General features: G+C 41.6%; 2 protein-coding genes across 4 annotated transcripts in view; both read left to right on the top strand.

The window, feature by feature from the left end:
* Positions 1 to 9,395, top strand: part of znf423 (zinc finger protein 423) — a 189,833-nt gene extending 180,438 nt beyond the window's left edge. For all 3 annotated transcript variants that reach the window (XM_047351997.1, XM_047351984.1, XM_047351989.1), the window contains one exon: positions 8,486 to 9,395. In XM_047351997.1, the coding sequence (XP_047207953.1) occupies positions 8,486 to 8,515 (30 nt within the window). In that variant the 3' untranslated portion in view covers positions 8,516 to 9,395. The remainder of the gene's footprint in view (positions 1 to 8,485) is intronic.
* Positions 9,396 to 15,770: 6,375 nt separating this feature from the next.
* si:ch211-212o1.2 (uncharacterized protein LOC492735 homolog) lies at positions 15,771 to 57,860 on the top strand. The gene is made up of 6 exons (XM_047346060.1): positions 15,771 to 16,258; positions 36,511 to 36,630; positions 36,709 to 36,800; positions 44,012 to 44,156; positions 50,745 to 50,957; positions 54,352 to 57,860. The coding sequence occupies exons 1-6, from the start codon at positions 16,099 to 16,101 to the stop codon at positions 54,471 to 54,473; spliced, it is 852 nt and encodes a 283-aa protein (XP_047202016.1). The 5' UTR covers positions 15,771 to 16,098; the 3' UTR covers positions 54,474 to 57,860.
* Positions 57,861 to 72,089: the final 14,229 nt, after the last annotated feature.

Raw genomic sequence — 72,089 nt, 5'->3', positions numbered from 1 at the left:
CAGGGTTCCTCCGGGTCTGCTCTAGAAAAGGTGTGTGCTTGTCTGTTTGTGGTCCTGGTGTTCATGCATGTGGGTGGGCCGTTGATTATTCTGGATACTGTAAGAAGAACCACCGTCCAGACTCTCTTTGAAATAAATAATTTATGTTTAAAATTTCAAATGTATAAAAGAAGCGGGTTATTCCTACTGGCAGCACAAAGCGTGGCTCTGTGGCAACAAGAAGCACTTCTGGTTATTTCCCAGGGAATAAAATCAGTTTAAAGAGAAATCGCAGAACATCAGGTTGCCTTGAACACAAAAAACGTTTCATTTAAATTTTAACTTTTACCCGGATGAGACTTTTAAAAAAAAATCCTGTTTCATTTTGTTGCCTTCAGATAGTTATTATAGTTTGATAAAATAATTTTAGTTTAGGATTTAAATAAATATATGTTTTTACATTTGTATTTTATTTTTTGTATTTCTTATTCTCTTTGACTTATTTATTTAATTTATTTTATTACTTTTCAAGTAAATGTTTATACATTTAAAAAAAGGACTTTTATATTATACTGTTGTTTATTTTATTCAAGCATTTTTAGTTCAGTTTTATTACTTTTGTTTACTTTGTTGGTCAGTGACTTTAACTTAATTTGTTTTTACTCTTTTTTTATTTAAATTTACAGATTTTTTATTTATTTTTATTTCATTTATTCTTTATGTTTTTTAAATAATACAAATTAAAGAAATAACAATAAACATTTTCCTTTTAATTTAGCAATTTCTTTTTGGTTTATATTTTGATTTATTTGGTATTTCATTTATCATTTTATTTATTTTGTTTTAAAATAATAGAAATTATTTAAAAGAATATATAAATATTTAACCCAATCAAGTAAAACACAAACTTGTAAAAAACACTTGTACTTTATTAACTTTTATTTTACTTAACATTATTAATTCATTATCCTAAAATTAATAGGTAACAGTAATATATGTTTTCTTCTTTGCTTTCTAACTTTATTTATAATTTGTTGGTGCTTTGTTTGTTTTTTACATTCTTTTGGATTTTATTAAAACTTAAGCAACTTCCAAGCAATATCTTAAAATTTTTAAATATATTTTTGCACTTGGAAGTTAAATTTGGCCTAAAATAGGTCAAAGGAAATGTGGAAATTGATTCTGGGATGTTGTGGATAGATACAGTTTTCCAGTTTTCTCTTCCACCACTAACTCCTCCTGCGCCAGTGAGCCATAATTTCATTTCCTTTCTGCCGGATTCTTCTGGAAGGTAAAGAATAAATAAACTTTCCGGCCTCTGAGGGAATTGGTTGTGTGCCGTTATGGCAGTGACTTGGAACGCTGGCACGCCCCTCTGCTTTCCGTGAACACATGTTTGATTCATTTGCCCTTCTCTAACCTCTGCAGCACTGAACTTTAAAATGGTTTATGTTTTTATTTTAAAGCCTTTTATTCAACATCTCTGCAGACTGCCGTGATCAGCTTCTTCTGAATCTTCACCACATTCTTCACCATCTGGGAATGAGTCATTCCCTGGAATATTTTCCTCTTAGATGTGTCCGGCAGTATTTCTGTTAGCAGTGAGATCATTTCCTACTTTCCAGCATGAATCTCTACCTAACCTTTTGCTGCGGATGTGTTGGAGATTCAGGAGTGCTTGGATTTATGTTTTGTTTGCTTGTTTCCCTCACGCTGTGAGTGTATTTTTGGGTCGTGTTTACCGTTCCTGGCCTGGCTGGATGGGCCAGGAGCAGCAGGAGTGGAAAGTCCCTCCGGGAGACAGAGACGGAGGGGGACATCCCAAACAGGATGTGGTCAGAGAGGTCACCAGGTCATCACCTGGCGGGAGATGATGCTAGCAGAAGTTTGTACTGGGAATTTTAGGAATATGCACTATTGTTTATAATAGTATGAGAAAAATAAGGGGGGTTTGGGAAACAAAGGCAGACAGAGACGGATGAAGGAACAGGGAATCCGTGTCGGTGGGATGTGGAGGGCAGGGTTTATTTTTGATCTGCTCCCCAGCCGACATCCTGTCCTGGACTGGTGGGGCTGAAGAAAAGCCAGGGAGCGGAGGAAGAGGATGAAGATGGCCCATCTGCTGGCTCTAGACATGGATCCAAATGCTAAAATGTGCTGCTGGAAGAGTTTCAACTAGGAGCTAAAAATACAGCGAAACTCATCGAAAACCACAGGGACGACTGAGGTGATCCTTCGTGTGGCGTTAAAGAAAACCACACGTATCTGACACAGATTCCTACACTGACAGACGGTCGCTGAAAGGTGGAGCCGCCACACACAGACATTCAGCATCACTTCCCCTTCCTGTTTCTAAAGCAGACCTGGCACCTGAGAGGAGACCTGATTTAAGGTCTGGTTGCATAATTACAGAGCAGCAAATCAGATTCTGCAAACAGTCCCCATGCAAACAGATACCTGTGTGATACCTGAGGAGGCTCTGCAGTTGTTGCACTGACTGTGCATGCACAAACACAGCCAAACACATTAAAGGTGACAGAGCAGAATGGATTTTTTCTCATCCTCCTTTCTGCTGTTTCCCCCGGGACTCAGTATATCTGCGTCCAGTTCTGTGTTTTTATGTGAATCTGTTCACATATCTGTTCAGGTTGGGGAGGCGGGCGCTGCGACAGGGCCATATTTCCCTGGAGCCCGTGGCTCTGCAGGCTTTAGCCTCACTCTCTCTAAGCACTTAAGGAACAACAATAGCAGGGTTCTGCATTGACTGGTCTGGAATGGTGTGGCTGTTCCTGCCATTGCCTCGTGCTCTGCAGGGTGAATTATGGGGAAATAAAAATCCAAACCAGGGTTCTCAGTCATGCACGTTTGTTTTAAGTGATGCAGGAATTGGTTTGGGGGATGTAACAAAAAATCATTCATTTATTTTTCCCTCCTGCTTGTCTCACTCGTGGTTGCAGTGTTTCCCAGACTATGTTGTAGCAGCGGGATAAGCTTAAATACAGCAGACTACCAAAGAAAACACGCTCGCCTCAAATGAAAACGGGTTCCTTCTCCATTCAGGTGCTGAAGAGAAGTTTCTCTTTCATGTAAATTTAATGGATAATTAAAATAATCTTATCTCAGAGATAAAAGATGAAACTCAGCATGGTTACGGCTGCTGCTGTGAGTTTCTTTATTTGCATTACAGGCATTTTACTGTAAAAGAGATACATTTCCTTTAATCTTACTTTCATAGACAAAAATAGAAAAAACTAGAAATCAAAGTGGAAAAGAGAAATGACGCAGAGGCTCCTAATTTGCTCATTGCCTTTTTGTAGCATTTTTTGCTTAATGGTTTTAGTGTTTAAATTACACATAAAGTACTAAGAAAGTGTTTTGAACTGGCACTGATGTTATATTCGAGCTAGACTGTTGAACTAATCTTAATGTTCTCCAGAGTTTTTCTTTGGACTTTAGCAGCTGTTTCGATTAAATTACCTTAAATGATGTGGAGGAAAAATGAAGTTTCTGGCCTAAAAAAACAGATTAACAGAATCTAAAAGTTATGTCTTAAAACAGACAGGGGGAAAAGATACAATTTTCAATCACCACACATTAACAATAGCAAGTCAGCTGATTAGCTTAAAACAAAGATTTTTCTAAAATATTTGTAGCAATAAAGGATGATTATCAGATTGCCTTGTAAGTGGATTTGGACATCTTCAGAAACTAAGCTAAACTATACTAAGATTAAATGAAACAAGGTAACATAAACTATTGGGCTAAGATGAGGTGAAATTAGCAAAGCTAAACTAGGATAAGGTAAAGTAAGCTAAAGTAAACTGAGATAAGGATAAGTGAGCTAAGATACAACAGGATATGAAAAGGTAAAATAATCTAATTCAAACTAAGATAAAATAAGCCAAGCAAAGTTTAGGTAAACAATGGTGAGGCAAACTAAGGTAAGCTAAGCTGATGTTTAAAACTAGCTGAGGCAAGAAAAATGTAAAGAAAGGTTACCAAAGCTGCAATAGATAAAGATATGATATAAGATGTAAAGTAGGCTAAAATAAACTAAAAGTGGCTAAACCAAAGTAAAAAAAAAGTAAGCTAACATGAGGTAGGGCACGCTAAAATTGATTAAGCAATGCTAACGTAAGTTAAGGTATGCTATGGTAGGATAAACTGAGTTAAGCTAAGTTAAAATAGGAGAAGATAAGGTAACATAAGCTTACACAAACTAGGTAAAAATTGGCTAAGATAAGCTAGGTTTGGGTAAATATGGGTAAGCTAAACTAAAGTAGAAAATGTTAAACAGGGTAAAGTTAGGTGAGCTAAGCTACACTAGGATGGGATAAGGTAAAATCAGGCTACCTAAGTTGAGCTATAGTTTAAAAAGGTTGGGTTGAGGTGACCTAAGATACGCTAAATAAGCAGTTTGTGTTTCTTTGAACAATTTGATCTTTACCTTCTTATATATGGAGATATTGTTTAAGACCTAGTTTGTACTGCCTTATACACAGATGAGTTTGTAAACAAAGTGAAACAGCTAAAATTACTGCTTTTGTTAACGTTTTTCAGACTGTGTTGAAATGAAATAGAGATGTATCATCCCTCAGCTGATCATTTGCTCTTTGTTAACTCTGCTTGACAGGCTGCTGGTGACAAAGCATCCAAGGTCCAAGGAAAACCTGAAAGGACTTGAGGGGAGGAGAACTGTTAATCAAGAACACAGATTAAAACCAAGTTATTGATGCTTTGAAGCAAATTGCTAAAGAAATAAGGACTGCATTAGGGTTTTTGCAGCTTATTGTGTGACAGTTACTCTTCTATGGAAGAGATGCCACACTGAAACACAGACTCACACTGATCGATTTCAGCTCTGCCTAATCTGTACTGAGCCCCAAGAATTACAGAAACCTAGAGAGTGACTGTGAGCGTTTCTGTGACGTAAGTGGTCAACATACTCTGGACTATTTCCAGCGGTCCCCTGCAGCCCTGCCAGCTCCTCCAGGGAGTGGCCACTGACTCTTTCCTCCTCCATCCTTCGTTCTTCCACCAGATCTCTCCACCATCAGCTGAGCTACTTCCCTTTTCTTTTCTCTCCATTCAGTCTTACAGTGCCTCGTATTTGGTCTCCGTTTTGGAGGTCAGACTGGAGGCGAGTGTGTGAAGGTGAAACTCAAACATGGATGGATTTTCTTCAGGATGCTGGACACATTCTGCTCCAGTCTCCTCACTTCATAATCAGTTAAAAAAGAATGAGCCTGACCTCTTCTGGCTGTGAGAGGAAACGGCTGAAGTTTATGGAGAGCTGAGGCAGAGGATGAGTGAGAGAGATAAAGAGGAGGAGGGTTTCTATCATAATGGGGTCAGTGGCCCCCAGTGAGATCTCCCTGCTCGCTGCAGAGTCCTCTATGCTGACACAGAAGGAGGGGACACTTATTTTTCACCGTCCCGTTGGTGATTTTGCTCATTTGCTGCTGTATTTCTGCGACAGCCTGCATGTTGCTCTCAAGTGGGGGGCATTAATACTCTTTACTTTCCTCTGGACAGACAAGTTCAGCCTCTAAAGCCTCGCTACAAACACAAAATGCACCGAAGGGCTCAACAAAACATGCATGGCAAGATAAGCGCCCATAGAATGACAAATAAGTCTTTATCAAGCCCAAACCACGTATAATCCATGCCATTCCTGTCCCCATCCGCCCTTGTCCTTTCCTCTCTAGTCTGTTCATCCCTCCATCCTCTCCATTTTCCCTCCTGCCATCCACTTCTCGGTTTTTTGTCCTTTTTTTTTTTTTTTGCCATTACGGGGCCGATCGGAGAGAGGGAGCGATTAATCTGAGAAAGCTGCTTTTAGTGGTGAGGAGGGCTGTGGGGAGGGGCGGCGTTGATTGGGAAGATCTCACTGGGAATTGTGTGTGTTTGTGAGGAAGGAGGGAAGATTTCTGCGGGAACTGGTCTTTGTGTGTCAAGGAAAGAAAACGTTAGGAGGTGTTTTCATCGGTAGAAAGCTGCACTATCTGGGGAAAATCTGAGAGAATACTTCTGAGTGAAAATATCTCCACACATTCCCAAAGAAATCCCTCCAATCATCTCGCCGTCCTCTCCGCTGTATCTCTCCAGCTTTAGATGTAATGCTAGCTAAGTTCTGAACAGGCAAATCCAGATTATCCTGAGTTCAGTTTCCGTCAGCAGCTGATATGGAGCAGCCACAGAGGACACACAACGGATGCAATCATGAGTACTTCCAAAACGTTCCAATTTTATGTGTTTATATGTTTAAATTAAGCAAATTTGACCTTTTTCTTAAATTGTGCATTCAAATTCAGCAGATTTTTTTTCCCCTTCTTCGCTCTGTGTTCATTTAAAATAAAACTTGGTGTAAATCTCTACAGCGTTTTACCTGGAGACCCTCCATCAGTCTCTGTTTGTGCTCTCACTGCTGTTCTGAATTTAAATTTTTTAAAACATGGGCCTTTTTTTATTGTAATCAAGTGTTGATGCTCTGATGCCTTTGGAGAGATGTGAGTGAAGGCGTCTCAGAGGTGCAGAGATGCTTTCTGTAAAATATTAATCACAAAATGAAAAGACACGAGGGTCTCCCACATCTGAATAAACACGTCGGGGCTCCATCGAGGTTCTGACAAACAACAGACAGAAAAACACAAACACGTTCTGTGGAAAAACATAGTCCACCTTAACTCCTTGCTGCTTAGGATTGGATTAAAGGTGCAGCTAATCAAAAGCATTAAAGCCTAAGTTTTGTCAGCTTGCTGCTCTGGAGCATACAGATGAGTTTTAATGCCACACCCAGACAGAAAGCAATGACCTTAATTAAACTACTGTTTCTAGCAGTATATTTAAGAAGGATTATTAGACCATGTCCTCACTATCTGAAGTCCATCATTCTGCAGAGAGAAAGAAACATTAAGGACAGTTAGTTATCTTCCCAAGAGTGGACTTCCCAGCAGATTCACTGCAACATCAGAGAAAAAAAACCAAGAGCTCCGTCTCAAACTCTACAGGCCTCAGTTACCAGGTTAAAGGTTAAAGTTCATGACGAGTCAGTTAAAGAAATAGTATGGATTAGGTAAAGCCTCTTTTCCCTAAAAAGAGCACAGCATCATAACTTAGGTTTGAAAGGTTGCGTAGACTTCAGTGTCATTTAGACAGATATCTGGTGTGGCTTCAGGTCCTGCTTTAGGGTACTGGTACTGGTACCAGTCTCAGGTCTTTTACAGTTTATCTCCATCCATCTTCACATCAACTATGAACGGCTTCCATGTCCCTGCAGCATGATGCTGCCGCCACAATGTTTTCACTGTGGGAGTGGCGTGTTCAGGGTGATGTGCAGTTTTCTGCTACTCAGTGTTTTACATGACGTCAGGTTTTATTTCATTTGATCAGAGCACCTTCTTCCCCATATATTCTACATGGCTTGTAGCAAATTACAAACAGGACCTCTAATGGCTTTCTTTCAGTTATGGCTTCTTCTTGCCCGTCTTTAAAGGCCAGATTAGAGGAGCGCAAAAGTACTGTGATAGTTGTCCTTTTTTCTTACCTGGATCTCTACAGCTCCTCCAGAGTTACTATGCACCTCCTGGTTGCTTCTCTGATTAATGCAGTCCTTGCCTGCCCCTCAGTTTAGGTGGACGTCCATGTCTTGGTAGGCCTGAGTTGGTCCATCCTCTCTCCATGTTCAGAAGATGGAACAAACAGAGCTCTGGGAGAAGTTCAAAGCCTGGGATGTTGTTGTAGATCTTTAAACTTCTCCAGAACCTTTTCCCCGACCTGTGTGCTGTGTTCCTTGGTCTTCATGATGCTGCTTATTCTCTAATATTCTTTAACAAACCTCTGATTTTTATAGTGAGATTAAATTACTGACCACTGGACTATTTAGTCAAGCCGGTGGCGGAAGGATGATGATCTGGCCATACCAATGTGAGTCAAATGTAATTGAAACGCTTTGGTGGGACATTAGGAAAACTGCATGAGCAAATGTTTCCACACCTAAGTGAACTGAAGCAATTCTAGGAAGAAGAGTGGGTCCAAATCCTTCATTCCTAATAAAGGTGGTTATCCAAGCTGTTGGAGCAGGAATTCATTGTGGAATTTAAACATTTTCATGACTGTATAGACCATCACGGAAACTTTGCTTGGTTTCCAAACTACTTGGTCAATATCAGACAAACTTGATTCTGTTCACGGAAATACAGACAAACAACAAGGCATTTGTTGCTGAGGGTCAGACCAGAATTCAAAATAAAGAAATATCTAATAGGCAAATATTTGTCGTTTGTCTGCTGAAACACACCTTTCTTTCGAGTCGTCTCCTCTGCTTCTTTTTCTTCTTTCATTAGATTGTCTGAACTGAAGAGACGTTGCTGCTGGTTCTGTGGGAGGCAGTTGTGTTTCTGTTCTGATGGTTGTAGTTTAGTGGAAAGCTCTCCGCTCATGCAGCCCATTATTTCTCCCATCATGTGTTCTCACTCTTTCTCCCGTTCTCCGTCTCTCCCCGCAGAACCACACACTGAGCCAGCACGCGCAGTGAGACCCGAGCCCGGCGGGATCCCTCAGCTCAGCCGCACCCCCGACCCGGAGCCGGCAGGGGACCCCCATCTCCACATCACAGCCAATCAAAGTGTCATTTGCTACTCACATGTAAAAGTGTAACGATCGCGCAACTGGGCGCGGCCATTAGGAGCAGCGGGGGGACGGAATATTAATGGGAAATGCTATTAAATAAAGAAAAGGGGAAAGTGGGAGAGGAAAACTGTAAGAGCGACATGACGGGAGGAGAAGGGGAACAAAGGTATTGTACGTGCAGTATTTTTTATTGTCCCTACCAGAACCCTCTCCTCCTACAGCCCCCTCCTGAATCATGCTTTTTATTTTATTTTTCAACAAACAGAATAAAAAACAAGTTTTTTTTATTATACTTTTGGTAGATAGTAGGAAAAGCTTCACTTTGTCGTCCTCTCAGTTGCTTCTTGTATTCATACATCTTTATTTTCTTTTTTTTGTTGTCTTTTTCTAGCTTTCTGCCTTTATTTTCAGTATTTTATTTCTTGCAGTTAGTTGGTACTTGTGCTGTGTTGTGATTGTTTGCCAGTCGTAATATTCCTGACCCCGCCCACAAACAACCTTTCCTTTTTATGATTGTTATATATATTTTCTCCCTTTTTGTAATTACTATAAAAAAATCACGAAAACAAAAATAAAGTGCAGAAAAAACATTCAGATCTTTTCTTTTCTTTCTGCTTTTTTTTTATTTGGGATTTCCAGACATGGAGCCTGTAAGGATTACTGTAAAAATAATTATCAATGATTTCAGTGCGTCTGGTCAAAGACCGGTTTTTAAATGTGAATTAACCAGATTGCAATAATCTAGTACAGAAAAAAAAACGAATAAATAAAAGATAAATAAAGAACAACTGTGTGATGTGAGCTTATTTACGGGGGCATCGGCTGCAGCTTAACCGTGTCCAGAGCCTTTCCATCAAAGCAATTCCATCTCCCGGACCCGGTATCACTGAAACCCAACTGGCTGACCCTAGAGGTTAGGATCTGGTTTCAGAGACTGAACGTGCTCCAGGAGAGGCTTAAACAGGACATACGATCTTTAAGAAGTGGGATTGAGTGGCCTGGGTGGCATCTCTCTACCCTTCTTCTCCGACAAACACGCCGATCATCAAGAATGCATTTTTCCAACAACAGATGAGAATTTTCATAGGGAGCAACTTGGATTCAGAAATCCAAAATCTTTTGATCACTTTTACTGAAAGGATAAAACTAAATATGTTGCATTTCAGAGAGCTGATGGTGAGGTTTGGAGAGAGACTGACCCACAGCATCACAGATTCTCTATCGTTCTGACCAGTGGGCAGGAGGTGATTTTCCACATATTCATCTTTTGTTGCTTGGTCCTAGTCTCAACTGACCAAATCACACATTTCCTGTTAATGTCCCAGGAGAGTTTACTAAACTCCACGTTTTTTTGCTATGGTAGGACAGAAAAGGCACCATCTCATGGTTCAACTCCTTGCTGCATTTCTCCTGCAGTGAACCTTTGGTGATGTTTTAACCTCCCTTCCAGTCCTCCTCACTGTTAAGTGGAATATTAACCTGGTCCTTGTTCATCAGACCCCAGATGCTTCAATTTTTCTAATTACTGCTCTCACTGTAGGTTTAGGCCAGGAGCATTTTCTTTAGGCATTTCATACCTTATGAAGATCATCACAGACCTGCTTTACTTGTGTTAAAATGCTTCAGCTTCATGCATTATGTGGGGATTGTTCAGGTTGCCAACAGGTCTGAAGAGCCCTATATGGAAAAGTCCTTCAGCAAACAAACACTGAAATAAGCGTTAAATTCATAGCTTCTAATTTGGCACAATGTTAAAGGGGTATTTATTATGTTTTTATTTGATCAGCTGTAACTCATTTAATGTTTACTGGGCAAACCTGAACTGGATTATCCTGCACTAAAAAAAATAAAATCTGGGATCTCTAAAACATTTTATCTCGTAGAAAAGGCACAATTTTAGTGTAGTTGTGACATGTAGACAACATTTAACTATGTTCATTATCAATGTTGCTTTTCCATTGGAGCTAATGGTTGGTAGGTTAATTTCATTTATACAGCACCTTTCCTTTCAAGATAAAAATCACAAGGTACTTCACAGAAAATTAACAAAGGGCACAGTTACAAAATATATGAGGTTAAATAAAAGTTTTTTTAAACTTTCAGGATCTGAAAAAGCTAGCGTATAATCAGGTACAACCAGTTAAGATATAATTCAACAAAAAATGCGGTTATGGAGCACAAATTCAATTCAGTTTTATTTATATAGCGGCAATTCACAACACATGTTGTCTCTAAGGAAACCCAGCAGATTGCATCCAGTCAGTGACTTGCAGCATTCACTCCTCAACCATAATTGAGCCGGTTTAGGCTAAACCTGACATCCCCTTACTCCATCCAACAGGGAGGGAGGAAGGCTCCCTCCCTGATAAACTAAGCCGCTCTAACTATAAGCTTTATCAAAAAGGAAAGTTTTAAGCCTAGCCTTAAAAGTAGACAGGGTGTCTGCCTCACGGACTAAAACTGGGAGCTGGTTCCACAGGAGAGGAGCCTGATAACTAAAGGATCTGCCTCCCATTCTACTTCTAGAGACTCTAGGAACCACCAGTAAACCTGCAGTCTGAGAACGAAGTGCTCTGTTAGGAACATATGGACCAATCAGATCTCTGATGTATGATGGAGCTAGATCATTAAGGGCTTTATATGTAAGGAGGAGAATTTTAAATTCTATTCTGGATTTAACAGGGAGCCAATGAAGAGAAGCTAAAGAAGGAGAAATATGATCTCTCTTTTTAATTTTCATCAGAACTCTTGCTGCAGCATTTTGAATCACCTGAAGGCTTTTAACTGCATTTTTTGGACATCCTGATAGTAAAGAATTACAATAGTCCAGCCTTGAAAAACCTGAGCACAAAGAAGCAACAAGTTTACAAAACAACATCATGCTGGGAACGGTGAAGGTGGTGTGAGGGGTGCATATGTTTATCTTGAGCATGTGTGTGTGTGTAAGTGAGTGTGTGCAAGTAAGTCCATGAAGCACTGTCCCAGAGGCCATAGTCCTTGATGGTACGTTGGAATGTTCATCAACCGGCCACAAAGTTCTGAGCAGGTCCACAGATGTCCTCAGGGAAGGGAGGGGGCAGAGCGTCATGTTTACATGACTTCCAGGAGAAGTTGAAGAAAGCCAGCCAGCCATCAAGGCCATGCAGGGGAGCCAGATTCAGAAATCTTCTATTCGTGTTTCACGTCACACTTTGTCGTTTGGTGATTAGCAACGCATCATTGCTGTGGAAAAAACAAAAACAACAGAAAACAATGAAAACCAGAGAAATACAGAAAGAGGGTTTTAAGTAACACCAACACAGAGGATTTCAGAACGAAAACCGTCTGTCCTCCACTCTCGGACAGTGCTGTCTCTGAAACCAAGAGGTCATGAGGTCACCTCACTGAGCCATAGTACAGCATGTTTGGAAGAAGGAACAAAAATCTTAATCCATTCGTGTTGCTTAATATGGTTCCAGTGGCAGAGGATCATGGATATGGCACTATTTCACAAAAAACTAAGATAACAAGATAACAGTGAACTGAACCAGAATTAATAGAGCATCAAAGGTTACCAGCCAGAAAAATCCACCCTGATGTCTGCTTTAGTCGGAATCTGGGCTTGGATTGGATTGGATCTGGATTTCTAACAACCATGACCTCAGTATTCAACATGGAGTTTCCTTTCCACTGACACTACAGGTCCTTCTCAAAATATTAGCATATTGTGATAAAGTTCAATATTTTCCATAATGTAATGATGAAAATTTAACATTCATATATTTTAGATTCATTGCACACTAACTGAAATATTTCAGGTCTTTTATTGTCTTAATACGGATGATTGTGGCATACAGCTCATGAAAACCCAAAATTCCTATCTCACAAAATTAGCATATCATTAAAAGGGTCTCTAAACGAGCTATGAACCTAATCATCTGAATCAACAAGTTAACTCTAAACACCTGCAAAAGATTCCTGAGGCCTTTAAAACTCCCAGCCTGGTTCATCACTCAAAACCCCAATCATGGGTAAGACTGCCGACCTGACTGCTGTCCAGAAGGCCACTATTGACACCCTCAAGCAAGAGGGTAAGACACAGAAAGACATTTCTGAACGAATAGGCTGTTCCCAGAGTGCTGTATCAAGGCACCTCAGTGGGAAGTCTGTGGGAAGGAAAAAGTGTGGCAGAAAACGCTGCACAACGAGAAGAGGTGACCGGACCCTGAGGAAGATTGTGGAGAAGGGCCGATTCCAGACCTTGGGGGACCTGCGGAAGCAGTGGACTGAGTCTGGAGTAGAAACATCCAGAGCCACCGTGCACAGGCGTGTGCAGGAAATGGGCTAAAGGTGCCGCATTCCCCAGGTCAAGCCACTTTTGAACCAGAAACAGCGGCAGAAGCGCCTGACCTGGGCTACAGAGAAGCAGCACTGGACTGTTGCTCAGTGGTCCAAAGTACTTTTTTCGGATGAAAGCTAATTCTGCATGTCATTCGGAAATCAAGGTGCCAGAGTCTGGAGGAAGACTGGGGAGAAGGAAATGCCAAAATGCCAGAAGTCCAGTGTCAAGTACCCACAGTCAGTGATGGTCTGGTTGCTGTGTCAGCTGCTGGTGTTGGTCCACTGTGTTTTATCAAGGGCAGGGTCAATGCAGCTAGCTATCAGGAGATTTTGGAGCACTTCATGCTTCCATCTGCTGAAAAGCTTTATGGAGATGAAGATTTCATTTTTCAGCACGACCTGGCACCTGCTCACAGTGCCAAAACCACTGGTAAATGGTTTACTGACCATGGTATCACTGTGCTCAATTGGCCTGCCAACTCTCCTGACCTGAACCCCATAGAGAATCTGTGGGATATTGTGAAGAGAACGTTGAGAGACTCAAGACCCAACACTCTGGATGAGCTAAAGGCCGCTATCGAAGCATCCTGGGCCTCCATAAGACCTCAGCAGTGCCACAGGCTGATTGCCTCCATGCCACGCCGCATTGAAGCAGTCATTTCTGCAAAAGGATTCCCGACCAAGTATTGAGTGCATAACTGTACATGATTATTTGAAGGTTGACGTTTTTTGTATTAAAAACACTTTTCTTTTATTGGTCGGATGAAATATGCTAATTTTGTGAGATAGGAATTTTGGGTTTTCATGAGCTGTATGCCAAAATCATCCGTATTAAGACAATAAAAGACCTGAAATATTTCAGTTAGTGTGCAATGAATCTAAAATATATGAATGTTAAATTTTCATCATGACATTATGGAAAATAATGAACTTTATCACAATATGCTAATATTTTGAGAAGGACCTGTACATGTATGCTCAGTATGAGGGATTGCTGCAAAGTTAATGACTTGATGCAATCTCGATCAGGAGGAGAGATTGCTGCAAGTCAGAGATTAAATATAATTCACTAGGTTTCCTTAAAAAGAAGACTATGTGCTTTATACACAGTACGAATGTTAATTCATTAAAATTAAAAAAATATTTTCACCAACAAGTTGTTTTTCTGAGCTGAAAGACTTGGCTAATTTTAGCTAAATTAAAAAAATGAAATTCATTTGCAGATGCTCCCTAAAGTTAACTTTCCATAAAATCATCTCTAAATGTTGAGATGTAACTCAATGGAAATGCAACATCTATTTATAGGGGAGCAGAGACCCGAGGCACTGGGGGGACTAACAGGAGGAGATGAATGAATACAAAAAACTACACAAGTAAAACACAGGGATGACGAAGGAAAAAAACAAGTTGAGTCAGGAGGCCAGGAGGTTCATTTAGCCAATGAGGAGTCTCTGGAAAGTGACCTAAAGGTCAACTAATTCAACAAAAAGGCTCAGGAGGACGACCTGCAAACCTCTGGCACCAATCAGGAGGTTTGGGATGACGAGTTCAGTGATGAGGCTAACTACACTGAACAAAAATATAAACGCCCCTAGTAAAATATTGTTGCCATGTGAGCATTTGCTGACATTTTATTGTACAAAAGTAATATTTCTCTTGATATGAACATCAGTAATTACTGAAAATACATTTGGAGTTTCTCTATATATTGCGTAACCTAAATGTTAATAAAACTCTTATATTTGACATGGGGCGTTTATATTTTTGTTCAGTATAGAATCACCCAAAGACCACCTGATCAAACAAAGACATTCTGGAGGTAGGCGTAGAGGTTGTGCATCTTAATTAGGAAACTTTGAAGGGTTTATCATGGGCAGTACAAGATTACTCAGCTGCTCACAGGGAGCAGCGGATTATATAGGCGTGTTGTCCTCAACTTCCTGTAAGAAAACTGAAACAGTCACAGGTAGAGGTGGGTCGTCCTCACAAACCCATGAATTTTGAGAGATGGGTTGTCCTTAGCCCCTTTTAGGACCATTGGAACTAAGGGTGGACTAATGCAGACCAAGGGCTGGTTGCAGGAGATTCGATGAGAGGGTGGGGCTCTGGAGATTAAATGAAAGGCTGGTGATGTGGAGAGAAGGATGATGATGATGATGACGATGATGATGGACTTAATGGCCTCGAAAGTGATGGTGGCACTGGAGACCAAGGTGATAGAGACTGCTTTGATGATTTCAACACTGGTAGAGGAAGAGTTGATGGTGGTATCAGTGGTGATGAGGAGGATGCTGACACTAGTGATGAAGACAGGCGTGCTACTGAACACGGGGACGAGGGAGAGGACGACAAAGACGAGGGATGCCCTGAGGGATTTTGAAAATTAATTACAAATACAAAATTTGAGAAACACAAAAAATATTCAAAAAATTTAAATAGACCCAAACTGAAAAGTCAAAGAAGGACCTTCACATCTTCACAGGATGTTCTTTGATGCAACATTTCAGCTTCAATCTGTTGCCATCTTATTTTAAGAAAACCTTTGAAATTAGATGAAAATTGTTGTCACTGCAAGATCCTGAGATAATGTAACAAACCAAACCAAAAATAACTGTTGTGTGCGGACATAATCAAACTCTTTAACTCTAAACTATCATAATTTATTGATTAAATATTTTCCTTTAATTTATTTAGGAAAATATAAATAATGATCACTCTTTTATTAATGAAAGGTTAGGGACTCTTGTTTTCTCAAAAATGAGGTTGCTTTTTATTTCCAGCTAATCTTCCCATTTTTTAATCATAAATGTAATTCACAGACTGTCCCCATCACCTCCTTTCCTGCTCCTTGAACTTTATTTGTTACCATTTAACTAAATAAAACTTGATTTCTACAGATAAAGCAGCAGTTTGAGGAATTTCAGGTTTTCAGTTAAATATCACAGCAGTAGTTGGCGGTTGGTAGAAAGTAGGTCTGTGTGTCAGCGGAGCGTTTCCGGGTTCTACTGCCGAGTTTCCATCACTTGCTCCAGCTTCCTTCCTCCTGTAAGTCAGCCTCAGGCAGCTCCAGATGCCCGAAAACCGAACGGAACCAGCGCCGATAAGCAACCCCGGTTCATGTCTACTCCCTGAAAGCCGAAGCTAGAGGAGGGACAGCGGGTAGCAACGATGGCGGCGTCGCTTCTCTCGGAGACCGACATCAGGCACCGGTCCATGGCGGAGGAGGATCCGAACGGGAACGAGCATGGGGCGGCTGCACACAGCGCGGCGCCTCGCTGGGGGCCGCAGCACGCCGGGGCCCGACAGCTGGCCCGGCTCTACTCCCGAGGTAAAGGAGCAACACCGCCTCTTTTTCCGCTGGTTGTGTTTGCGTTAATCTGGCTTGTTTTAGTCTGGGTGTGATCGGTGCTATCAGCGGAGGCCGAGCAGCCGCAGCCCCGACATCGGTGCTGCAAGCCCGCTGCTGATAAGGGAGAGGCTGCCGCTGATGGGTCGGTTCTGGTGCAGGAACAGTGGTTCACACACGCTTATGAGCCATTGTGACGCAGCTCCTGTGGTTCTGGTGGAGCTTCTGCATTGATCAGCATGAAGGAACCTGCAGCTGCTCTCCACACATAAACATCTGTGTTTCCTCTTATCTGAAGGAGCTCATTCACAGTGTGGCACAGAGAAAACACAAAGCTTTAAATAGCTGCCCACACTGGCCCAGTGAATGGTTCTCTGTGTGAGGCCCCTGCAGGCAGAAACATGCCCTGACATCTGAGGAAATACTTTAGTTAAGGGTCAAATGTATAAACACACCTGACTAATATTTGGCTTCAGTTGAAGTTGCAGCTTCACCACATGCTTTTTGTAACCATCAACAACCTTCAGGCAGAATCGGTGGTGTTACTTTAAACCGCTTGGTATGTTGGAACGGACCTGGTTTCGAGAAGCTCCCTCCAGTACCAGTTTGGATGTTTGTTGTTGTCCTCTTGGACTCACTCAGTTGTCTCCTAATTTCGAGCATCTAGCAGCTGATTTGAGGTGAAGTCCTTCTTCCTCATTATCTCATCCACATCGTGCAATGCATCAGTACCACTGGCAGAAAAACAGTCCCCTCAGCATGATGCTACCACCACTTTGCTTTGCAGATGGTACCGTGTTTTTAAAAGCCTTATCCTGCCAAAAATCTCCATCTTACCATCAGTCCTTTCCCCAGAAGGTCTCTAGCTGGTCCACGTGGGCAGCTGCAGACTTCAGTGAAGCTTAAAGTTGAAAGAAACCACCAGGTTGTCCTCAGAAGGTCTCAGTTCAAGGATTTTTTGGTGACTTGCACATCATGCAGACCAGAGCTGTCAACCATGGCTGCCATCATGACGTGATAAAAGTACATTTCTTCAGGTCATGCGTATTTCGGGTGCATTTAGCTGCACGTCAATGTAGCAATGCTGCTGCTACGTTTGGGTGGAGCAAACATGACTCGTCATTCCTCAGCCTCAGTATATGGCACATTTAAAGGTAGCAGCCACGTGCTGCTGATCAGAAGCTTTGATAACCTCATCATCATCAGTGTGAGCAGCTCCATAAAAGCAGGTTGTTTTGGCAATTTGCAGCTCTGGAGAAAACAGATATGTGTTAACACAATGCCAGGGCAGAAAGACATCAGCAATGACCTTAGAGAAGCAGCTCTTGAATGTGGGAATGGAACTCAGCCTCATAAGCTCGGAGGTGGAGGTGTGGTGATCTGGGTTTTTTTTGCCGGACTGCGTTATCTTATGTACTTTGGTCAAATATGAGATCATGTGAGCCTCTTCTCCTGGGCAGAACTTAGGTTTCAAATTTGGACCTTCAGTGAGCTGTTCAGAAATGAATGTCTTCAAAGCTTGGAAAGCAGAGTGGCGATAAAGTCAGACACAACCATTACTGAGAGTTATTTCTACTAAAGGTAATTCTCCAAGCTGCTGGATCAGGAGTAGACTTAGTTCTTTTATTTTAAGCTTTATTTAGCTGATGTTGAGGACCATACCTGGCTTTTAGGACCTTTTTGTTCTGGATTTATACTCATATTCTTCTTCAGACAGATCTGTCTCTGCAGCTCTGAGGCCAGACCCAGAATATCCTGCAGATTGACTCATTTTGTGAGTGCAGATGGACTTCTGGCACCGTGGACAGCACAGACTTTATCAGAGGAAACCTGTGTTACCAGTTGTGCATCAAGCTGGTTTTTGCCTGACCATCTGCCCTGCGTCTCACTTCACTGAGCATTTTAATTGCCTCCAGTTGAGCCCTGCTGGCAACCTGTTGACACGTTCTAAAAAAAAGAGAGGTGATTAGACGAAGGGAGAAATTGCATCACTAACAGTTTGTAGGATGGTTTAAAAAACACTAAACTTCTCCATCTCCGGTCCAACTTGCCGGAGTTGATGTCCATGATCCCTTGCTCTGAAGGCCGTTCAGATCAGTTGTCCTATTTTTAGCTGGTGTGAGAAACCGAGTCACCTTCTCCATTAATGGAATTGGATCTGCACCATTACAGTGCAATTACATTAGAGAGATAAGTGTCAGTGTGTTCTGCTTCAGGCAGAGCTCAGGTTACACACTGACCTGCATTCATTCACTCATGCACACTTTATTCAGCTTAATTCATTTGGATGCAAGATAACGAGGGGATGAGAAAAACTGGTTTTAATTAAGAGGAGCTGCTAATAGCTGGACTAGAGCGTGTGTGAAACATGTTTAGAGAGTAAGAACATCTAGAAGCCAGGAGAAAACACCAGGATGTCACTTAATTTAGAGGAAACTTCACAACAAACATGTCGAACATGATATAAATGCTTCTGTTTCAAGGGACATGCATGAAAATACTGCATGGTGATAATATATTTGGTAGGACTGAACGATATGTTGGTAACATCGGTATCAGCCAATGTTGGTCATTTTTTAACGTATCGGCCCTATAAGTAAAACTGGACCGATATTAACAACTGATGTTTGTTTCCATCTTGTTTGTGTTTGAGGGGAGGGGTTGGTCATGTGGTATTTGTTTGGTCATGTGACAGTGATAGTGATGCAGCACAGGATTGTGGGAAATTTACCGAAGCAGAGAAGCAATATCAGCAGTGTGGTCATTTTTTTACTGTGTTAGAAGGGTAGGAAAATGTATTTGTATATAACGGTTTTCGATCACAACAGCAATATGAATATCGGATATTTAGATTGGCGCAATAATTTTCCTATCAGTGCATTAATAATATTTGGTGTGTTGGCTCGGCTTTAGCTTGCTCACAGAGAGTGACGGGGATACTGTGAAAAAGGAAAAGAGTGAGAAGAATCAGAAAAATGGGCTTTAGCTGGAATCATCTCATCATCGAAATATTCGGCAGCATTTTCCTAATGTCCCGCAGCCAAACTTAGACTGGGTCAGTGAGCCAGAATTTCTAAGAGCTGTATGCATTGTGGACAATCGTTCCCCTCCCCTACATGTTGCTGTGTGCTGTCAGACAGCTGGCTTAAGAAAGCAAGAATATAGAGGTGCACTGATCAGTTGAACAGAGATTGGGATCTGACAATTTTTCCTTGATTATTTGATCGTTGATCAGCCTGACAGACACAGAAAATCTGATTTTTTTTTTCATTAAATTATTCAAAACTAAGAACTCCTGCCATATCTGGTCTATAAACACATCAATTATCATCATGATGGATCTGTTTAAGATGGAGGTTTGGGGCATATTTGTCACTTTCAGATGGACTCAAATCTTCCTCCATCAAAGAACCTGCAGCACATTTTCTTGTTGCCATATGCCTTATGGTCCAAACTGGTCCAAATTGGACTCAGCAGGTCAGACTTAATGAATGGTATTGGCCAGGAGAAGCCGCATCTCGGTGCATCTCTGGTTGCAGACTGGTTGCTCTGACCAGCGTTGAGAAGCATTGGTTGAGAGCAGGGGTCTTCAGCTCTGGTCATTCAGAGCTACTGTCCCGCAACTTTTAGATGCATCCCTTTTCCAACACACCTGAATGAAATGAACGACTCGATACCAGGCCTCTGCAGAGCTGGAGGACTGAATGTTGATGGGGGAATTCAGCCTTTTCATTCAGGTGTTGGATGGTAGCTGTCCAGGACTGCAGTTGAAGACCCCTGATTTAGAGGTTATCTGGAAGATAGTTTGTCAGTTGCTCAAACTGGGTTGTTGACTCTCAGAGGCGATGCGCTGCTGTATCAGTGCTCTGAAATGGCACCAAGGACCAGAGGATCAGGTTCTGTTGCAGAGTTCTTATTTAAACATTCTCATCTGTCTCTGTGGACCCATAATAGTCTCAACCCTGATCAGGACCAGAATAGAAACAACGGGGGTTTCAAAATAAGTCCTGATGAACCATCTAAATTCTGGAATCAGTTTGCTGGACAGGTAGGTACTGGGTATGTGTAATCCAGTAAGTACCCTGTCCTCCGGTGCACATGATAAAATATTCCAAGCATCCATCTGCCTGTTTGTAATTTTAGCCAAACTTTGGCTGATTTCCAGTAAAGGCACCAGTACATCCTGGTTTATGCTAAACTGAACAGGCCGTGGCACAGAAACATGGAGCGACGTGTTTTTCATTCAGGATTAGCAGATTCAATCGGTAGTTAACACACACAGTCATGTGTGCTTCATCCCGACAGCTGCAGCTCAGATTGATGCATTAGAGGATGACACGTGCATTTGTGCCCCTGACACTTTATCACCTGCAACCACAGGGCGACTGGTCATGGTTGTGCTGTGATGCAACACTGCAGGGGAGCGTTGCGTAAAGTTTAGGAGGGATCCTGACACTTTAGGGAGTTCCTGTATGTCACTACTGGAGGGCATCATATAAATCATATAAAATTAATCTCTGACATCTAAAAATACTTTAAACTGTTTAAACTCTGTTGTTCCTCAGTAAAGAAAACCAAAAAACTGGTACCAGAGGTTTTAAAAGCTGCTTTAAATCGGTTTTTCACATCATCATCCCAAAAATCAGTGTGTGCAAAATCACAAACACCAAGGGCTGCTTAGAAGCGATACACAATGTCAGGCGTTCACAGTCTAGATATTGATGATGTATTTAGTCAAGTTGGAAGCTTAACTCTTAACTGCCCCTAATGCTCAAACATCAGGGGCTAAAGATCGTAAAGAATGATGGGGACAAAGCTGAACAGTAACGAATGAAAAAAATCAGAAAAGTGTGATGTAATCCTAATCATAATCATCACAATTTCCAGCATTAGTTACATATTTTGTTCATATTCAATTCAGTTTATTTATATAGCGCCAATTCACAGCACATGTCGTCTTAAGGCACTTCACAACAGTCAGGTTCATACATTCCAATTAATCCTAATCATTGAACAGTGCAGTCAGATTCAGTTATTTATTCAAATTGGATAAAAAGTTTTTCTGTCTAAGGAAACCCAGCAGATTGCATCCAGTCAGTGACTTGCAGCATTCACTCCTCCTGGATGAGCATGTAGAGACATTGGACAGTCACTGGTGTTGACTTTGCAGCAATCCCTCATACTGAACATGCATGTAGCGACAGTGGAGAGGAAAAACTCCCTTTTAACAGGAAAAAACCTCCAGCACAACCAGAACCAGGCTCAGCGTGAGCGGCCATCTGCCACGACGGACTGGGGGTTTGAGAGAACAGAGCAGAGACACAAAGAGAACAAAGAAGCACTGATCCAGGAGTACTTTCTATGGGAAGGAAGAGTAAATGTTAATGGATGTAGCTCCTTTAGTGGTTTCATTTGGAAGAAAAAACAGATAAACTCTGAGCCAGTTTTCAAGGTTAGAGTCTGAAAGAGAGCCCATATATTTAGTCACAGTAGAAGTTCAGTCAATCGCCATGTCTAGGAGAGAGAAAGGGTTAAACACTGAAAGACAGGGCCATGTGGATCATCGGTAGAGGGTGAACATTAGGTTGTTGCCACCAGAAGCTTGGACGATGTCCCTCTCCAGAAAGGTGTCACAGGTAGACACAGAGTCAGGCCAGGTGTAGCTTCTAGGAAGAGAAAAGAGAGATAAAAAAAGTTAAAGTTAAAAACTGAAATAACCGCGAATAATGCAAAATTGGAGAGTAGTATGAGAATGTAGCAAAGAGAGTGAAAGTGGTCATTTTGTCCTCCAGCAGCCTAAGCCTATAGCAGCATAACTACAGAGATAGCTCAGGATAACCTAAGCTACTCTAACTATAAGCTTTATCAAAAAGGAAAGTTTTAAGCCTAGCCTTAAAAGTAGACAGGGCGTCTGCCTCACGGACTAAAACTGGGAGCTGGTTCTACAGGAGAGGAGCCTGATCAGGCAGCCGTATTTTAAATCATTGTTTTGTCGTCAAGAAAATGAATAAAGAAGCATAAGTGAGGATAACATGAAGCCCACATCAGTCAGTCAGTGATTGAAACCACACATTTGTCCTTGATCAGCTCTGACTGGTGATTTTCTCCTCAAATACTCAATCAGATTTTCTTTATTCAATAAATGGATCAAAACTGAAAAGTCCCACTTTTTTCCGTCTGTAAGCACGTCAGTAAACATGTTAATTGAGTTTAGTACTAATTAAAAATGCACTGATTGGCCATTTTCCTTCCTCCAGTGTTTTTGTAAAGCTTTGACCTTCCGATACCAGTTTAGTATATTTTCAATTTCTTTTTAGGAAAAATAATGGAAGAAAATATAAGAAGAGGTGATGTCACACAATGTGAGAGTGCGTACAACCTAGCTAGACAAAAGGGATTTCTTCTGAGAAAAAGACTGATTTCTTGGTTTTGGTGACAATAAATTGCCACTATTCCCTCTGTCACAGAGCTCTGTATTATACTGAAGAAGGACAGTTTCATCTGCCAACATGGGTACAGTCAAATATCATAAATGTGTGCATCCTGGAGTAACTGGATCTTGGTCCTGTGATTAAAATAATGGCCCAGTGGTTTCCTGCCTGTACTAAGGACGGCTGTTTTCACCAGGTGAATCTCCACAAACTTCCCCCTCATTTCAGCCAAAGGGCTCAGCGGGCTGCGAGTGGAAGATATGCTCAGTGATGCTAACAATGCAGCCGAGCCATTTTATGGGAGCTTAAAAGCAGAAATGTTCCCCCACATGCTGACAAGTGTCTGTTTAAAGTAAAATAAACAGCTGAAATCCAAAATGTCAAAGTGTCCATTTAAGGGAGCGCCACGCTGTTCCGCGCTCGCTTGTTTGGGCTCGGTTCAGCGCCGGCGGGAGGTAAATCTAAATAGCAGTTTGGCTTGTTAGAGTTTGGAGAAGTTAGATGAGGCATCGGCGACGCTCCGTAGAGCCAAACACGGGCTCATTACAGCAAAGCAAGGATGGACAAACAGCTGGATGCATCCCCCTCTGCCTCCATTTCTGCGCTTTTCCATTTCTCCCACCAAGTCTGTGTTCATTCCCTCGTCTCCTCTGTCCTCCCATATGTGTTAAAATGTCATGGTCCAGTGCCTTCCTCCTCCTCCTCCTCTGTATTTACAAGGCATCTTAGTTCTCAGTCTTGTTTCGTGAGCAGCTTGTATGTTTGTATGTATTATCGGAAGTGTGTGAGGTCACTTTACGAGGGTCTAATCCTTGTTGTTTGGGAATCTGACTTTAAACTGAGTCCCTGTTAGATTTTCCAAACTACACACCTTTAATCTATTAATGCCATTTATCCTTATTTGCCCTCTCTTAAGGTGCAGTCAGGGCATGGTGGTGGACGGGTGGTGATTGGGGATTTTTCTGCATAGCAAACCATATTTAAGGTAGTCAGCTAGAGTCAACTAAGTACACCCCGTCACTAATTCTCAGTCCACAGCTGACCATTTTCAGGATTGTTTCCTTTAGAAAGTCGTGGCCAGAGGTTTGAAGACTGATTAATTTTCCTGCAAACTTTACACCATTTATTAATATTTTTGTTATTTGTTTCTGAACATTTTATACGTTTTAAAGTAGAGCTGGTTGATTTGCACAAAACATTATTACAACTTTTAAATTTTAAAACTGTATTGTCGCGATACGGTTTTCAAATTAAACGTTTAGTTTCAAAGGAAGTCTCTGTTTCTGTACATATTTTACAAAACAATAATAACAGTGGAGGTTTATTTTTAAAATTTTCTTAAATTAAACCCTGAATTCTCTTAAGAATTGCAGAACTTTACCACCAGGATTATATTGATGTAAAAATCTTATTTCCAGAACAAATATGTTTAAATACAACCAGAAAATAAATTGAAATCAAATTGACACTACTTTTTAAGGAATGGTGGCCCCACCTACTTCCTGTTAGGCCACATATGCTATCTGTCATTAAGTTTAAAGCCTACTTATCAATGTTGTTTTATCACCCAGCAATATTTTAAAGGCTTTAATTGGAGATCCACCGATCAGGCATTTTCCTGACCGATACTGATTTTGGGTTTTCTTTGAGTAGGGCTTTAGAATTTCCACAATACAAAAAACGTGGACCAAGTCGCATAATTTAACAAACTGAATCCGCCACAAAATGCAGATTATTCCATTTTCTAAAAGCTGTTGTTCTGTCCATCCTCCCTCCATCCGTCTTTCTGGTTTCCAGGCTCCATATTTAAAGCTGGCCCAATTGCAGAACTCTGGATTGATATTGAACTTCTGTATTCATTCAGTAAAACTGGGATTGATACCAACAGATAACTCTGGAGATTCGAGGAAGGAAATCTACAGAAATTCGATTTTCTTACATTATCCTGTAAATTTAATCAGTTTGAAATGTCTTTAAATCCATCAAAACTTAGATGAAGAGTCCAAATATCATCTGTGGATCCTTCATCTGCAATTCTCAAATCAACTCAAAGACCCATATTTATAAGAAATCTCTTTTTGCTTTTCAAACGGGTCCTGTTCTCAGACGTTATACCATTCCTCTGCCCACTGGGACATTAAATTTCCAGTTCTGTTTAGCCCGGAGCCATTGATGCACTTTGACACCAATTGGCGCTTTTGGACCAAACTGTTACGGGGGCTCCCTGAGGGTAAAGGGGGCCTAGATATCTCTGGACTGCCTACCTTTGACTGGTTTTATTCTGTAGTTTAATTGGCACTAAGGGGTCATAGTGGTCCTGCTGGAAAATAAAATCAGCATCTCCATTCAGCTTGTCAGCAGAAGGAAGCATGAACAATTCTAAAATTTCCTGGTACATGGCTATATTGACTGCGGACTTCAGAAAACCCAGTGGACCAGAACCAGCAGATGACATGGGACCCCAATTCATCAATAATAGTGGAAACTTCACTCTGGTCTTCAAGCAACGTGGATTCTGTGCCCCTCCACTCTTTATGCAGACTCTGGGACCTTGATTTAACAAATGAGATGATTGACTTTTATCTGACAATAGAACTTTGGAACATGGAGCAACAGTCCAGTTCTTCTCTGCTCAGGTAAGACGTTTGTAGTCCATGTGTAGGATTTGTCTGTGCGAAGTGGATCTTGATCCCAGCCTCAGTCCACTCCTTTTGAAGGTCTCCAAAATTCTTAAATGGAGTTTGATTGACAATGTTCTCAAGCCTGCAATTGTCCCTGTTGCTGGTGCACTTTTTACTACCACTCTTTTTCCTTCCACTCAACGTTCTTTGAATATGCTTTGATACAGCACACTGTGAACAACCAGCTCCTTTAACAATAAACGTCTGTGGCTTTCCCTCCTTGTGGACAGTATCCATGGCAGCCTTCTGGACTTTAAATATTCAGGTCGTCAGTTACGTCATTAATGAGATGAGTTTTGTTATTATTTGCCCAAAACATTTTCACCTTTTAAAAGAACTTCCCTCAGTAATCACACCATAGAACAGAAAAAGGATTGTATTTAGAAAAAACATGCCAAATGTGAAATCTAAGCATGAAAACTTGCTTTAATCATTTAAGATCTGAAGATACAAACTGAGTTCAGTGCTGCTGAGTTTCAGATTTCTCAGCAGCCCGTTGTTGTTGTTGTCCAATTCTGGTCTTCATGATGCTCCAAATGTTGTCGAGGGCCGGGTGCATTCAGGTCAGTGAAGTTTGAGGTGTGGCGTCTAGGAAGTCGTGGAGAACGATGTCTGGGATGATCCTGCTGAAAATACCATTAACTTTCTGGAAAAAGACGGCCCATTATGTAGACGGTTCAGCTGCTTGTTAAACTGGTAGATCATCCAGTCACATAGCAGCAACCCGATGCATGTAGGCATCCTGATGACTTGTTGACGTCCAAACTGAAGATCAGAATCGAGAAGAAACGGGATTTAAGTGAACATGGTATGGTTGGGTGTGTCAGATAATGCTGATCTATTGGGATTTTTCCCCAGAACCATCTCTCGGGTTTACAGAGAAAAAGAGAAAATATCCAGTGAGCGGCATCTCTGAAACGACCACACACTGAGCTTTGAAGCAGCTAGGCTACAGCAGCAGAGAACCCCACTGGGAACTCATGTTAACTAAGAACAGGAAACTGAGGCTGCAGTTCACCAAGGGTCACCAAAACTGGAAAATAACAGACAGAAACAAATTGTCTTGTCTGATGAGTCTTGATTCCATCTGCAACATCCAGGTGATCGGGTCAGAATTTGGGGAAAGCATGGGTCCATCTTACCTTGTATCAACAGCATTTGAGGTCGTTTAGAAGGGCAACGGGGGTCCAGCCTGCTTCCAGCAGGAGTACCTAATAAAGTGGCCAGAGAGTGTGTAAACAATTAGCATTTCCAGGCAGGATTTTTACTGTTGACCTTGACTAGTGTCGGGAAAATCCGAGCCGCTCGAGTGTGTGTGTGTGTGTGTGTGTGTGTGTGTGTGTGATTATCCTTATAACTGCTGCGGATGAATATTGTGGTGGAAAGCCTAGATGTAACCAAGATGGCGCCGCAGATGGTCGCCTCGGCGTGTTGGTGCGCTTTGTTTTGTTTTTTGCTTTAAAACGGTCTTCTGCGATGGTACCCGGAGTTCTCTCACCAGAGAAGAACTCATGAACATCAGGGCTACTACACCAGAGGAGTTATTTCCAACTTTTCTGCCTACTGCTGTGGAATTTTTGGACATTCTGGTCAAAGGTGCGCTCACCTTTGTTCACGCGGTGAAACGCCGGAAGAGAGGGAAACGGGCTGGGGTGCTGGTACGTCTTCACCTGCGTGGACTACGAATACCGTTACCTGGAATATTTCTCTCTAACGTGCGCTCACTTCCCAACAAAATTGACGAACTACAACTGCTGTTGGGGAAAAACAGGGACTTTTATTCATCAGCAGTTTTGTGCTTCACGGAGACGTAGCTGTGTGGATTAATACCGGACTGCAGCTGGCAGGATTCCAGCTCTACAGAGCGGACAGACACACGGAACTCTCCGGCAAAGCGAAAGGTGGAGGAATCTGTTTTTACCTCAACAGTGGTTGGTGCAACGACGTGACAGTGATTCAGCAGCACTGTTCTCCAGACCTGGAATCCTTCATCATAAACTGTAAGCCTTTCTATTCCCCCCATGAGTTCGCTTCGTTCATCCTGGTCGGTGTTTACATCCCGCCGCAAGCTAACGTGCAGGTCGCACAGCGCATGCTCGCCGACCAGATACTGAGTGTGGAGCGGACCAACCCGGACTCCTTAGTAATCGTCGTTGGTGACTTTAACAAAGGTAATCTCACCCACGAACTCCCCAAATATAGACAGTTTATAAAATGTCCGACCAGAGAGGACAACATTCTGGATCACTGTTACACCACCATCAGAGACGCTTATCACGCCGTCCCACGTGCTGCACTGGGCCAATCCGACCACATCATGGTCCACCTTATTCCTGCATACAGGCAGAAACTAAAGCTCTGCAAACCTGTTGTGAGGACGACAAGGAAGTGGAGCAGTGAGGCTGTGGAGAATCTCCAGGCGTGTTTAGGCTGTACAGACTGGGATGTGTTCAGGACTGCTACCAACAGTCTGGACGAGTACACAGAGGCTGTGACTTCCTACATCAGCTTCTGTGAGGACAGCTGTGTACCATCATGCACCAGGGTGAGTTACAACAACGACAAACCCTGGTTCACAGCTAAACTCAGAAGGTTAAGACTGGATAAGGAAGAGGCCTTCAGGAGTGGGGACAAAGACATATACAGAGAGGCAAAGTACAAGTTTGGCAAGGCAGTGAAAGAGGCCAAATGACTGTACTCTGAGAAGCTCCAAAACCAGTTCTCAGCCAACGACTCTGCGTCTGTCTGGAAAGGGCTCAAGCAAATCACCAACTACAAGCCGAAAGCCCCCCATTCCATCAACGACCGACGCCTCGCCAACGACCTGAACGAGTTCTACTGCGGCTTTGAAAGACAAAGGGACAGTCCTGCAACCATCCCCCACGACGCCCCCCAACAGCTGCAGCCACAATCCACCACCCCCACCTCCCCAACCTCAAGAGGGGCCTTGGCACCTCCAACCCCCACCCTGAAGTTCCCCCCCACCAGCCCCCTACCCACGCCGAGGACGGCTCTTTCCATCCAGGAGATGGACGTCAACAAACTCTTCAGGAGACAGAACCCCCGGAAAGCTGCTGGTCCGGATTCTGTCTCACCAGCCAGCCTGAAGCACTGCGCTGATCAGCTGTCTCCAGTCTTCACAGATATTTTTAACACCTCACTGGAGACATGTCATGTGCCAGTCTGCTTCAAGTCCTCCACCATCGTCCCTGTTCCCAAGAAGCCAAGGACCTCAGGGCTTAATGACTTCAGACCCGTCGCCCTGACCTCTGTGGTGATGAAGTCCTTTGAGCGCCTTGTGCTCTCACACCTAAAAGACATCACCGACTCCCTCCTGGACCCCCTGCAGTTTGCCTACAGAGACAACAGGTCTGTAGATGATGCAGTCAACCTAGCCCTTCACTTAATCCTCCGGCACCTGGACTCCACAGGAACCTATGCCAGGATCCTGTTTGTGGATTTCAGCTCTGCCTTCAACACCATCGTCCCAGTTCTGCTACAGGAGAAGCTCTCCCAGCTGAGTGTGCCCGACTCCACCTGCAGGTGATTCACTGACTTCCTGTCTGACAGGAAGCAGCGCGTGAGGCTGGGGAAGCACGTCTCTGACTCCCTGACCATCAGCACCGGTTCCCCCCAAGGCTGTGTTCTCTCTCCTCTGCTCTTCTCCCTGTACACCAACAGCTGCACCTCCAGTCACCAGTCTGTCAAGCCTCTGAAGTTTGCGGACGACACCACCCTGATCGGACTCATCTCTGATGGTGACAAGTCCGCGTACAGATGGGAGGTGGACCATCTGCTGGACTGGTGCAGCCAGAACAACCTTGAGCTCAACGCTCTAAAGACTGTGGAGATGGTTGTGGACTTCAGGCAGAACCCAGCCCCACCTGCCCCCATCACCCTCTGTGACTCTACAATTGACACTGTGGAATCTTTCCGCTTCCTGGGAACCATCATCTCCCAGGATCTCAAGTGGGAGCCAAACATCAGCTCCCTCATCAAGAAAGCCCAGCAGAGGATGTTCTTCCTGCGGCAGCTGAAGAAATTCAACCTGCCAAAGACTATGATGGTGCACTTCTACACAGCCATCATTGAGTCCATCCTCACCTCCTCCATCACCATCTGGTACGCCGCTGCTACAGCCAAGGATAAGGGCAGGCTGCAGCGTGTCATTCGGTCTGCTGAGAAGGTGATTGGCTGCAGTCTACTGTCGCTCCAGGAACTGTACACCTCCAGGACCCTGAAGCGGGCAGGGAAGATTCTGGCTGATCCCTCCCACCCCGGTCACAGACTCTTTGAGACTCTCCCCTCTGGCAGGAGGCTGCGGTCCATCCGGACCAAAACCTCACGCCACAAGAACAGTTTTTTCCCATCTGCCACCAGCCTTGTTAACAAAGCCCGGAAACCACCCTGACATTCTCCCTCCCCCCCCCCCCCCCCCCCCTTTTTTTTTTTTGCTGACAGGACACTTGTAACCTGTAACTCTATGCGTTACATTAACGCTCAGCATAGACTCCTGCTTTACTTGCACTGCTTTACTTGCACAATGATCACCTGCACTGTTGTATTGCTCTTGCATCTTACACTGCTCTATATTTACTCTCACTCACTTAAAACTGTGCACATATATTTATATTATATTGTAGATATGTTTATACTGTTTAATTTGTATTGTATTGCACCGACTACGCCAAAACAAGTTCCTTGTATGTCCAAAAACGTACTTGGCAATAAAGCTTTTCTGATTCTGATTCTGATTCTGACTGCATGCAGCGAACACTCATAGGAGCGTGATGGGATCAGTCCATCCTGCTTTTTTTTTTTGGTTGGGAATGTCTGGTCTGAGCCGGGTGAGAGTTGAGGAGTGACGTTGGATCGAAGGCTGCTTCCCTGACTGTCTTTTAGGTTAAACCTGTGTGGTTGGTATGTGCATCTGTTTGTCTTTGTGTATGTGTGTGTGTGTGTGTGTGTTGGTATGTTATTACCGTATCTGGTCCTCCATGTTGTGTTTGTGCTGTAGTGAGTCATTTGTCTTCTCCACTGTGTGTTGTTGGTTTTCTTTGTGTTGTTTTGGATCTGTGTTCGTCCCAGGTTCTGCTGTCCGCAGAGATCAGATGAAAGGGAAGAGCCCTCAGACTGATCCACTCCTCCTGAACGAGGGAATTCAATCCCATCTTCCCAATCCTCACCCCCGTGTTTCCATGTGGCTGTTGTTCTCCCTCAGTGTCTCTCTCCCCTTTATTCCTTATTCTCCCTCTCTGAGCATGCGACCCACTTTCACCACCCACATTTCTCTGCCCCCCCCCCAAAAAGTCCCATCGAAAGACGGTCTGCTGAGAGAACACTTGGTGGGGAGGTGGTGCAGGAAGACTGATGGATGATAAAGATCAGCAGAGCTGAGTGAGTAGTACAGCTACGCCCCGCTGTGGTTCTGTGCCTGATGTGAGCCGTCCATACATCAGAAAGAACTGGTGACTGTAAATGGGATTTGTCTCGGCGAAAGAACCTGGCAGAACAGTGGGGGAACGTTTTTTTGATACATTTTTTTAAATTAAAAACCTGAAAAGTGTGGCTTGTATTTTTAGTTGGCCTTCCTGAGTCGATACTTTGTAGAACCAACTTCTCCTGCAGCTGCAAGGCTTTGGGATTATGTCTCTACCAGCTTCCACATCTAGAGGCTGGGATTTTTTTAACATCAATGTTCAAGTTTTGCTACAGATTTTCCAATATATTTATGTCTGAACTTTGACTAGTCCATTTTAAACCACGACTATTCCATTGCAGCTCTAGCTGCTTTTTAGGGTGGCTGTCCTGCTGGAATGTGAACCTCCCATTCTCAAGTCTTCTGCAGCCTCTTAACATCTTTTCTACCAGGATTGTTCTAATTTAGCTTCATCCATTGTCCACTTTGTCAACTCTGAGCAGCTTCCCTCTTCCTGCTGAAGGTAAGCGTCCCCCACGGCCTGATGGTGCCACCACCATGTTTCACGGTGGGTATGGTGTCATCTGACCAGAGCGCCTTCTTCCACATGTAAGCCTACATGGCATTTGGCAAACTGAAAACTGGACTTTTGTTAAAAGATGACTTTCTGCGCTCCACTCTTCTATTAAGAGATTTGTAGAGTGCACAAGGAAAGATTCCCACCTGAGCTGTGGACCTCTGCAGCTGCTCCAGTTACCATGGGTTGCTTCTCTGATTAAAGCTCTTACTCAGCCTGTCAGTTTAGGTGGACGGTCGTGTCTTGGTAAGTCTACAGGTGGTCCATCCTCTCCATGTTCAGATGTTGGATTGAACAGAGCTCTGGGAGATGTTCATATCTTGGAATATTGTCTTAGAACCTAACCCTGGTTTAAACATCTCCACAACTTCCTTCCTGACCTGTCTGCTTGGTCTTCATGTTGCTGATTGTTCTCTTATGTTCTCCAACAAAAGTAATTGATGCTTGAGTTATCTGTATATTTTGAATGATTTACCTAACCGAGCTCATTGAGGTATTGAGTCCCTTGTGGTTTTCTGACAATAGATATGATTTGATTATTAGAGTCAAGCCAAAAAACTTATAAAATACTCAGTAAAATGTAGCCTAATGGCCCTGCATGATGGCCAGTGAGATTAAAAGGTATTAATTAGCTTTTTGTGTCAGAGCACTGTGTTCAGGTCTCACTGTTTGACATTTTAACTCCTGCACACCCAATCAAATAAAAGCTGTTTGACTGCTGAGCTTCAGACCTTTACAAAACAACAAAAACATGAGAAAAAACGATGCAGTGACCCTGATCTTCATGTAACAGAAGAACGCTGACGTGCCTCCACTTGAGAAAAATGCTTAGAGCTCCTCCTGCTTCAGATCGTTGTGTGTGTCAAAGGGCAAAACAAAGCAAGAACAACAGAGAAAGATAATAGAGTGATTTAGCTTGCTCAGTAAAGCAAAGGCACAGCAGCAGATTTCTGCAGTTCTTTGCAACCGAATTCTTTTCAGAAGCATTAAGATGGGTAAAGAGTCCAAGAACAGATGAGTTTTCTGTCTTAATATTGATGGCCAATCCATCTTCCTTATTTTTGGCAGGAAATCAGACAGGAGACAGATTTGGGCCTTTTAGGTCTGGTACCATATAGAAATTTGAACATTTCAGAACCCTGCTTCAAGGTCTACTCCATGTCCCTCATTTATCAAGCAGACATACATCAAATATAGGGTTGTAAAGTCGTACCGTTTTATAAATCACACATAGAACAATAATTACTACTCTTGGACCTCTACCAGTTCTTGACAAAGGAGGTCTAACGCCTGCAAGGCATTCAGGCCCAAATCATCAGGCCTCCACCACCGTGCTTGGCACTGGGTATGAGGTGTTTGTGCTGAAATGCTCGTTTGGTTCTCCCCCGACATCGTACTGTGCATCATGACCAAACATCTGTACTGTGGTCTCACCTACCAAAAGGACTTTGCTCCAGAGGCCTTGTGCTACATTTTAATGGACTTTTGCAGACGTTGTGCTGTTGAGATGGTTTTCATCTTAAATGGCAGTAATCTGGTAAGTCTTTTATTTTCTGTTTACTTTTGTCACAGAATCTGCAGCAAATCTTAAAATATCAGAATAGGTCAAACTTACGACAGACCAAACCTTAAAGAAAACCACAAATGGGTAACAGCCAGGTAAAACCATATGGGCACATCTCTGATTCTATTTTACTCGCCTTGTATTTCATATGGTCACACCTTAGCTGAGCTTATCCTATCACATCATATCTGTAAATGTTTTAGCCCCTTTCAGTGGCGCACAGAGGGGTGAAGGGATCCTCTTCCTCTTTATTTGGTCATTAGTATTCAGGACGTGTTGCCTTCCTTCCTGCTGTCCGCCACTCGTTCCCCTGATGGCAAATCAGCCGGCGTTGATTAATTTCAGCCTATTAGCACCCCTCGTTCGCCTCCCCCGGCTCCGCCCAGGTTAAGTCCCCGTGCACACCCACGTGCATGCTCGCAGGCGGGGGTTGCTGCTGGGTGAGCGATGGCGGAGAGGTTGCCAGGGAACCAGTTGTTGTCAGAGCGATATTAATGAGCGGGTTGCTCAGGCCTTCGGAGTGTGTGCCGATTGTTCGTGCCAGCACGTTGAAGTGTTTGGGTGCCAAAAGAAAGAACAAATGGCTTGTGTTTTTCTGTCCGTGCATCTTTGCTTGAGCACATAGATGCTTTTAGACCGTTTTTGTTGTCTCTCGCTGCCTCTGTGTGCAATATCCAGCAATGCCATGGCCTGAGGGACGAGGGCTTATGTGTGTGTTTGTGAGTGAATGTGCGCACTCTGTTGAGGCCTGTCCTAGTTTCCTTCTCCTCACCAGGGAGCCGAAGGATCCAAGGACTGACGCACATCACCTGACAGCCGCCCCACTGCTCCAGTGCCCTGCACCATGGGTGTGTGAGTGTGTGACAGAGATGGAGCGTCTGGATCTGCGTGGCGAGGGATGTGTGATGGAAGCATCAGTGTGAGCATGGCGGTCTATCTGTATGCTCACAGATTGGGTGCAGCCATACTTGGAGATGATGGGAGATGATTTTCCGGCAGTGACCCCATCTGCTGTGTTCGGCTACCTTCAGGCAGATTGTGGAGGAAATTATGTCAATCAAAACTTAAAACAACAAAGCTAAATGTATTCTGCTGCAGCTGCAAACAGACTTAGGCTGTGTGTGCTAACACACAATGGCCCAGATTTACTGTGGCTTTGTGCAGCATGCTCTGCTGGCACTCTGTCAGGGTTTACTAAGTAGGAGCGCAGGAAGGTTTGCATCTTAAAGTTTATTTCTCTCTCTTATATAAATATGTATTGAAGTTGGGGTTTCTGCAACTCACTACTAATTGTATTACAATTAATATCACAGCTGTATTTAAATAAATGAGAATATTATTGAAACCTTTCAGTAATCAATTTCAAAAATCCCAAATGCCAAAATTCAGTTTGTCAAAGAACGTTGATATTGCATTCGAACAATAAGAATGGTTTAAATGCAGAAATGTAAAACTACTAAACTGCGTGTCCATCCTCTCTCAACTTGGTCAGAGCTCTGTGGGCACCTTTTTCCACCGCACTTTTTCCGTCAACTTAACTTTTCATTAATATACCTGGAAGCACCACTCTGGACAAACAGACCTTTTGTGGCTTATCCACCATGTCTACTGAGTGTGTTTGCTAAACAACTGTTTGATTGAGTAACAATATTAGCTGCTTAATTAGCCGATCTATTGGCTCACTTAGCTAGCCTGCATTCCGCTGCTTGATAGGACCTACTACTGTACTTTTAAATAAGAATTACCGTAATAAAATTAAATGAGCCACACTCCTTTAGGTCCAACACCATAACTTTAAAAACCTTCGTCTCGTTTTCTTGTAAACGAGTCACATGCAAAGTGAAGTGGGTTTGGAGGAGTGAGCACAGAGCAACTTTCCCACACAGAAAACAAAGCCATTTCTGGAATATTCTCTGGCTTTTTATTAAACCACCAAAACCGTAGGAATCGCATAATGGAAACAATTTTCCTTTATGCGAAAACTTTTGAAAACCATGGTAAGCTGCCCATGCCTAGTAGAGAAGGGTGGGAAATCATTTAGAAGGTTTCTAAGGTTTTTTTACATTACTGTTTTTATTTCAACTCTAGGCTTGATTTATTCTCCTCTTCCGTGCTAAAATGTGAGAAGTGGACGGAATATACTACATTTGCTTAAATGTGGAACTATTCATTTAAATTTAAATGTATTCTGCAGGCAAAATAGGTTGTATGTTAAAACCTAAACAGCTTAAAAGTAAGTACTCCCAGTAAGCAGAAAAAAATAAATGTTGTTTCTTGTTTTAATGAAGAAACCTGAAACTGCACAACACCGAGCACTTTCCTCAGATTTTAGCACGTAAGAGTATTAGGTTAATTGTGTCTGAGGTGTCGGTGCAGAAGCATGAGGGGGAAACTGAGGGGGATTTCCTGGTTGAATGCATTTTTCTGCATGGAGGCAACAGGGAGCCACAGATGTAGAAAATTTCCCAACTTTGAGCTGAAAATGAAACAAGACAAAATAAAAGGTCGGACAACCGACTTAGTGACAGATTGAAGCAGCAGCACCTGCAGAGGAAATGTAAAACTCAGAGGAGCTTAGCTTCCATCCACGTCTGAGTTGCCTGTCTGTCTCTTCACAGCTTCGATACAGGTGAAGGGTCAGCTTTGATGAGTTGTAAAATATCCATAATCACATATTCCAAATCTCGTATGACCTCCTGAGTCCGTTCCTTCATATTCATAGTTGCTCAGGTCTGCAGACGCAAACCTTTGCAGGCCCAAGTGCTTTATTAGGAAAAAAATCTGTCATGAATTTCTTATAGGCTCCTAGTGCTGTGAGATACATTAGGATCTGGACACATTAAAGTTTCACTGACACTTCAGATAGTTGAAGACAAACAGAAGGAGACGAGGCCTGCAAAATGAATGCAGTTGTTGGTTTTTGGGTTTATTTCTGTACATCGGTGAGATGTTTAATGTCCTGTTTCTGCTGATGGCTCTGGAAATACAAAAAAAACATAAAAAGGAGAAAGTAAAAGCCCAGTTCAGACAATTCCAGAAGTTTTCAGAAAAATTAGATGAGCAGTAGATCAAAATCTCAATAATTCAGCACCTCTGATGTTCTGCGCTGTGCAGCAGGAGGGTTATCATTCTGACTTCCCATTGCTCCCTGATTTTCCTGCTGAATCTGGAGTTTAGAGTTACTTTCAGACCGTCTCTCCCTAAGTGGCTGACCTCTCAGTTCGGATCATCCCTGCAGAGACCGGCCTCCCACCTGAAGCGGACTCTGTGTGGCCTCGGCGTCGGTGTTTCGTACCGGAGAGGTCGTGACCCCACCGCCTCGTGTACATTTGTCTTCCTCTGAATGATTATATATTAACACTGTGGACACACACACAGTGATAGCTGCTGAGTGATCCTTTAACCTCCAGTAAGGAGCGACTTGTTCTCCTGATGGGAGCAGGGACCTCACCAGTTCATCATAGCAAACCCTTCTTACTTCTTCTAGTCTTTCTCTTTTTTCTCACTCAGTCAATCTGTTTTTCATCATGCTTGGATAAATAAATTACCCTTTTCCTGCCAGGTAAACGAGTCCAGGAGTGGGTGTGTGTGATTTTGTGCCTCTTCCTCTTCATCATCAACCTCTATTTCCTCCTCCTGCACTTCTCCACCGTTCACATCTACAAGATCATCCTCGGCATCGGTAATTGTTTTATTGCTACTTTTTATTCATATTTAAACTCTTTTTACATTAAATGCATAATGTTTTCCTCTATTCCAGTTTTGGGAATAGTGACAGCAGATTTTGCCTCGGGGATTGTTCATTGGGGAGCTGACACCTGGGGATCTGTGGATATCCCTGTTATTGGGAAGGTGAGCATAAACAGCTCCTTCATGTTGGGTTCATACTGCTGTATGTTAACACAATGCGAAAAGGACCATACTGAGTTATAATTAAATAACCTTAGCCGTAGCATGGTTTCATTTTTCTTAAGTTGGTTAAACTAGGCTGAACGTCCGTTATGCTAAACTAGGATAAGTAAGATAAACTAAGCTTTTCAAGTTAAAATTAGGTGTGCTGAATTGACCTTGGATATTCTAAGCTAAGGTAAAATAATGTAAACTAAGCTAACATTTTCTTAAGTAGGCTAAACCAAGATTAACTATGCTAAGCTAAGGTTAAAAAGGTATTATAAACGTATATAAACTAATCTCAAGTAGGCTAAAGTAAGCTAATGTATGCTAACTTAAAGTAAGCTTCAGTAATCTGAGCTAAACTAAGCTTAAGGTAAAATAACCTCAGGCAGGCTAAAATAAGCTATGCTAAAATAACAAAGGCAGTGTGCTACGGTAAAGTGGGATTAGGTATTTCTTCATTGGTCTAGCTAAACTAAACTAGACTGAAAATTAGTGAAAAAGTTTGAACCTTGTCTCTTAAAAATGCCTGGAGAACCGCCGGATGTTGGCAGTAGTGTGACTGCTAACTTCCTGTCAGCAGTTCTGGAGGATGTAGAGAACAGATATTAACATTTATACTGTTATCTCAAGTTTAGCCAAACAAGGAAGTGACACTTTTAGATTATATATTTTTTTCTAAACTGAACTGTTCCTTATTTGTTTTTCTAGGGATGCACTGATATAAGAATTCATGCCGTCGATATCCGATATTGGTATTGTTAACCGATATTTACCCATATTATATATCTCACTGCTCTTTTGACACCTTGAAAAAATGAGCAAACCGCTGGCCTTGCTTCTCTGTTTTAGTTAAACAAGACACAAATATTTAGCCATAATCATAATAATAATGTCTATTACTGTCACTGTCCTAAAAGAAGAGTATTTTATTATGTTTGAAGATGACCAGGCCAGTGCTTGGGCTAGATCTATATTTTAGCCTACCAATAATACTTTTACATACCTGATATGAGCCTCTATTGTCACACACACACACAAGCCGTTATGTAATTGACCTGTCACCATAATCTGCTAGAGGCCACAGTGCCTGCAAATAATATTTGGGTCTGTTAAAGGTTGTCCTGTGAATACCAGCCCAGTAAGGCGATGGTATTAGGACAAAATAGAAAGGTGTGAGACGAGCTCTGTCATTATTGAACAGCATAAACTCTGCACACATAGAATGAATTCACACAATTTCTAAAAATACAAGAATTTATTAACAAAAATAAGTCAACTCAAAGTCAAACATATTTCAATCAACAAACTCTTTACTTTGCTAAAACAATCCAACTAAACTACCAATCAGAATTAAAGAATAATGAAGACTAATGGGCTATGTACAATATAAACAAGTTGATTAAAGATGATTGGAAATTATGACCAAAAGAGTGATGCAACATTACCATGCAATGTTTATGTTTGAGAATCAAGGATTATCTTGAAGAATCTGGAAATGAAGTTAAGTTAGTCTTGGAACCAACTTAGGGAATAATCAGCAAACGTTTAGACAACCATTCACAATGCAAGATCAGATAAAATATTATTTTAATAAAATGATGTTTTAAATAATGATCTGCTGAATAAAACCAACCTTCTGGATGACTAATTCTCAACGGTGTCTCATCAGCTGCCTTTATTTATTAAAATAATATTTAAAGAAATATTATTATGGGAGTATTTTGGAAAAAAGCCAAATCTTTGTGGAGAAATGGGCTTAATGGTGTTTACTTAGTTATCAAATTTAGTAAAATGATGTTAGGGACACATTTACTGGATTGAAAACTAACAACCTTTCTGTTAAATATTCCCTACAGGCAGCACGTGTTCTTACCTGTTAGCAGTTGAAGCTAACAAAGAAGCTGATAGCTTAGCACCAGAATCAAACACACACCTTTAAAATACCGTTAATAAAAGGGTTAAAATGCATAAGCGTGGACGGCACGTTATGATCAATCTTCTGTTTAAAATCACCCTTTAAATAAAGTTTGTCTTAGCTTTAAAAACACACAAACACAGAACACAACCTGAACACGTGTGCTGCAGATATTCTGCTAGCACCAAGATAGCTGAGTTCAACACAAACAAAACCAAACTTCATAAAATGAAAAACGTTTAGATCATTTTAATCTAAATCACTTCTATTTCTCTGCTCTGCCCAAACCTGACCTCGTATGAACTGTGCTGAGGAAAAGCTGTCCGGGCGACGACGAAGTTTGAAGAGAGCTCTGTGAACAAAGGATTAGATTTCAGCTAACCTCTGTAGCTGTGGCTGGAAGACGGCTCGTTCTGTCCGCTGTCCACACTGCACGTTAACTGCCGTAATGCGGCTACTCGTTTGTCCTCCTCTCAGGCAAGGAAAACCGCTTCACTCGGCTTGTAGAGACAGCGTCTCTGCAGGGACTTCTCTGGGACACCGTTTGCTTCTGCAGGCCTCAGAGAGAGACTCAGGCAATACTTATACCTTAATTTCCCCTTTTTATGAATGAATACTGGGTGCACAAACAGTTATTCACTCATACTTAACTTGTGCATATGATCGCGTCATCTTATGACACTCTTTGATCCAGTTGAAGAGTTATGTCTTTTTTTTGCCAGCAAAGAGACATCAGTCCCCCTCCTATCCCGATGAACACCGGTGTGGAAGAGGTCGGCTTGTTGGAGAGGGGGTGCTCTTATTCAGACAGTGGCATCATGGGAAGTCTGCTGCTACCCCCCCCCTTTCCTCAGTTGCTGGAAGTCAGTTAAATGCAATTTATTTTGAAAGTTCCAGAAAAGTCCATACCGGAGTTTTAATGTTGTTTCCATGGCTGGGTCCCAACACAATTTATGAAACACATAAAATGTCTGAAGCACATTTCCTAGGTCAACCTAGGAAAGCTCATTATGAGGTGAGCTGATGTAACAGTGATGTCACTGACACTAGTGAAGAGTGTCTGAGTTTAGAGTAAAACTACACAAGTATGAGTGGGATCAATGTTATTGTTCACCTAATAACAGGATTTCTAGGTTTCCTTCCTTCCTTCCTTTTTTTCTTGTCCTTCAATGTTTTATTCTTTGTGTCATAACATGTTTCCACCTGTCCTTCCTTCCTTTCTTTTTGTATGCTTCCTCATTCCTCCCTTCCTTATTCCCCACCCTGCTTCCTCACTGAATTTTTTCCTACTTTGTGTCCTACTGCCTTTCTTTCCTTCCTTCCCTGTTTCCTACCTCCTTTCCTTCAGTACGGCAGGCGTGGCAGACGGATTCCTTTTGTACCCGAAGAAGAATATGAAACGAATATGAAAGTACAAAACTGTGAAGAGTCAAATTGACAAACACCAGTTACACCACAGCTTCACACAGTTTTAGATTTAATACCCAAAAGCCTTCACTTTAATTCAGAGGCTCATGATACAGCATCCAGTTCGATATTACATTAGCTTTAAAGTTATTTCTAGTTTAACTTGTGTAATTTCCATGTTTCCAGGAGGAATTATGTGGGTGGATGTTCATGTATGATGTGGCATTTACTGAGGCAGACTGAAGACACAGCAGCATATTTACATGGTGTGTCAGTCGCTGCAGGAGAGCCCTAATAAATGCATTTAGCAGAATAGAAGAATAAGACGTTAGCGGCCAACAGAGGGATGGCGACGGGCTGCAGGAAAATAAAGCGCGTTGGTGTGTGTGTGTGTGCACTTACCTCAGTGGTGGTTTTGAGCGGAAGAATAAAGCAGGTTTGTGCTTCTATTTAAGGTTAGTTTGAATATCAAAGACTGACTCGATGCAGAACACCCGAGGCTAATAGAGGCACTTTCATTCTTTGTTTGTTGTGTCTTGTGTCTATATAAGCCTCGTTCTGGATTTATTTCCAGCTTCCTTTGTTGTCTCTAATTTTTGGGATGTCTCTGAGGACGTTACTTAGATTGTGAAACACACAGGTTGAGGAAGCATTTATGCTAAATGTCTGCAGACATGGACACCAGACCTCCATGTGGATCCTGGGCAGATGAGATGAGGCTGTCCTAAAGAATCCTAAACTGATCCATATTTGTTTTATAATTGTTAGTGGATTACTTTTGGAGTGATGCTGGTTAGAAATGATGGCAGTAAATATGGCGACACACTCATCAGGCATAACATTATGACCACCTGCCTAATTGTTTGTTTGTCCAACTCTTGCTGCCAGAAAAGCCCTGATTTATCAACGATGACTCCACCAGATCTCTGAAGGTGTGCTGTGTTATCCAGCACCACCATCGGTCCACAGAATATTTCTAAAGGGTCTTGGGGATCATCAAGATGACCTAGAAACTTTCCAGTGCAGTCAGTCTTTGCCCAGTACCTCTTTCTTTTAGGTGAATCACGAACTGTGGCCTTAATTGAGCCATGTGAGGCATTCAGAGCTTTAGATGTTGCTTTGGTTCTTTTGTGACCTTTCGGGGTGATTTTGTTAGACCTGCTACTTCGGCGAAGTTCTCCACAGTTCCATGTTTTCTTTATTTGTGGATAATGTTTCTCGCTGTGGTTCTCTGGAGTCCCTAAACATAAAGGTTCTGTAACTCTTTCCAGACCGATAGATGACACTGAATTTGTTTTTCAACTGTTCTTTCGTTTCTTTAGATCTGGGCAGGATGTGTGACCGTTTTAGATATTTGAGCCTACTTCACGTTGCCAGATGGGCTCGATTCAAGTAATTTATTTATTGCAGGCCTGGCAGTAATCAGACTTGGTTGTATTAAAACTCAGTTTTAATTATTCTGATATTAAACTGATGATGATCCAAAACATTTAAGTGTGACAGAAAAACCAAAAACGGAAGAAATCTGTAACGGGGGTAAATACTTTTTCACAGCACGGTATGTCCCGTCCAATTACAAGTGTCATGATGAAAAAGTTCATAAGGTAAATGAAAACTCAGCACATTAAATAAAGAGTGTTTGGGGACACATAAAACCATCTAATATGATTTTAAGGAAATTACAAGAGGAACTCTCCTATTCATCTTCAGAAGATGAAACAATTTATCCTGAATTCTGCTCATAAAACCCTTTTTTGTGTCTCCACAGATCTAAAATTACAGCAGCGTTTTAAGAAGAGCTGCACAGCCTCCCTGCAGTGCTCAGAACAATTCCTTCGCGAGGCTTCGGGCCACGCTGTATTTTCTTTAGTCTTCATGTCGTTGAGCTTTAATTGACTCAACAAGGATTTCGCAGTCCTCTAATGAGACTACTTTGAGGACAAAGTCACGCTCATTAGTTCCCAATGATGCTCGATTCACTCTGAAATTTGCCAGATGTGCTTCCAGTTTAGGAGGACGTGTTTGAAGATCCTCTGTCCCAGTCTGCTTGGCTTTGCTTCTCATTGTTTAAAAGCAGCTTTGTTTGTGTCCTTCTTGTTGCATCTTTAACAAACATCTCTTTCTGCAGCTCTCTGTGAGGACGAGTCGGTTTCTTACTCATCTGTCCTAAATTAAAAGTAGAGAAAGAGAAAGAAATGTGATGAAATGAATGCTAGAAGGACAGAAAATGGGGGTGGAAGGGCGTGTCTGCACAAGCAGTGGGACGGCGCTGGTTGCCGGGGCGATGGGTGATGTGAGCTGGTGATTAACGGGCGTCGTGCCATGCAGGCCGCTAAACGGTGTGGGATTAGAGGACACGCAGCGACCGGCAGCCCGCCGTTCATTGGGAGCGCCGGAGCCGCCCCGCTCGGCACGACCTCCGAGGCTTAGCCGGCCTTTCATCTGACTGAGGGCTGCGGTGAGAGGAGGGGGCGAAGGGAACCGAGAGGGGCCGTTTCAACGTAGATGGGGACCTAATTGCACAGATATCAACAGATAGCTTCAGAGTTTGCAGTGGCACCCATCGATGACGTCCACAGATCGGCGGCTGTGATTGTTTCGAGCAGCAGACCCGACAATAATGAGTTTTCATGCTGATGCTTCCATGCCTACACACACACATGCAAACCTTCCCTTCTCTCGCCTTTTTCCTGCCTAGGAAAATATATTACCTCTATCCAGCGTGAGCTCGTGGGTGTGTTTCCCTTTGTCCTCTTTTAAGCTTCTGATTCAGCCTTTCATTTGAGACCCCCATGCTCTCACAGACAGGTGTCTGCCTCTGCACAGCGCAGGTGGGGTTTGCAGCGTGTGTGCGTGTGTTTTGAAGCTCATGTTTCAGTTTATGTGCTTTAGTGTGTGTGTGTGTAGGTCGACTGCTGTTGTGAGGTTTATTAGGATGCTGGATGTGTGCTTTGGGGTTGGGCACGATGCTCAGCATTGCCAAGTGTGGTGAGAATTCATCTGTGTGTTTAATTTGCATTGTTTAGCTTTGCAGTTTATTGTAAATTATCTAGGAGAAAAAGCTGCTGATTTCTTTCAGTGGCGGCCGGGTTTTACTGTTGCTACCTGGTGAATGTTACTGCAGTCATGCAGCGTTGGCTAAAATATTTCCCGAACTGTCAGACTTTTGGGATCGAAGTGGAAAGAATGTGTCATTTGATTTATCAAAGAAGGAAACAGTTTCCAGGGTTCCTGCAACTGCTAGAAGTCCATTAAAATGATCTGAAGTGTTCTTGAAGTTCATAAAACTTCCTGAAACACATTTCATTGTTTCCTTATAAAAATAATAGTTTGCCTCTCTGACTTTCAGTGTCACATCAAAAAGAAAGTACACTCCGTTTACATTCAGGAGTTTTAGAAATCAGAATATAATAAAAATATGTGGTCTTTACCAGGTTCTGTAATTATTTAAATCTAATCTCAGGTGAACAAAAACACAACAGGTTCCAGACAGACATTCGTTTATTTAAAGTATTTAACAAATATGAAGCCAAATTGGAAGAAATAAGTACATCCTAAAGACATCAGAACAAACACTTCATACTGACTGTCGACCATGGTGGGGCGGGTTGATGACCTGGGTTTGTTCTGCAGGCCAAAGGCCAGGGTACCTTGCTTCCATTAAGGACCAACACATTAGGTTGCTCCTCTAGGTGGTTCTGCAAGCTGTTGGATCAGGTCATGGACTTCACAGCTTTCCATTTTATTGTCATTTTGGTTTAATAACATGGCGGCATCTGTTTTAAAGCTTATTCTGACCCCAAGAGTGAATAGAAGCATACAACCAACAATTTTCTCTTTGCAGGCTTTCATCCGACCGTTCAGGGAACATCACATCGACCCAACCGCCATCACTCGGCACGATTTCATCGAAACCAACGGCGACAACTGCATGATCCCCGTCCTGCCGCTAGCTTATATGGCCTACAAATTCCTCACACACACACCAGGTACATTCTGCGTTTGCATGTTTGTCTGATGCCACATTTTATCCAGAACATTGTCAGTGTTTTCAGCTGAATTTCATGACCTTCAGAAGTGAGTCTAAGGACTCCAGCAACCTGCAGCAGACTCTCAGAGTCAGAAAGGACCAACGTACAGGAAGTTGTTTGCAGGCATGTTGCACTTCTGGTAATCGTGTGCTCTGACCCTGAGAGAGCAGGGCAGGAAGGGAGGGACTGGAGGAGGAGGATCAGCAGGAGGAGCAGGCAGAGCGCTTATTGAGGAGGTGACATCTCCACCTGTCATGTCTGCACTTCAGCTCGAGCTTAAAGGTCACTAATGGGAGGAGAACAGGGGAGGTGACACCAGTTAGTTGGGTTAAAGGCTGCATTCGTACGGCGCTGTGGGGTTAAGCTGCTGCAAGAATCTGGAACTGAGTATCTGAGACATAAATCATGTTATCTGGGCAAAACAAACTATTACCAGCGGCAGAGAGGGGACGTAAATATCAGTTAGAAACTTCTCAGACTACCTGTTTACACCAGAACTCCGTATTTATTGGATTATTTAGTTTTAGGGGTTCATTCTTTACATTTTAAACTGTATTTAAATCCAAGTTTGTTGATCCTAATGTAGAGTTTAGATCATCAGGACTTTTAGTATTAAACTATAACATCTTGTTTTAATTGCAGGTGTATTTGAAATTATGTCATTATTCATAATGACCATATACTCCAGCTTCCTCCCTCAGTCAAAAACATGACTGTTAGTTTAATTGGTCTCTTTAAATTGCCCTTAGGTGTGAGTGCATGCATGGTTGTCTGGCCTGTGGTATCCTGTGACGTACTAGCGATCTGTCCAGGGTGACCACCCCCCTCCTGTGACCCTGCAAGCATAAGCAGGTGAAGACGATGGACGGATGTTTTTGTTTGGTCCAGTTACTCTTGAGTCATATCATTTGGTGGTAAACATACAGCCTCTGTGTTCTAGGTTCAGAGCATTTCTTTCATATTTATTTTAATGTTTTTGCTTCACTGACGGTGTGTCGCATGTAACTGAGGGCAGCTGTTTTCAGTGCTGGTGACTGAGATGGACATGGAAGAAGGTTGATTCATCTGCTCAATTATCCCTGGGTTGATTTGACCAAATCTTTGGCATCATTATCCTGCTGAAAAATCCAACAATGACTCATTTTCAGAGCACCAGGGTTTCACCTAAATTCATCACCTAATGTCAGAAAGTTCATGAATCCCAGGGCCCGTATTTACAAAGAATCCTAAGGCTAAAAGTAGCTCCTAGTGACGTCGATCTAAGACAAGGCATTCAGAGAGCTCCTAATGTGAGGAGATGTTAAGAGTTGTAAGGAGGACTTTTAGTGAGCCTAAGAGTGTCTGAAGCAGAGAAGATGGAGAAACGACAGAGAAAGGAGAGATCTTCTCCTACAATGAACAGTGAAATAATAAAATGCTACCGGCTCTATGGTGCAGGGATCCACCCACCAAATAGTTGACTAATTGAGCACATAAACTTCTATAACAATCATATAATTATTAATATAGACATAAGATAAACTTTATAATCCACCTAGGGTGATATTAAATAGCTTCAGCAGCAGGACAGGTTAAAGATCAACCTCTAGTAATGTAATATTCGGAAGCATAAATAAATAATGGAAACAATAATAAATAACCATGTAGTGCAGAAGTATTTTAATATTTACAGACAGTAAAATGCTTTCAAAAATTGAGATTTGGCAAAAAATAAATATACATAAATACAAACTCTGGACTGGAGTTTGACCCTCCTTCTCTAAATGAACCTATATGAAAGCAAGTCACGGTAAGAACATTATTCTTCCTTACAGTTCAACATCAAAAGACAAAAATTTTAATTCAATTCAGTTTATTTATATAGCGCCAATTCACAACACAGGTCGTCTCAAGGCACTTCCCAAAAGTCAGGTTCATACATTCCAATTAATCGTAACCATTGAACAGTGCAGTCAGGGTTAGTTATTTATTCAAATTTAATAAAAGGTTTTTCTATCTAAGGAAACCCTTAGAGAAAAGAAAATATTTTTGTGTTTTTAAACATTACATGTTTGAATCGGACACATCCAACATGTTTCTTTGTTGCTTTGAGTGTTTCCCCTGGCAGGAAAATGTTTCTTTTAACTCTTTTAATGCATTTTTAAAACGCAGTTTCAGATTTCGGCCGGTAAATGTGTTGTGAGGACGTCAGATCAGAAGAAGTATGAGTTGCTATGAGCAGCACTGCAGCTCCAACCAATCAGACTTTGGCTTTGAGCTTTCCCTTAGAAACAAACTACATCATTTATTAGAAGACCTAGTCTCCATGGTTTATAAATCTGGCTCCGTGTTCCTCGTCCATGAGATCACTGATGGTCAATTTATTTTTATTTGAATTATTTTCAATAGCTAAACCTAAAAATGTATGTATATATTAAAAATAATCAAATAGCTATAAAAATTATGTATTCTAATAAATTTTATTTATATTGTATTTTATAATTCCTTATTTGGAATAAAATTTTAATTTTATTATAATTATTATTAGTTTTAATAAATAATGTATTTAAATCATATTTCTTGCGGTTTAGTTCATGTGAGCATTAAATTAGAAAAAGTTTCCTTAAACTGTCTAATGCTGATGACGCTCTACAGGAAACAAATGGTTAAAAGAACAAATCTGGAGAAACAAAAAGGATGTTAGGAACTGGAGACATGACAAGATGTGAAGAAGAGTGGCTGAGGGCGATGAAGGATGAGAGGACAGTTGAAGTCCACCTGTGGGCGACGTCCACGCTCGTCCTGTCACCACAGGGTGTCAGGAGGTCACCAAACGGAGACAGAGAGGCAGCGACATGTTCGCCTGTCATGTCTGCTCCTGAAGAGGTCACCGCTAAGAGCTTGAGTCGGCTGGCGGGAGGAAACGGGGCGGGGCGGGGGCATCTGAGGGTCATGTAGCGGTAAGATGACATCTAAACCTGTCATGTCAAGCTCCTCACCGTGTCACCGGACAAAGACAGAGACACAGGACGAGGTGGAGAGTTGACGTCTCCAGCTGTCATGTCTGCGCTTGAACTCAGGTCAAGAGATTGCAGAAAGAGGGGTAGTGGGGTGAGGAGGAGGAAGAGGACGGCTGTAAGTCGTTTCATCGTAAGCAGCAATAAAAGTTGAAGATGGTTAGAGGTGACGGATAAACCCCAGACGTTCTGTTTGAAGCAAGAGTGAGCTGAATGATTTCGTTTACAGACGTTTGGAGCAAAGATCTTTGTTACCTTCTGTGTTCTGATGTTTGTTACCTTTTAGGTTGAATCAGCAGTAAAAAGCTACCGGTCACATCATCCAGAGCTCAGTTTGCAGTTTATCAGCCTGACTGCTGTTTGCATTTCATTCAAACCTGGACAGAGCGAGAAACAGCGGTTCTGTGGAGTATTACTGGCAGTCAGTATCTTCCTTTGAGTTTGTCGAAGGCTAAAGAGCCACAAGCCAACAAATAATTCGTCAAATAATTGGTTATAGACAGCATGAGGAAGTTTAAAGAAAACTGTAATGATTAAATAAAATTTTAATTAAAAAGTTGCCACTATCTATAGAAATGTGTGAATTTCTCAATGCAAAAATAAATAATTAATTGTGTAAATCATTACATAAAAGCTTAATTCAAAACGATATTTAATAATTTTAGTTTTCATAAAATTATTCCATCATGAATTTTTTTAAATGGATGTATGGTCCATTAAATACAGCCAACACTTGATTGGTTAACCTGAACAGAAGTTTACTTGGAAACCAATCACCTTGTGTTTAACAGTGTTAGCTCCGCCCACTCAAGGCCACCAGATGAAAGAAAACCACCAACTGCTGCAACACAGGATTATAAAATAATTAATAAAACTAGATATGCTCATTGTTTTTAATTGTTTTTTAAAATAATATTTAACTGTATTTAATCCAATTCTGCATTTTACTTTTTATTTAAATGATCAAAGATTTAAATATTTATTTAGAGACTTGCTTATTAAATTGTGTCACTTCAGCTCTTGGTTTTATCTGATCTTAGTTTGGAGAATCATGGAGGAGTCAAGTTAGCAGAACCTCTACCATTTAAAGCAGCTCAAACTAAAAACCTTCCCCTCAGTTCAGCCAAAAGCTTTCAGCTATAGTTTTAGCTCCTCTTTCAAATTAAAAGTCAACATTTTTATTTATTTATAAACCCAAGGTTAACCCCAGTTCGAATACATAGTTTTTATTTCCAAAAAGTTGACAAGAAATGCAACTGATGGAGCAAGCAGTAAAATAAAAGCTATTTTTGAAGTTTCTCAGTCTGAAAGATTTGGAGGATTTTTTTCTGAACCATACTTTTGGTTCACAGCTTTGCATCGCCTCTCGCTGTGTAAAATTCAGTTTGGTTGCCACTTTGTCACAGTCAGGAAACACTTATCTGCTGTTCTCCATCCCTCAGCTGAGCTGCAGCTTTACCTGCATCAGAATAAGGAAAAACACGCACTGTCCAGGATGCCAGGGTGGGAAGGTGTGTAAAGGAGTGGGAATATGGAGGATTTCAGTATTTGAAAGAGAAGGATATGTTTCATTTTTATCCTGAGTTTTCTGCTGTGATTTTTCCCTAGAAAGCAAAAACAGAGAAGAGCTCAGTTTAGAGAGCAGAAATAGAGAAAAACAGTCACTTGTCTGCAGAACCAATAGCAATGTGTATATAAATAAAAAATAAAACCCATATTTTATGCATTCCTGACAAACACACTAATTTAATTCAAACTTGTAGTGAAGCTAATGACATTTCACTGAAAATTAGATTGAGAAATATATTTTTTTACAAAGGTTTCATACAGTGATACCATAGCATTAAAGCATGTGTTGGTACTTCTCTCTTTCTCTCCTAGATGAAGCCACTGGAGGAGCTACTACCATTTAATGTTTCACTTTCCTTTCCCATAGAAAGTACTCCTGGATCAGTGCTTCTTTGTTCTATTTGTGTCTCTGCTCAGTTCTCTCAAACCCCCAGTCGGTCGTGGCAGATGGCCGCTCACACGGAGCCTGGTTCTGGTTCTGCTGGAGGTTTCTTCTTGTTAAACCGTAGCTTTCCTCTAAACTGTCTCTACATGCTCATCCGGGAGGAGTGAATGCTACAAATCATTGACTCGATGCAATCTGCTGGGTTTCCTAAGATAGAAAAACGTTTAACCAGTTTGAATAATAAACTGAATCCGCCTGCACTGTTTGACGGTTAGGATTAATTGGAATGTATGAACCTGCCTTGAAATCTGTATAAGTGATTGAATTGACTCGTGACGACACAGTTCACGAATTAGTGCTACATTAATAGCATCTAAAGCTCTGCAGGCCTCACATGCCTCAGCTTAGGTCAGAGTTCGTGATTTAGAGAGAGGCGGGGCAAAAACTGCCTCCATGGGAGAGTTCCAAGTCCAGATCCGCTGCTGACCCAAATGAAAACAAAGGCCCGTTTAACATTCAAGAAAGATCTGGAAGATCCATAACACATTAACCAGTGGAGAGATCTGGGAGACATTTTTAGGTGGCAAATGTGGAGGAACCATCTATTGAAGGTTGGACGTATAACTCAGGTTTAACATTAAAGGTTTGCTTTAAAAATGCTGCTTGAGTTTATAAAACTGAATCAGAACATTGATTTGAACATTGACTCATTGTGAGGATCTGTTTAATTCTGCTGGTGATGTTAAAACACCTAAACATCTCACTCTAGACTCTCTCTTCTGTCTCTCTGTAGAATTCAATCTGCTTGGATTCATTTCTATTATTGCTTTGCTCTGATGTACACTACCAGTCAAAGGTTTTAGATACACTTTCTCACTTAACGGGTCTCTTTATTTTCATAACTATTTACATTGTAGATTCTCACCAATGGCAACAGAGCCATGAATGAACACATGGAATTATGTAGTAAACAAAAAGTGTGAAATAACTCTAAACATTTTCAGATTTTAGATTCTTCTAAACGGCCACCATTTACTCTGATGACTGCTTTGCTCTCTTGGCGTTCTCTCCATGAGCTTCATGAGGTGGTCGCCTGAAATGGTTTCCAAAGGGTCTTGAAAGAACTTCCCAGAGGTTCATTGAGAGACGGTCAAAGATTAATATTTCAGTCATCACAGCAAAGGGCGGCTACTTTAAGGAAGCTAAAATGAAAGACATATTTAGAGTCCTTTTACAATTTTTTATTTGCTACATAATTCCATATGTGTTCATTCACAGTTTTGATGCCTTCAGTCAGAATCTACGAACAATGGAAATAGTCATACATTAAAAAACCCATCAAATGAGAAAGGCGTTATAAAACGTTTGACCGGTAGTGTACATAAAACTTTTAATAACTTTTCTTTAAAATGTTTGCATTACAAACGTTTAAGACGTTCCACATGTTTCTACGTGTTCCTGTCCTCCCCTCCGTTATCCTCCACGGCTCGTCTCCTCGGCATCGTCTCTGTGGGAGTACTGTCCCTCTTTGTTACGTCTAAACAACCTGATCAATCATTTTCTTAACTCCATACATTTTTTCCTGTCTCCTTTCAGAGGCCTTGGCGGCGTCGTACCCCTGGGACTGCTACGTCTTCGCCCTGGCGGTTTTTGTGACATTAACCAATCAGATCCATAAGTGGAGCCACTCCTACTTCGGCCTCCCACGCTGGGTCACTCTGCTTCAGAACTGGCACCTAGTGTTACCACGGAAACACCACCGCATCCACCACGTATCTCCACACGAGACGTATTACTGCATCACCACAGGTACGGGCCACCAGAACTAAAGGACCCCCCTTTAGCAGCAGTGGGTTTCAGTCTTGGATTTGGGTCCACTCTTCTTCCCAACTTTTCTTCAGCTCATTGAGGCTTGCAGACATGAGTTTATGCACAGTTCAATGAAGGTCCCACCACAACACTTCAATCAGGTTGAGGCCTGGACTTTGACTGGGCCATTGCAACACATTGTCCATTTTTCAGCTATTCTGTTTTCCAGTAGATTTGTGGCTTTGTTTGGGATCCTTGTTCTGTAGATGATCCAGTGTGGGCCAAAATGGCCTCAAATCTGACTGGAATATAGAAGAGTTCATCAGGGTTCTTGGGAGAGTGTTGGGAAGGATGAAATTAAAACAATTTTTCCAGATCTAAAGATTCAGGGAAGCAAGGTAAAGTTTTATATTGATCCATTCGTCTGTCATCCTTAAGCGCAGTTTATTCAGTTTACATTTATTGAACCAAATTGCAACAGAGAGCATCTCAAGGATCTTTACAAAACTAACAATTAACTGCCAGTTTTTCAAGACAGTTCAGTTCAAAGGAGGTGTCTGGGGTTTTTCCAAGGTTCCAGATTTAGAGGCTGATATCTGCTGTAAAGTAGCTGTAAACCTTTCAACACACACACAAAACAATGGCAGGAAATTGGTTGAAAAATCTAAAAAAAATCTAATCTAAAAATGTAATATTCATAATTGGAATATGGACTTTTGAAATAAAAAAGTGAAGATCCACTCGGCGTGCCCTGGTCCTGTACCTGCAGAACAAGCCCAAGGCATCAACCCACAACAACTGTGCTTTACAGTTAGTCCAAGGTGTTTGTGCTGATACGCTGTGTTTGGTTTTCTCCAAACCTCTCTACTTTGGTCTCATCTGTCCAAAGAACTTTGTTCCAAAGGTTTTATGCTTTATTCACGTTGCAAACCTTTGTCCTGCTGCCATATACCTTATAGTGAAAAGAAGCTTTCTCCCTCCGTCCTTCCAAACAAGACATAATGTTTCAGGCTTTTTCTAATTATCCTGTCATGAACTTTAACCTTTAGCCTGCTAAATGAGGTTGACATATCTTGGAAGCCATCTTCAATGTTTTCCTGATGGGAAGAAGCGTTCTCTTTGTAAAATGATGGACGTCAGATACTTTGGAAATGGCCTCATAACCCTTCACAGATTGATGGCAGCAACAGTGGCTTCTCTAAGGTTATTGCTGATGTCTTTCCACCCTGGCCTGTTTTAACACGCACCAACAAACTGCCTGAACTCCTGCTTTATAGAGGGCTTACACTGATGATCAGTTAATCAATGTGTTTGATCCCCAGCTGCTGGATGCTACTTTCCACCATAGATCTGAATTAAATATCCAGGATGGACCTCGTTTTTCACACCGTTTGTGTGTCTTGGTTTAGTTATTGTTGTTTATCTAGTTTTACCTGATTTTAGGACATTTTTATTTTCAAGAGACAAAGACATAAAACAAAATAAACATATGAGAGGTTAAACTTTATTAAGGACACATGAAATCGTCCATTTTGGATGGTTTTGCAGAAGATGATGATTCCAGAATAATTTAACTTGCATTTCTCTGTAGATTCACATAAAATGGCGACTGTGTGTATCTGTGTGTAGGCTTATAAATAACTAAAAGCAAATGTTGTGTTTGCGTGTGTGTGGGTCTTTGGAGACCGGAGGCCTCTGTCACACATCCACACTCTGTATTCTGCCTGCATCTGGGTGAAAGCGGGGGGGATACTCAGGGGGTGACTCGGCTCGTACGTCACCCTGCGCCCCAGCGGACGACAGATGTGAGCCTGAGCTGTCGGGGGTGGCACGGCGAACACACTCCACTACATCTGCAAAGTCTCGCATCTGTTAGTGTGTGCTGGTCGCTGTGACCTCCCCTTCGGTTCCTAACCTGTGTGTGTGGAGGAAGGAGGTGGTGTCCACAGGGGAACGACGGCGGTTCCCTGCTCGCGCTGCCTGGGCCTGGCTCAGGGTCCTCTGGGGGCCCGCCTCGCTGCCTTTGTGTTCGCCACCGGCTGACAATCCCCATGTATATTTAATGCTAACCTGCTGTCTGTTCTAACAAATAGGACTTCACAGGCAGCGGAGGGGAGGGTGGAGGACAGGGGAGGAAGCAGGGATTGTTGAGGGATAAAAAAAGGAGAACATGGAAAAATGCAGGAAAATGATGGAAATATAACCAAACGTCTGGATGCTTTACCATCTTTAACCCAAGACAGGAATTCTGCAAGGACACAGACAGCAAACACATGCAGCTGAAACAAATGCTTCCTCTGTGCTGGGGTGTGAGCATCATTTCTGTTTTATTCTATTGATTAATCCACACGTAGAAAGTTGAACTGTGTTGATGTATCTGTGGACAGAGTAATAACCGCAGACTAGTTTTTCATCAGTTTTTGTCTTTCGGTATGTCATCAAATGAAAGTTTAGATTTTATTTCAGTTGAACTGCTGAAACTTTGGTGCTTTATTAAGACCAGGGTCTCATTTATAAAATACTAAAAGTATACGTACGCCCAAAAGCTAAAAATGGCGCGCGCCAAAGAAAATCCCAATGTATAAAACCATGGACATGCACACCAGGAAGCTGTTTCCTCTTTCTAAATCAAGGTTCCTCCTCATGTTCTGCCCTCTACACGCTCACATTCAACCATCAATGGTCGATGCGCCTCATGAATGTCAATGTGTATTTAAATGAGCCAGCTGATCAATGTTAGTAAATCGGTATCAATAGCAATCACGGAGGAAATGGCGAAGAAATGCAATTTCACCGAATCAGTCGATGTGTTGGTGAGTGAGGTGGACAGTGGAGAACAGATCATGTCTGGTTGCCACCGTGTAGGGAATCTGATGACAGTTCGTAATAAGAATGCCATCCAGGAGGGCAGATTTACTGCGCTCAGCGCTGGCTGTGACATCCCTGACCTATGGATAATTTCACAGAATCATGTTCCTAAAAGTGGCTTCAGGTAGAGTTAATTAATGGTTGAAGATGTTAAACACAGACCTGTCGGCTAATTTGCGCCGGTAAGAGCCAGTTGCCAGGAACCCCAGTGTGGTTAACACCTGTAACTGAACAGGGATGGTGTGGTTCTGGCGGGTTTGTCTCGCCAATACTGGACCAAGTTCAGCAGACAGATCCGAGAGCAATGCTCTAGGGAGTCTAAATCGGCATATTAGCCAGTCATCATCATGGGCCAGAAAATCTTGGTGATCCCTGAAAACCCGTTCCCCCCTAATTCTCTGCAAGGTCATCCAGCAGCGCCAGTGCATACATTGAGCAGCATTACGTAGGAGCGTCACCACGGTGTTCAAACGTTTACAGCAATAATTGTGTTGTTGCCTCAAACCTTGTCTGTTTTCTAATCCAGGTTGGTGCAACTATCCGCTGGACCAGCTGGGTTTCTGGAGACGGATGGAGCGGCTGATCGAACACCTGACGGGCCAGAGACCACGATCAGACGACATGGCATGGGCCAAGAAAACCGACTGACAAATAAACCCAGTAAAACCAGTTACAACGGGGAGTTGGATGTGTAATTGCAATACGCAGCTGTGGAATGATGGCAGGATGGTTCAGAATGGACACAAACATTTTCTGATATCTCTGCGCTTCTTGCTGTTTTTCTGCTTCAGAGCAACGTTCTAATAAACGATGTGTGCAACGAAAGAAAAACTTGATGTTGGTGGAAAAGCTTTCTGGATGTTCTGCATCCATCGGTCTGTTGACCTATTTGACCCCTGAGGTGTGTGTTTAGTGGTGGTTCAGGTTTCTGGAGGTTAGCCTCTCCAGAAGAGACCATGCGCTGTTTATGACCAACAGCTTCTTACACCAACACTTAAGGAAGGGAAACACCCATTTGGCGTATCTCTCTTCTCTTTTGTTCTTGGTTTACTGGGATCATTTTCGACAGCCCTGTCAGAAACCACCAAGCAGGTAAAATTATGATTTAAATATGGCTGAGTTGCCACAGGAGGGTCAGAATCTGATCATTTTCTGACTGATCAATCTGATTCTTTGGGAACTAAATTAACTCTAAAGATTTAACATGTATCTGATGAATTCAATACGTGATCTTCTGTTATCTGTTTTAACGCATCTCCATGGACACCACCTAAATTCATCCTAATGACTACTGTTGGGTGTTATGATTCTTCATGGAGCAGATGTTGGTTAGATTATGGCTCGTTTTTACTTTCTTATCTTCACTATAACATTAGAGATGAATTCATGCTTTGCTAGAAACAAACCATGTCAGGATCCTGAACTGCACTCAACTGTGAATATCAGTCCAAAATCAAAAGAAAAATAAGATTACTGATGAGCATAAGTTAAAAACATAGGATCCATCTGTCTGTCCATCCATCAACAAACCCCCACAAATCTTCCAATCAACCAACCCAGATGAGCCAACCAACCCTAACTAAATAGACCACCCAACCCACCCAACTAATCCAGTCTAGTCAAAGTCCCACTATTGTGGGGGAGTGGTGGCCTAGTGGTTAAATGCAAAGGATAATTTCTTCATTGTGAGATGAATAAAGTCTAAATTATTATTATTATTATTGATTGTCGAAGCCTAAGCAGAGATCCCCTGATCTTCTACTCACGGCTCACTTCTTCCAGCTCATCAGGAGAGACTCTGAGGCGTTCCTCATCCAGTTAAATTATGCACTGGGTTAGTTCAATAATCAAGCAAAGACCACAACGTTTTCCATCTCTTAAGTCATTTTTAAAGGATAATCCACAGATGTTGGGTTTATTTACTGTGTCAGATGTAAGCTGTAAGTCAGCTGTGTATAGTCACCAAAAGGGGAGATTTTCCTTAACATTTACCAACAAATTAACAGAGAGGTGGCTGGCATAGAGAAACATCTTTGAAACATGCGGTTTTTGTCACAGTTATCAAGTTAATATGTAAATTATCTAGATAACATCTATCATACTTTCAACCTGGAGGCATGTTCTGCACAGCTGTTGTTTGTTCTGTGGTTTTGTTTGGGTCTTTATGTCCAGTCAGGATCTTCCACCAATCCTCTACATGAGATCAGGTTTTGGTGTAAGTAGTAGATCTTACAGATAAATACAAATAAAATGTCCTGAATTTTAAAGACAAAGTAGAAACGAACCAAGTTAACGTTGTTGCAGGTGCTTGTAATGGAAGGTGTAACTCACTAGGTGGCGCTGCTGTCAAACAGGGTAACATATTTTCACAGTTATCAGTGAGATTTTAGAGCTTAAAAAGGTTTCTACATTCAGACTCAACAAACCCATAAGCAGAAGCATGAAAATTGCAGTATTTTCTTTTCTTTGATATAGCGACTGATGTTAGTGATTCTTGATATATTTTCCAAAGAAAGCAAATAAGTTTTAAATTGAAAATAAGAAGTCCATCCCCTTTTTGGAGCTCCTCATCTTAGCCATCCTTTACAGATGAAACACTGTGATCTCACACACAATAATCAACGTCTTGATTTAAACTCATTTCATGGCTGCAGTTTCCAGTCCACATGTAGAGTTTATACAACAAAAATTGGGGATTTTTTTTGTCTACTTTCACCCAGCGTGTCTACCTCCTGCTGTAGGAGCTACAGTTCCCTGTCAGATCAGCTCAGAGTGCAAAGACCAGCAGACTGAATTACTCCTGTTATATTTCTGCCCTGAACTTTTCTTTCCAAGCTGGAACTGAGGGTCTCTTTAACACTGCAGACACAAACATTTACATCTCTATCTACCAGAGCGTTCTACAGCTCATGATTTTAATGTTTGTTTGATGCTTAAATTTATGTTTGCTGTTCACAAAATGCAGAAATCTCCATAGCAACCAGTGACTTGGCATTTTCTCTGGTTACTCAGCTGCTTTGTTTTTGTATTAATCCGTCAGGCTTGGTGTCATAGGCCGCGATAATTTGAAGTTATTGTGTGATCCCTGATTAAAAATGATTAAATCAGGAATTGAGAGGTGCTTCAGAGGAAAAACAGGAAGTGATTTTAGGTTGGACTTCTAAAAATAAAGCTGAAACCTTTCAAAATAGAAGTCTCTGGGATTTAGTACTACAAAAGTACGCTTCAAATTCTTAACAGGTTTTTCACACAGAAGCTGCAGAGGATTCACATTTGGTGGGACGTCTGAATAAAACTTTAAAATCTCCCATCTACCAGGTCAAGTCGAGTCAAATTTATTTATATAGTGCTTTAAATTTATTTATATAGCGCTTTTCAGCGACAAGGCACTCAAAGCGCTGAAGGTGAATGTTGTGTTTCAGTTTTGACGTCAGGTTTTGCAACAATAAAAAACCCCAACAGGTCAGACATGTTGGTCATGTAGTTGGAACCGAAAATGTAAAATCTTTCATAATCCCGTCTTTGTTGTTAAGCTCTGATGTTTTTATGAAAGTGTTTGATTTCACAGTTTTATTGGCTGCAGAGGGAGCCTGTTTCAGACTGAACCTGAGCATGAAGTCACGTTTCTGGGGACAGAAATTCCCGCTCAGAGCAGGTGTTCCCTTGGATGATAAAATCTTTGGTTTGCTTCTGTAACCGTCCGCTGCACAGTGAAGCTGCTTCGCTCTCAGCTTCATTTCTGAAAGATGCTTCAATCACAGGTCAACAAAGAAAGACAACAACAGCACTTTATGGTTTTACTAAGTGAACATCTTTAACTCTTTACACTTGGATAGATAAAATCACAATTAATGCATGGACACTGACAGAACGATGCAGCTGCGCTCTGTGTGTTCTGTTGTTTTCTGGCTTTATAATTTTATATTTTTTTATGAACGGATCGAGCCTTGTTTAGTTCTGTTCTGCAGCTCGCTGCTGGATTGCCTTAATGTTTTTTTATCTGCTCTTTGATTTAAATAAAGATTTAGTAACTCCAAATGTTGCTTCACTGCTCTTATCTGTGCAACAATATTTGTTTGGTGATTAAACAAAACATTTTCTCTGTAGTTTCAACCTGCAGGTGAACATTTTAAAAATTAAATGTAATCCTGGATGTGTCATGTGTGTCCCATATGATATTTCCTGTTTTAGATTTGGAAATCTTTTCTATATATGACTTTCTATAAAATAATAGCACAAAATGGCTTATTCTAATAGTAATGTGCAATTTTTAATGTGTTTTTCTGCAAATACAAAACCTGAAGTGCTGAAGTTAAATACTAAAGCTGAGCCAACAGCACCCTCTACTGTCTGCTGTTTAATAGGTGCTGGCTGTCCGGTTGAGGCTGAACTTTGGCTTTAATTTTTTTAAATTATCCTTACTGCTTTAGTTGTAAACTGGGTTCATTTTTTGGTAAAGAAATATTGTTTCTAATTTTCAGGATAAATTGCAATATTTTTTAAGACTTACAGCAGAAAAAAACAATTTTATTGTTTGAATTTTAGGAACAGACTTGACTTATAAATTAAAAAGAAGAAATTAAAGCTTGGTGGGAATTATTTTTACATTTTAACTGGATGTCAGAAACACAAGGTAAAATAAGTAAGTTACACTAAAAACTTATATTTATCAATTAAACTTTTTATTATTCTCCTTATCACAACAGCCATAAAATCATCATAAAAAAGGCTAAATTGATTTTAACTGTAAAGTTTATCATTTTATCCAAATAAAACCATATTCTAAAGAGATTAGAAATTCCCTCAGGCCAGTGAAAGATGCCTAATTAAACCAGCTGAGTGCATCAACCTCTCATCCTGAGGAGTCTGAATCAGCTTTATTGACAATTTTATGCAAATAAACAAGGAATTTGACTCCAGTACATTTTGCTCTCGGTGAAGATTTTTTTTCCCACAATATAAATGGAAAAAATATACAGAGAAGATAATGTGAGATCAGTCTAAGTATGCACGGTGTTGTTCTGGACCTGGATGTGTCGGGTCTGCAGAGATTTTAGCTGCCCTTCTTCTGACCCTAGACCTGTGTAAGTCCTGGATGGAGGGAAGATCAGCCCTGATGATCCTAGTGTTGGCAATAAATACCTGCCAGGGGGAAGAAATAAACACAAAGTTATTAAAATGTTAACTTAAAGAATAAAACATAAAGAATAAAAGGAAATCTACAACCTGAGCCTGTAGCAGCATACTAAATGGATGGCTCACTTTCATTTAGGCTGGTTAGACTGAATTAGTGGTCAATTACTCAATCAAATTAGGACAAAAGTTTCTCTTTAAATACATACTAGTTTAAAATCCGACAGAAAACGAATAAATCATTGTGGGTTTTGCAGTATTCAAATTCTGATTAATTTCTATGATGCCAAATGAAATGTTTCTGTAGCTTAAAAAAAACCTTGAACCTTCTAATCATCGTTTGTCAGACTGTGTTGCCATCAAAGCCTGCCTCTCAGTGTGTCTGATAGGAGCTCTAATAGCTGCCAGCGTGATGCTGTGATCAACCGAGCACATCTGCGTGGTGAGATCCAATATGTCACCACCGTGTGAGGAAGACGTGCTGCACGCAGGCTTGTTAGCACTGGTGCAACAGTGGAAGTGATGGCGGTTCTGTGGGAATGACACAGGCGCTCTCACTGAGTTCTATGGAAAAATGAGAGATGATGGAGAGCTCTGCAACATGTTGCACACAAATGTCCAGATTGTGACTTACTAATTAGTTACAAAGAAGATCAGATGTTGCCAAGTTTGACCTTTTATTGTTTATAATCTGTCAATGATATATTACACCAGAACCAGGCCAAAAAAATGTATTTTTTGTGTTTTTGCCACTTAAGTTTGGTTTTGTAAATACAATCTAAATTTAGCACAAAAAGTGAGGAAATGTGTGCTTGCAAATAAATCTTACAAATAAATAAACCTGTTTATTTCCATTTAAATTGTCTTGTATTAGTAAGAAAAGGTATTTTGTGGGTTGGGCCCATGTAAAACTGATCAAATCCCCTCAATACCAAATAGCTTATGGTAAAAAACAAACAACCACGGTTTTTCATCATTGGAGGCAATCTAAACGCAGAGAGATATTTCATATCTCTTCTCATAGGGACCAAACTCTTTCCTCTGATATGTGAAACCTTGCACCCACAGAGCGGGTTTATCACAGACTAAGTCCAGAATTTGGGAGTGGAGAGGATGGAACAGCCTTACAATATAAGGTTTTAATAATATGTTGCACGTTTAAATCAGAACTTCTCTTTTATTACTTAAAAAAAAACTCTAGCAGAACCTGGATCAGCATGATCGACCATCTGCTTTGACATCCTAGGATGTTGTACGTTTTTTCTTTGAGTCTTCAGATGGTTTTCTAAAACTTCGACAAAAGTCCTCTACAGCCTGTCTTGATTTCTCTCTAACAAGAGATTTGCCTTCTGCAACCACAGAAGGTGCAATCCTTCCTGAGAGTGCCAGTTGCTCAGGGTGGCATAAGAGAGGGAGAGGTACTAGGAAAAAAAAATTGATAGTCTTTTTATGTCACAGTTGCAACCTAAATGAATTTTGCATATCAGCATTTACAGTCTGTGGTGAGTTGCTGCCCCCTTTGTTTGATGCTCACATCAGAGGGAGAAGATTTACCTGCTTTATGCGGGACTATACAGCATTTCCCCACATCCTGTATATCTAAGACGATAGATATCCTGTGTTTTAAATGGCGTCCACAAGGCGTGGCTGTTTGGTGGTAATCAAACTCAGTCCACATGGAAGTTAAGTGCAAGCTATGTAATGTCCTCCTTGTCTTTTGTAAGAGTGCTGCAGTCTGAGGTTTAGCGATAATGAATCAGGAAATAAAGAAATTACGTGTTTACAAATTAGGACAGCTTCTCTTGGTGTTTGTATGCTGAGAGCAGCTACAAAGAGGAGCAAATGTAGCACTAACAGAGAAACACAAGCATGGCGCTGAGTTGGTGTTTTTATGATGAGTGGTAATGACTTGATTCAAAGAAAGAGGTCCTCTCCGACAAGGGCATTCATGCCACCCAGTACCTGTCAGGTGTTTCAGAAGTCCCTAGAGCCTCCACAGCTTCCATTACCACCAGTGTCTGCCATCAGGTCCTCTCGTTACCATCGTGACAGGCACCAGTAACCTTCAGGATCCAGGTTGTGCAACTTCCACCTGCAACAGAAGCCCTAAACATGACTTGGTTTCCATCTCACAAACTCAGAACCCTGAAGCACAAAAGAAACAAAGTTGAGGGTAAAAGATCTCTCTAAAGAAGGGGTGTCCAACTACAGTTCTACCATCCTGCAACTTTAGATGAATCCCTGCACCAGCACACTTGAATAAAATGTGTGGCTCTTTACCAGGGCTCTGCACAGTTTAATGACTACTGACTAGGGAATTCAGCCACGTTCTTCAAGTGTATCGGAGACGGGATGCATCTAAAAGTTGCAAGATAGTAGCTCTCAAAGACTGGACTTGGGCATGCCTGCTCTAAACGGTGCTATGAAAGACATTCCCACTTCAACCTCATCGCTAATTTTCTGTTTACAGGACCATCAGTCTGCATTTCAGAGAAGTTAATATAGGTTAAAACATATCTGTCCAGTAATTCAGCCATGGCCACAAGTTTCATCACAGAGCCGTTTTCTAAATAACCAAACACTTCAAGTTGTGCAGTTCAGCTGCAGAGAAGAAGGCTTCAGGATGTCCAAGATGGTCCAGCAAGATCCAGGAATATCCTTTCCTGAGGAGGAAGCTCCAGAATCATGTTACTACCGGTGCACAACTTGCTTAGCACTGACAGCAGGTGGGAGTGAGTGCATTTGCGCATTCACAGTAAAGTGAAGACTTTTGGACAAGAAGGGCAGCAAAGAAGCTACTTCTGTACAAGAAAATATTTCTCAAAGCAGGAAAAGGCAAGACTGGTCAACTGCATGAAAAACTAAAATAAACTAGGTTATTAAATGTAATATAAATCCTATTTTTCAGTTGCTCTGTATTGAAAATGTTTTCTTCTACAGTTTTCTTTTGAATTTGTACAGACAAAACTCTTAAGTCTCCTTTTTGTCATTGAGGTACTTTGAAAGTGTCAGATTAGTTCCCAATTAGAGCTAACTATAATCTGGGCTGATCACAGTTTGTCACAAAATCCCAGTGAAGTCAGCAAGTGGAAGTAACAAAGAGCTTTGACTCCCCTCTAATGACACATGTAACTGTGCCAGCAGGCGACTTCTGTCAGACGAAGTGCGAGCATCTTCTCGCTAAACGTAAATGTGTGTTCACACTCCTGTTGGTGGCTCGCAGTGTGCGCAGATGATTCTGCACATACAAGAATGTGTTTCCACCTGGTGTGGATGCCTGAACCTGCATGGCTCTGTGTGTGTGTGGGTCTCACCTGCAGGCGCTTCTACAAGTGAGAAGGCCAATTATGAGACCTGACAGAAGCATTGAGTCACTGTAGACCTCGTCACGTCCTGCAAGAAGTTTCACTGAATTCTGTAGTTTTCTAATGGATTTTGTTATGTACTTACCCAGAACATATGAGGAATAAAGTATTTATTTAACATTTTTCTACTGAATATTTAGTATATAGCATTAAAATTTAAGATTTTACTGGAATAACAAGCATGTTCCTGTAAGTTCCAGGAAAGTATCATTGAAGGAGTCTTGCTGGCTTCCTGTAGCCTGTAACCGTAGAGAAAGTATCTAGTAAATTCCCTGAAAGAACCTCTAAGTACTCTAAAAGCTCCAGTAAAGTACTCTGTACATTCCAGGAGGAATCTTCTGAGTCCAGGCAAAGCAGCCTTTAGGTACATAGAAAGCATGTTGTAAGTGTCCAATGGGTTCAGGAAACACTTGCAATTTCCAGGAAAATACACTTAAGGTATCAAGTTACAAGTCACCTCAAGAGAGATTCTTCCACAAAAGTAACATGTACATTCTTGGGACTTACTCTGTACATACTCAAAATGTGTGATGTATGCTCTGAAAAGGTTTTTGAAAACAACTGGTAAGCTCTAGGTAAATACCTAGAGTAAATACAGATTAAAGGTCAACTGATAAAACTTCCCAGTTGTTAAGAGTACTCTGCATATTCTAGGAAAGCCTTCATTAAGCTTTGGAAAAGTACTGAAATCTACTCTGTAAGTGTTCAGACGTTCAATGTGTAACCCCTCGACTTTTGGCCCGACACCAGCGAACTGAAGGATCACTCACACAGGACTTCTTTCAGCTTCACTCCATTTGTTAACACCAACTGTTACAGAAAACATAAATGTGGTTGGTGGTGGTTTGGCTGTAGCTCCTGCCCCTACTCACAAAACGTCTGGCAGCAAAAGGGCGAGCTGCTCACACTCACAGCTTCCAACTTTTGACAATGTGATCGTATAGTTTTTCCATAAAAAATAAAACAAACATATGCATTAATGAAAAGAAACAAGCAAACATCCCAAATATAGCACAAAATAAGGAACATTGATGATGAGATGCAGCTGCCAACTAACTTAGAGGATTAGCATTTTTGCTAGCTTTGAAAAACGTTAGCATACCATCAAGCTTCCACTAAATTAGGTTTTGCCAACTTTAAGTCTGCTAACAAAATGTGCAAGTTTGTTCCTTTCTGTTGCAGGCATGTCTTGAAGAGACTGTTAGGCAGGATATTGGCTTACTACGTGTACACACGACAAAATGTCACGCTGCAACACTGGAAACTGGCTGTATCAGGTGTCCTGGGACCTGATGATTAATAGCTGACATACTGTATGGACCTACTGTCAAACTGTCAAACCACTCCCGCACACTGGGAATGCTAGTTATATATTTTGATCGTGTGTGTGTGTGTGTGTTTATATATTTTGATCGTTTGTGTGTGTGTTTATATATTTTGATCGTTTGTGTGTGTGTTTATATATTTTGATCGTTTGTGTGTGTGTTTATATATTTTGATCGTTTGTGTGTGTGTTTATATATTTTGATCGTTTGTGTGTGTGTTTATATATTTTGATCGTGTGTGTGTGTGCTTGTGAGCTAGGAAATTTTTTATTAATAATTGAGAAGTAAATCTATTAACTTCAAAATCTGAGAAAATTGTTTGTACAGCAGCTTCAGTGAAAGTGCAGCTGCTGAAATGAGGAGCTGAAAGTGATCCAAAGATGATTTTCCTCCTACACCAGAACAAAGATAATCACTGAGACAAATGAATTGGTATGTAGTTCTTTACATGTCTGCTGTGCCTAAGTGAGGTAAAAATAACCAAAAAACTAAGTGTGGTTCTATTAAAGCCTATCTGCACAGAAGGTTTGTCTCAGAAACATTTCATGTAAAATAGATTGGTTGTCAGACAAATTGTTGGATGCAAGTATGTTGAAAGTTTATGTAAATATGAATATTGTAACGTAAATGAAAATACTGCAACTAAAAGAGCTGTTTTCTGAATCATTAGGAAATTGAAGCTGAAAGGTTTAGCTCCAGAGAAGTAGTCCTCGTGATGTTCAAGAGAGCCCAGCATGCTCCAGGAACCTGAAGAAGGCGCCACACAAATTCCCTTTTTTTATTTAACCATGAATGTCCCGCTGAGACACAATGTGTCTTTTTCCAAGGAGTCAAAATGCCAATCACGATGCCACCAGTGCAGAGCTTACCATACAGTGCCTTGCGAAAGTACTCGGCCCCCTCTAACTGGTCAACCTCTTGCCACATTTCAGGCTTCAAACATAAAGATATAAAATTCAAATTTTTTGTGAAGAACCAACAACAAGTGGGACACAATCGTGAAGTGGAATGAAATTTATTGGACGTGTCAAACTTTTTTAACAAATAAAAAACTGAAAAGTGGGGCGTGCAATATTATTCGGCCCCCTTGCGTTAATACTTTGCAGTGTAACAAAGTTAAAAATGCACCTTATTAATAATTATTTTTAATTCATGTTATAAGTTTTTGTGAATTTTATGTCATTGAACAATTTTATTTCCCATGGTTTTATTGATTTTCCCTAGGAGAACTGCCTTTCTGCACTCTACCTTGTTTGTGCTTCCTGGGCTCCGGTAGCTCTTCCCGGCCCTCATAGCTTCTCCCTCCTCTCCCTGTTCTGCACTGCTAAGGGTAAGTCGTGGGAAGATTTGCTGCTATGATAAAGTGGTGTTTTCTGCGTGAAAGTAGCCACGTATGCCGAAGTCTCTAGCACATGTTATTTACTATTATTTATTCCTTTGTTGTGAAGCAGTTTTGGGCTGTTTTGACCGAGTTTTACAACGTTTTTGCTGTCATATTTTTGGCGCGAATGTGTGTGCCGCTGTTCGCTATCCAGTGTGTTCTCATGTAGCACAGCTTGTGTAAATACAGGTCCTAAAAAAATTTGCATATTGTGATAAAGTTCATTATTTTCCATAATGTCATGATGAAAATTTAACATTGATATATTTTAGATTCATTGCACACTAACTGAAATATTTCAGGTCTTTTATTGTCTTAATACGGATGATTTTGGCATACAGCTCATGAAAACCCAAAATTCCTATCTCACAAAATTAGCATATCATTAAAAGGGTCTCTAAACGAGCTATGAACCTAATCATCTGAATCAACGAGTTAACTCTAAAGACCTGCAAAAGATTCCTGAGGCCTTTAAAACTCCCAGCCTGGTTCATCACTCAAAACCCCAATCATGGGTAAGACTGCAGACCTGACTGCTGTCCAGAAGGCCACTATTGACACCCTCAAGCAAGAGGGTAAGACACAGAAAGACATTTCTGAACAAATAGGCTGTTCCCAGAGTGCTGTATCAAGGCACCTCAGTGGGAAGTCTGTGGGAAGGAAAAAGTGTGGCAGAAAACGCTGCACAACGAGAAGAGGTGACCGGACCCTGAGGAAGATTGTGGAGAAGGGCCGATTCCAGACCTTGGGGGACCTGCGGAAGCAGTGGACTGAGTCTGGAGTAGAAACATCCAGAGCCACCGTGCACAGGCGTGTGCAGGAAATAGGCTACAGGTGCCGCATTCCCCAGGTCAAGCCACTTTTGAACCAGAAACAGCGGCAGAAGCGCCTGACCTGGGCTACAGAGAAGCAGCACTGGACTGTTGCTCAGTGGTCCAAAGTACTTTTTTCGGATGAAAGCAAATTCTGCATGTCATTCGGAAATCAAGGTGCCAGAGTCTGGAGGAAGACTGGGGAGAAGGAAATGCCAAAATGCCAGAAGTCCAGTGTCAAGTACCCACAGTCAGTGATGGTCTGGGGTGCCGTGTCAGCTGCTGGTGTTGGTCCACTGTGTTTTATCAAGGGAAGGGTCAATGCAGCTAGCTATCAGGAGATTTTCCAGACTCTGGCACCTTGATTTCCGAATGACATGCAGAATTTGCTTTCATCCGAAAAAAGTACTTTGGACCACTGAGCAACAGTCCAGTGCTGCTTCTCTGTAGCCCAGGTCAGGCGCTTTCGCCGCTGTTTCTGGTTCAAAAGTGACTTGACCTGGGGAATGCGGCACCTGTAGCCCATTTCCTGCACACGCCTGTGCACGGTGGCTCTGGATGTTTCTACTCCAGACTCAGTCCACTGCTTCCGCAGGTCCCCCAAGGTCTGGAATCGGCCCTTCTCCACAATCTTCCTCAGGGTCCGGTCACCTCTTCTCATTGTGCAGCGTTTTCTGCCACACTTTTTCCTTCCCACAGACTTCCCACTGAGGTGCCTTGATACAGCACTCTGGGAGCAGCCTATTCGTTCAGAAATGTCTTTCTGTGTCTTACCCTCTTGCTTGAGGGTGTCAATAGTGGCCTTCTGGACAGCAGTCAGGTCGGCAGTCTTACCCATGATTGGGGTTTTGAGTGATGAACCAGGCTGGGAGTTTTAAAGGCCTCAGGAATCTTTTGCAGGTGTTTAGAGTTAACTCATTGATTCAGATGATTAGGTTCATAGCTCGTTTAGAGACCCTTTTAATGGTATGCTAATTTTGTGAGATAGGAATTTTGGGTTTTCATGAGCTGTATGCCAAAATCATCTGTATTAAGACAATAAAAGACCTGAAATATTTCAGTTAGTGTGCAATGAATCTAAAATATATCAATGTTAAATTTTCATCATGACATTATGGAAAATAATGAACTTTATCACAATATGCTAATATTTTGAGAAGGACCTGTACTGCTCTTGTTTGCATGCTTAGGAGCAGAGTGCATGGGAAAGGTGACCAGAAGTGGATTAATAAGTTTTAATCTGCAGAAATAAACACCCAGAAACCAGTTGACTGAGCTGTCTGCTTTCAAAACCTATACGATCACACCAACTCAGCCCGTTACAGTAGCGCCACCCTTTGCTGCAATTACAGCTGCAAGTCGCTTGGGGTTTGTCTCTATCAGTTTTGCACATCGAGAGACTGAAATTCTTGCCCATTCTTCCTTGTAAAACATCTGGAGCTCAGTGAGGTTGGATGGAGAGCGTTCATGAACAGCAGTCTTCAGCTCTTTCCACAGATTCTCGATCGGATTCAGGTCTGGACTTTGACTTGGCCATTCCAACACCTGGATACGTTTATTTGTGAACCATTCCATTGTAGATTTGGTTTTATGTTTTGGATCATTGTCTTGTTGGAAGATAAATCTCCGTCCCAGTCTCAGGTCTCTTGCAGACTCCAACAGGTTTTCTTCCAGAATGGTCCTGTATTTGGCCCCATCCATCTTCCCATCAATTTTGACCATCTTCCCTGTCCCTGCTGACGAAAAGCAGGCCCAAACCATGATGCTGCCACCACCATGTTCGACAGTGGGGATGGTGTGTTCAGGGTGATAAACTGTGTTGCTTTTACACCAAACATATCGTTTTGCATTGTGGCCAAACAGTTGGATTTTGGTTTCATCTGACCAGAGCACCTTCTTCCACATGTTTGGTGTGTCTCCCAGGTGGCTTGTGGCAAACTTTAAATGAGATGTTTTATGGATATCTTTGAGAAATGGCTTTCTTCTTGCCACTCTTCCATAAAGGCCAGATTTGTGCAGTGTACGACTGATTGTTGTCCTATGGACAGACTCTCCCACCTCAGCTGTAGATCTCTGCAGTTCATCCAGAGTGATCGTGGGCCTCTTGGCTGCATCTCTGATCAGTCTTCTCCTTGTTCGAGATGAAAGTTTAGAGGGACGGCCGGGTCTTGGTAGATTTGCAGTGGTCTGATACTCCTTCCATTTCAATATGATTGCTTGCACAGTGCTCCTTCGGATGTTTAAAGCTTGGGAAATCTTTTTGTATCTAAATCCGGCTTTAAACTTCTCCACAACAGTATCTCGGACCTACCTGGTGTGTTCCTTGGTCTTCATGATGCTCTCCGCGCTTTGAACAGAACCCTGAGACTATCACAGAGCAGGTGCATTTATACGGAGACTTGATTACACACAGGTGGATTATTTTTATCATCATCAGTCATTTGGGACAACATTGGATCATTCAGAGATCCTCACTGAACTTCTGGAGTGAGTTTGCTGCACTGAAAGTAAAGGGGACTGAATAATATTGCACTTTTGATCCACAAAGTTATTTCCAGCAGGTCTGAGAGCTCCAGAATATTGGAAGAAGAAGTAGTATCAAGACTTGGACTATTACCTCCAAGTAGAAACTAAATGCTGATAAAATTGTTAAAATAATGTTTAGAAAACAATAGATATGTGGTGACGAGGATGATGCTTCAAATCAATTTTATGTCACTGCAAAAACGTATGAAAAAAGCTTTCTACTGACTCTCCAGCAGATGGAAGCATTGTACCTCAGATTGCATTTTACCAAATCTGAGCTCAAGCACCCACAAAATACCCAAAAAATGTGTTTAATTTGTTTTTTTGTTTGTTTTTCAAGATTCCAACTTTTCCTTTTTAATAAATTTTTTTTAACAAACTCTTTTGGGCACCATTGTCAGAGTTTGGATCTGGCAAACTCCTCTACTGTACTTCAGCCACATATCCTTCCTTTCCTTCCTTTACCCATCTGCTCATTCTTCCTTCGACCATTCATCACTCTTCAGTGAGATATTCAGCTTCACCTTCCTCCATCTGTTTCTCCAAACCACTGCTCCTCCTTTTTAATTTTCTGCAGGAACAAAAATCATCCTGATGTTTAAAAATAGAATACATGACACATTGGTGTTTCTGCAGACCTGGTGAGGGTTTATGCATGAGTTGGATTGATTTTATTTCAGGATAAATATAAAGGAGGCTGGACAGTTGAGAAAGAAGTGGCAGAAGCAGGCGGGGTGAGCATGAAGTATAAGAGACAGCCGAGTCGGAACAGAGGAGAGGATGAATGCAGAACAAGGAATAATAAACAGCGGGAACAAAAGGAGGAGAGCCGTCTGTCTGTCGGCTGGAACAACGTGGGCTGTTGTTTTATTTCCTCTGTGGCTGCACAACAGCAGCCCTGTCTGTCTCAGGTGCTGACACAGCACACTTTCACACCAACTCACATTCACACGCATCACGCTCACAAACAGAAGTGCTTTAACGCAAACTGAGCTGTCTTCTCAAAGAAGGGGCGACTTTCAGATACAGCTCGGTTTGAACAAGGTTTCTGTGCATCTTCTCTGTTACCTTACCTAGACTTTCTCTGGTACAGAAATCCCCTCTTTCAGAGTGAGAACATATTTGTGTATTTATGGGCTTAAGTTTTGGACCACTAATGGCTTGACAGATTTAAAGCTTCAGTGTGCAATGTTTATATCAATCTACCTCAGACCTGAACCAACAGTTTAGAAAACTGTCTTTGAACTGGAACAATTTAAAATTTTCAAACCATTTAACACCGAACTTCTCTTGTTTATGAAGATGTTTCACCCCTCACCCAAAAAGCTTCCTCAGATGTGAACAAGGCTTTCTACAAAAGGGCATTTCTCATCCTTAAGATGTGGTTTAGATATTTAGTTTTGATGCAACAAGCTAGTTTTTCTGTGTTTGGTCATCCTTTTATGAGTCCCATTAATGACCTTATCGTGCAATTTTTCTGACAACTTAATACTTCCAACTCATGTTTAGTCTCGAAGATGTTTTTGGAGGTTAAACTTCAAAAAACAAGAAAAATATCTGATTATTATCTACTGGTTGAGCATGTAGGATTTCTCCCTTGGAGGACTGAGAATCCTTACCATCAAACATGCAAAAGAATTTAAAATCCTCTGCTGTCAACGAACAGCCTGAGGAGGCACACAGATTACCACTAGGACCTTTATTTTGACACTAATGTTCAGTTACATCAGAGGTCGGACTGTGCAGCTAGTTACAGTACAGCCAGAAAATCTTGATCTGGTCCAGAGTTTCATGTAAAATTACAGACCATCTGCTGGTTTGTATGTAAAGCTAAAAGAGTTGTGAAAATGTGCATTAAACCTGTCTCAGTGAAAACGTTTGCACCATCCCTGGGGTCTGGCAGCTATCCGGCTTTAATTTGACCAGTCAGGCGGTCGAAGTCAGGGCTTCAGCAAATGTGTGTGTGGGCTGGCCTTGATGTTAAGGTGAGGCAGGGATCAATGCTGAGGCAAACAGAAAGGTTGGGACAAAACACACCATCCTCTCCACCTTTCTCCTCTGTGCTTTCCTCCTTTCCCACCTTTCCCTGAGATAATATGAGATGTGTGAGAAGATGGCTGGTGAGGAGAAAAGCTGATTGATTTCGAAGGTATGTTGAGTGTTATTCTCACTGTGATGCATCTATGTACATCAAAAGATGGTTATACATGCTGTGGTTCTCCTGAAATGGGTTAAAAAAGTTATGAGCTGTCAGTATCTGCAATGACCACAAAATAGATCATCTAGGCAAAACTGCAGTGAAGAAGACCATTTTGAATGAATATAAAACCCCACAGATAAGGTTTTAAGGTGCAGTTATTAGCACTGGTTCCTTGCAGCAAGAACGTCCTGAAGTCCCTGCTGAGGCTTCTCTCTGTGGAGGTACATGTTCTCCTTTTGCATGTGTAGGTTTTCTTTAGGTCCTACTGTTTCCTCCTACAGTAGTAGTACTGTTTCTCTCATTGGTCTCCATGATGCTCTGGGATGACCTCCACCTCTCACCCTGACTGCTGGAGAAAGGAACCGATCTCCCTGAAAACCTAGGTTTGAAGCTGCTACTCAAAGCGGCAATAGAAAAAGCTTTTGAAAATGTATGTATTTCTAAGAAAAAGCTGTTTTACCCCTAATATAGTGTTAAAAATATAAAATTTTGGAAGCCTGGCATGTGCGGGTGTAATTTATAACAAATGTATTAAGTAATATTAATATTTTTATTAGGGTGCAAAATATGACAGAGGTATGCTCATACAAACATTTTTTTTATGTATATATGTTCCATAAAATTAAGTATATTATCGAAATATAAATATCAAACAGCCCTGTTCTTTATTATAAATCTGTGTGCATTTTAATGCTATATGTAATATAAAAAAATAAAACAAAATGGAAGAGAAAAAAGTGCACTTAAATCGCTACGACAGAAATAAAAATCACCATTTGCACCATTAAAAATAACTACTAAGGCAATGCACCAATGGTAAACAACACCAGGATTTTTCTTGTCATGCCAGCTCACATTTATATGTTAAGGTATGACATTCGGACTCAGGTCCCGGTTAAGAAGCCTAATACTTGAGTAAAAAGAAAACTAAGTATAACATACAAAGCTAAATCTAACAATAAATAGCAATCAGTAAAAATATGTGCAGCGAAGAGCAAAAAAAAAAAGAAATATACACAGTTAAATAGTGAAGCTGAAATTAACTTTGCAAAGTACTAATTACACATGTAAAGGATTTCACGTAATGTGAGTGAAATATTGCACCTTGTGTTCAGTGCAGGTCAGGGTTCGAGAGGTGGGCCTGGTCCTCCATTATGGAAGGTGTCAGGCAAATGGCCCAGAGTTTACACAGGGCCCGGTGCCTGAAACCTGGGTACACTTGGCTGAAAGTTCAGATCTGGCTGTGAAATGTAAAGAATCAGCGCATGTGATGCAGCACAGCCGAATTAGACAGTGGGAGAGTCTACAGAGTGTGGTTCGAGTTCAGCAGTCTGACAGCTTCAGGGAAGAAGCTGTTTCTGAGCCTGATGGTCTTGCTCTGAATGCTCCTCAACCGCCTGCCTGACTTGAAGGGAGGTGCTGAAACAGCCTGTGTGGGATGGGTGGAGTCCATGAAGCCCTCCACATCATGAAGGACTCCACCCATCCCGCACACAGACTGTTTAACCAAATAAACTTTATT

This window comes from Girardinichthys multiradiatus, chromosome 2 (assembly GCF_021462225.1).
Source record: "Girardinichthys multiradiatus isolate DD_20200921_A chromosome 2, DD_fGirMul_XY1, whole genome shotgun sequence".
NCBI classification, from domain to species: Eukaryota; Metazoa; Chordata; class Actinopteri; order Cyprinodontiformes; family Goodeidae; genus Girardinichthys; species Girardinichthys multiradiatus.
Note: the sequence above shows the minus strand (reverse complement) of the source record. Positions and strands in the feature narration are given on the sequence as shown.

Bases quoted from the DNA above. Each gene is read 5' to 3' on its own strand.
- si:ch211-212o1.2 (XM_047346060.1), top strand. From the start codon at position 16,099: ATGGCGGCGTCGCTTCTCTCGGAGACCGACATCAGGCACCGGTCCATG. The intron at 36,631-36,708 runs GTAATTGTTTTA...CCTCTATTCCAG, and splicing joins CAAGATCATCCTCGGCATCG to TTTTGGGAATAGTGACAGCA. The intron at 44,157-50,744 runs GTACATTCTGCG...GTCTCCTTTCAG, and splicing joins ATTCCTCACACACACACCAG to AGGCCTTGGCGGCGTCGTAC.